Source organism: Rhipicephalus microplus, chromosome 9, assembly GCF_043290135.1.
Source record: "Rhipicephalus microplus isolate Deutch F79 chromosome 9, USDA_Rmic, whole genome shotgun sequence".
In the NCBI taxonomy this organism is placed as follows: domain Eukaryota; kingdom Metazoa; phylum Arthropoda; class Arachnida; order Ixodida; family Ixodidae; genus Rhipicephalus; species Rhipicephalus microplus.
Window position 1 is genome coordinate 131,203,481 of NC_134708.1, and position 72,089 is coordinate 131,275,569.

Sequence of the window (72,089 nt, forward strand, 5' to 3'; positions counted from 1 at the left end):
CTGCCCAGGAGGATTCTGAGTGTTTTAGGCATGTTGTGAACTTCCAAACAAGAGTGAACTTTCAAAGTCAGTTTTCTCAACTCTTGGTTTTCGCCTATGTGCCTTCGCTAGAACATCTGTCATTTTCTAACAAAGACTGATAGAGTCATTCCGTTTTTTGCACTAGGCTCAGGAGGCCTTTAGCAGTGCAATAAAGCTTTATCTCTTTTCTTACTCATCATTTAAAATTTTTAGAACACATTTTATAATTACTGCGATGTGTGCGCAAAACAACATCCATGTTTTGGAAATTTTATTTATGGTTACAAGAACTAGAAAAATCAACTAATAGCTTCTTTGCACAAGTTGATGCTTTGGGAACATAATAATATGAAAAAATAATTTAATTTAGCAATAATTATCTCTTTAAGTGTGAAGAGCATTAATTAGTATAATTATGCTTGTAACTCAAAAAGTACAAGAGGTATTTGAAAACGGTTTTCATATTTGGAATCCTCACAATCATCCACATACACACACCAAATTTCATCACAAACAGTACATTAATAAAAAAATTAGTTTTACTTGCCACGTCCCCCTTAAGGTATGCGATATAAGAAGGTATAACATGGAGAGATTTGAACACGCTCTGAAAAACAGAGGAAGCGTCAAAGCAGTGAAGAGGAAACTCGGGATAGGCAAAAATCGGATGTATGCACTAAGGGATAAAGAAGGCAAAATAACTATCAATATGGATAGGATAGTTAAAATAGCAGAGGAGTTTTACAGAGATCTGTACAGTAGCCGGGACAATCACGACCTTAGTACTATAAGAATTGGCAGTAACCCAGATGACACCCCACCAGTAATGATAGAAGAAGTAAGAAAAGCTTTGGAAAGCATGCAAAGAGGCAAAGCTGCTGGTGAGGATCAGGTAACATCAGATCTGCTGAAAGATGGAGGACAGATTGTGTTAGAAAAACTAGCCACCCTGTTTACGAGGTGTCTCCTGACGGGAAGAGTACCAGAGTCTTGAAAAAAGACTAACATAATCTTAATACATAAGAAAGAAGATGACAAGAACTTGAAAAACTACAGGCCGATCAACTTGCTTTCTGTAGTACACAAGCTATTTACAAAGGTAATTGCTAACAGAGTAAAGAAAACATCAGAATTCAATCAACCAAAGGAACAAGCAGGATTTTCAACAGGCTACTCAACAATCGACCACATTCATACTATCAATCAGGTAATAGAGAAATGCTCAGAATATAACCAACCACTATACATAGCCTTCATAGATAACGAGAAGGCGTTTGATTCAGTAGAAATATCAGCCATCATGCAGACACTGCGGAATCAGGGCGTCGATGAAGTATATATAAACACCCTGGAAGAAATCTACAGGGGATCAACTGCTACAATAGTGCTTCATAAAGAAAGCAACAGAATACCCATCAAGAAGAGTGTGAGGCAGGGGGACACAATCTCTCCAATGCTATTTACCGCGTCCTTACAGAAGGTTTTCAGAAGCCTAGAATGGGAACAGTTAAAGATAAGAGTTAATGGAGAGTACCTTAGTAACCTGCGTTTCGCCGATGACATTGCATTGCTGAGTAACTCGGGGGACGAATCGGAACTCATGATTACAGAGTTAGACAAGGAGAGCAGAAAGGTGGGTCTTAAAATGAATCTGCAGAAAACGAAAGTAATGTACAACAACCTCGGAAAAGAGCAGCGCTTCGAGTAGGTAATAGTGCACTTCAAGTTCTAAAAGACTGTGTCTACTTAGGGCAGGTAATAACCGCGGAGACGAACCACGAGATTGAAGTAACAAGAAGAATAAGAATGGGGTGGAGCACATTTGGCAAGCACTTTCAAGTTATGACAGGTAGATTGCCAATATCCCTCAAGAGGAAGGTATATAACAGCTGTATCTTGCCGGTACTTAGCTACGGAGCAGAAACCTGGAAACTTACAAAGACGGTTCAGCTTAAATTGAGGATGACGCAGCGAGCAATGGAAAGAAAAAATGGTAGGTGTAACCTTAAGAGACAAGAAGAGAGAAGAGTGGATTAGGGAACAAACGGGGGTTAAGGATATCATAGCTAAAATCAAGAAGAAGAAATGGACATGGGCCGGGCATGTAGCGCGTAGACAGAATAACCGCTGGTCGTTAAGGATAACTAACTGGATTTCCAGAAAAGGCAAGCGGGTTAGGGGGAGACAGAAGGTTAGGTGGGCAGATGAGATTAAGAAGTTTGCGGGTATAAGTTGGCAGCAGCAAGCACAGGACCGGATTAACTGGCGGAACATGGGAGAGGACTTTGTCCTGCAGTGGACGTAGTCAGGCTGATGATGATGATGATTAGTATTTTTTTGCTAACAGTAACCTCTCCTCTATGTCCTTGCCCACCCTCTTTTGTTTGTCTTTTTGTTTTATTAAATCAGTTGCTATACCCCTGTCACATGGTAAATACAATCTCATTTACAGCGAATGTCATTGGTTTGTAATGCCATTTATTATACCACGCTCTATTTGCTGCTACGAACTCATCTAATCCAATTTATACCACCTAAAAATAACTTATATTGCTTTCTGAAGGGTTGAAAGGTTGGCTAGTGGATATAGAATCATTCAGAAATTGAGGCAGCATAAGCTAATAGGATACGGAAAAAACGGGACAAGATGTATCCAATAAACCACTTGTTTGGGTCTAAAAATTTGAGATTCCAAAATATCACAATGGACTTCACAAATGTTGTAAGCACTTAGAGCACATTTTCAACTCACTTAAGCTTGAAACATCTCCTGTAATATTTTATGGTATTTTCTTTATTGTTAAATATAGTGCACATTATAGACTCTCGAACTGAACAGTTTGTGTGCTTCTAATAACATTTCAATATTTTTAAGGGAACAGCTCTTGCAATCAGTGGCAATTGTGTTGAACAGCAATAGAACCATCTAAATGTTAAATGCCAAGTCCTGGCACATGAGATATCAAGGTCTGTACTTCTAGTTGTGTTGCCACCACTTAAGCACAAGTACAGCAGAGCAAAGTATCGAAAAACATTGCATAATTATTTCAGGTTTTCACATTTTGAACAACTTGCTGTGAGTATGTTTTAATGTAACTGCACAAAACCTAACAAATTGAAATAATAGGTTTAAAGAACATAAATAGGAAATTATGCAGGTGACTAGAACAGGCATAGAAAAACAAGACACAACTTCATGACTGGCTTACTGGAATACATGGTGTACCTCAGTACTGACTGTGAGCTTAATATCGTAGTCACGAAAAGACTGTAGTAAAATATACATTACTGCAGGAAAGAAATGTAAATTTAAGGGCTCATTTTCTTTGTTGAACACAATATCAATGAGATATAATAGACAGTGATACCAAGGAAAGTATAGGAGACATTATTAGAAGCAAATGTAATGTAAAAAACTGCCAGAACCAACGTACAGTGGGAATCGATTATATGCGAAGCACCAATGAGAAATGTTAAAAGGTCACTTTGAAATCAGTGCAACCTTATGAGGTGGAGGTAAATTATGCCGTACTTGGCTTCTGTGTCATGATTATCATGTTTGGATGTGTCGTTTACCTTCGTCATCTATTCACGTCACGTGATACCAAATTTAGCATATGTGGAGCTAGTGAAACGGCCCTGAGCACACTATGAGCGTGGTATGTTGTCATGTTCTTATATGACAGGCGTGTCAGAATTATCATGTCTGCACCAGTCATATATTTCATCATGCATTGACGTCACGTAACACCAAATTTCATACATTTGGAGCTAGCAAAAAGGCCGCGAGCGCATCATAAAGGGCCCAATATACTCCTATGTAGCGTAGACGCGCACGCACGCTGGGCACAGCGACGGTACGTAAGCAAAACGCAAGCACTCTATAGTCTGACGCAAGGCGCGACCAGCCTCCGTCAGCGCAGCCCGACTGCAACCAGCGCAAAATGCGACATGCTGCGTTTCATGCCGATGCGTTACCCTGACAACCCTGCGTCTCCTTCTTATCGCGACGGAGGGACGCTGGATGTGCTGAACCATGCCTGCGTCAAAGCAACGATGTGCGGCGCGTACCTGCGAGTATATGGCAGGACCGGCGCCTGGCCTGGCAACACCGGCGTGACGCAACGAAATGAACGCCAGCGAGCATGCGCACCGCGTCACGTCGAAATGTATTGGCGCCTTGACTGTGGCATGCAGTCATGTTCTCACATGACACGCATCTCATGATTGTCATGTTTGCACCAGTCACATACCTTCGTCATTATTTGGCGTCACGTAATACCAAATTTGGCATATGTGAAGCTAGCGAAACGGCCGCGAGCGCATCATCAGTATAGCAAGTAGTCATGTTGTTACATGACACGCATGTCGTGATTCCATGTTTGGATGTGTCATTTACATATGTCGTTCGCGTCGCATAATACCGATTTAGGTATATGTGAACCTAGCGAAATGGCCACGAACGAATCATGAGCGTAACATGTAGTCATGCTGTTCCATGACACGCATGTCGTGATTACCATGTTTGGATGTGTCATTTCCATATGTCGTTCGCTTCGCGTAATACCGAGTTTGGTATATGTGAACCTAGCAAAACGGCCGCGAGCGCATCATGAGCGTAGCATATAATCATGTTGTTACAAGACACGGATCTCTTATGATGTTTGCACCAGTATCATACCTTTGTCATGCATTCACATTCCGTAATACCAAATTTGGTATAAGTGAAACTAGCAAAACTGCCACCAGCGCATCATAAGCGTGGCATGTAGTCATGTTGTTACATGACACGCATCTCATGATTATCATGTTTGGATGTGTCATTTACCTATGTCATCCGTTCACATCGTGTAATACCAAGTTTGGTACATGTGAAGCTAGCGAAACGGCCGCGAGCGCATTATGAGCATAGCATATAGTCGTGATGTTATATGACGCGCATGTGATGATTTTCATGGTAAGGTCTGTCGCTTGTGTTCGCCATGCAATCATGCCATACCATACCAGTTTTGCATCATGCCATGTGAACGAAACCACTGCAAGAGCTCCAGGACAATGAAATGTAAATCATGACATTTATGACATACATGTCATGATTTTATGTTATGACTAGACAAATATGTCCTTCATACAGTCATGTTATGCCATACCAAAATTGGTATTGATACCTCTATCGAAACGGCCAAAAGAGCTAAAGTCATAGGCGACTAAGAAAGAAAGAAAGATAGATAGATAGATATAGATAGATAGAGATAGATAGATAGAGATAGATAGATAGAGATAGATAGATAGAGATAGATAGATATAGATAGAGATAGATAGATAGATATAGATAGAGATAGATAGATAGATATAGATAGATAGATAGATATAGATAGATAGAAATAGATAGATAGAAATAGATAGATAGAAAGATAGATAGATAAATAGATGGATGGATGGATAGATAGATAGATAGATAGATAGATAGATAGATAGATAGATAGATAGATAGATAGATAGATAGATACTCTCAAAGTAGCCGAAGTTCGCTAAGAAATGCTTTGCATTTATTACAAAGAAATAAAAAAGTGAATGAAAAGATAGCTTGCCACAGGCAGGGACCGAACTTGCCAGCAGCAAGTTATCATTTCTACCACTATTCTTTCTTCACATTTGCATTGCAATTAATTCCAATAACATCCCTTATACTTTCCTTGACATCATTGTCTGTTAGTTCTGAATATCATTGCAGGCAGGATAATACACAGAAAATAGTACAGGACTAATAGGACACCAGTTATTGCAGACATATTGTGCCGTCTTCCACGTGTGTTTAATACCAAGGAAGATCTCGTGTCACTAGCTGTGCTTGCTCGTCATTTGGTGCACAAAGAATAAGTAGTGTTTGCCACAAGAGGGGACAATGATGTGAGATATGTGCACGTGGCTTGTATAGTTGAAGGCATTTGGTCACCAATATCCTGTCCGTGATCAACTGCATTGTAGCCTTTTTTTTACATTAAAGAACAGTTAAGCAATAAGGAATAACTTAATGTGTCCCAGAACGACACAATATAATTATGAAGCATACTATCGTGAGAGACACTGGATTAATTCTGATTAAATGAGTGTTTTTATTGTGCACCTAAATCTAAATATCTGGATATTCTGTCCCCACTGAAATGTGGCCCCGAACTGGCATCTTTGAAGCCAGGAGTAACCTGCTGTGCTCAATTACGTGTAGTGAAAAGCAGCCAGAAGTCATGCTTAGAAAAATGAACTGTTCGAGCATATTAACAGTCAAAACTAGTTGATAAAACGCTACGAAATGCACCTAAGTAACATGCTAACCTCAGCGCTGTGATGAAAATGTCTCACTTTTGCAAGTGTTTTCTGAGCATTTTGGCTGATGATGACCAAACCAGACCATATTAAATCACTTGGATGAACTATCAGTGCTGAAAGATTAATGAAATAAAATTGCAGAAAAGAAGGCACTTATCCCAGTAACAACGTTGTCTGGTTTCATCGAGAGACACAGACAAAAGTAAAGAAGATGCAAATACTTTCACAAACTATTCGTACAATAGTTGTTAGATCCAACTGTACTTGTCCATTAACTTCTTCTCGAGTCCTCGTCTAAATTTTTGCAATAACTTCATCAATGACTATGTCACATCAACGAGCCCACAGTACATTTCTCTAAAGTGTGCACTGCTCTACATTTGGTATATAGCACACTACATGGTATGTTTTTTTCTTTTTTTACAGCATGCACATGTTACATGAGCACCATGACCAATGCTGGGCAAAAGAAGCATTAGCTGACAGTCACCACTTCATTCAAGGGGACAGACTGCTCTTTGGGACCAAAAAGTGACAAAAAAATCATTTTTTAAAATTGACATATTTGGTATGTGCAAGTATTTTGTTATCTCTCTGCAAATTTTTACACACCAGGAAGTGGTAATTTTTTTTGTAATGTTATTCTAACTGTCCAGATTATTGGTGCTGTTAACATGCAGAACCTGCAAAAAAATGGAGAACCAACTTCGAGGCCTCTTTATAATTTGCTGGCACCTGTGTTAGAAGCTCACCTACGAATTTATGAGCACTTTTATGAGGATTGCAAAACATGCACACCATGATTGTTTCTTTTTGAAGAAACTGTGTGTTTTCAGTTTTTCCATTTTTTTTTGAAAAAAGTAAATTTACAACTGCTCAATTTTGAGGCCTCAATATCTCTGCAGCTAGGGCAGGTACAACAATAATTCTTTTTGCAATTGAAACCTGTATGTGCGTAGGGTGCAAGTATGGGAGCAGAATTTAGAGAACAAGCCTTTTTAGTTCTCATCAAAATTGTTACTCATGTTACTCATCAAAATTGTAACACAATTCCAACTGCTTTTGAAAATGGATAGCTGATTTTGCTGTGAAATAATAAGAAAGGCTTAAAAACAAAAAACTCTTGCATTACTTCAATCTATAGTCATTAGTCTATATTAGAATATTTTATATATCACTTTTAATTAAGCCCTTTTTTTTCTTTTGGTGGCCTTAACCAACAGGGGGTGAACTTAAGTTATCTCAGGAATAAGATGAGTTATAGAAAAACTAATTAAACATTTGAAATCAGCAGAAAAAACTGCATAATTTTGTGCAGTTTGACCAAGATCACTGAAGAAATAAACAAAAAATGTCTAAGAGCAGTCTGCCCCCTTAATGCACTTGTCTCCTCAAGGCTCTTCAGATGGGTCACAAAATGCATGTGCACTACACATTTCATGGCACACACAAGTAACATATGCCACTTAACATTCACCAAGTAACACTGAGTAAACCAAAGGGGCGAATGCTCATTGCTACATCATCGCATCAATTAATGTGCACAATTACAATGGCTTTCTGGCATGTGGTATGCATATGTGAATTTCAGCGAGGCCAATCACATGTTCCCTTGCACGAATTGCCACTAATGTGTTTTATGCAGCTTCAACAGAAGAAATGTGCAGACCCCCTAAAGGTGGAAGCTGGTGTTCCTCAAGGAAGCATATTAGGACGCGTACCGTTCAACATATGTATAAATGATTTATTGAACATTAGCAACTTACCACATTATATAATATACGCAGATGACACCAATCTTTTCTTCCAATCACGTAGTACTGATTATCTATCACAACAAGCTAACGCTGTCCTTCACAGGTTAACCCACAAAAAACAAAAGCTGTTCTTTTTGCAGACCATCAATATCCATTCCCTTACTGTTAAAATATGACGGCTTAACAAAATTACCCGAAAAGATGTGTACCCGTTACCATGAATTGATGACGCACTCGACTGCTTGCAAGGAGCGGAGTTTTTTTCTTCCTTGGATCTCCGCTCTGGCTACTGGCAAGTGCCCATGGCTGAGACTGACCGCTCGAAAACCGCGTTTGTAACACCAGATGGAATATACGAATTCACTGTAATGCCATTTAGTCTCTAACGCGCCCGCCGCCTTTGAACGCATGATGGACGGCAAGATGCCGTCCATCATGCAGCAGTGGCATGATGCATGCATAGCAGTGGCACACTTGCCTCTGCTATTTGGATGACATTGTCGTCTTCGCGCCAGATTTCCCAACCCATCTACAACAGTTGCATCAAGTTTTGACCTGTGTCCAAAATGCCGGTTCCAGATTAACTTGAAAAAGTGCCTATTCGCCGCTAGAAAACTAACTATACTAGGCCACGTTGTCTTCAAAGAAGGCATTCTTCCTGATCCTGCTAAACTTTGAGCCGTATTCAGAAGCTTGTGACGATGCGTTTACGACACTTCGACGCCTGCTTACGTCTCCACCAATTTTGCGACACTTCGCTCCGAGCGCACACACAGAAATTCACACTGATGCTAGTGGTGTCGGCCTTAGTGCTGTGCTCGCACAACGTGACGATGCCAACGCCGAATACGTGGTTGCATATGCCAGTCGTGCACTCACAAACCCGAGACCAATTACACCGTAACCGAAAAAGAGTGCCTGGCCATCATATGGGCTCTACGGAAGTTTCGCCCCTATCTTTATGGTCGCCCTTTTGACGTCATAACAGATTACCATGCTCTGTGTGGGTTGTCAAATCTCAAGAACCCGTCAGGTCGCCTTGCTCGGTGGGCTTTCCGACTCGAGGAATACGACATCCGGGACGTATATCGTTCTGGCCAACAACACTCTGATGCTGACGCCCTGTCACGCTTCCCACTTATTTCAGACACCAGCGCTTCTAGTCACAATCACGATATTTCGCCACTCGACGTCTTGGACATGGCCTCGGAGCAACGAAATGACCCTTGGATTGCCACAATTCTAAACTTTTTGTCAAACCCCCTGACCACTTCGGCTCCACGAGCTCTACGTCGCCAAGTGCAGCATTACGCTATTCGCGATGGTCTTTTATACTGCCGTAACTACCACAACGATGGCCGCACATGATTATAGGTCGTGCCCCGCCATCTTCGTCGCAATCTCTGCTCCGCTTTCCACAATGACCTTCAGTGTGGCTATGGTGGCGCGCTCAAGACGTATACGCGCCTTCGCCTACGTTATTATTGTCGCATAATGTACAGCTTCGTCTGCAAATACGTCCGCTCATGCCTCGCCTGCCAACGACGCAAACCAGTCTCGCACCTCTCCAGCCGCTTTCCTGCCCATCCCACCCATTTGATCGCGTCGGCATTGACTTGTTGAGCCTCTCCCATGCACTAGCGCTGGCAACCACTGGATTGTCGTCGCCGTGGATCACTTGACAAGATACGCTGAAACGGCTGCATTACCTGCCGCAACAGCCAGGACGTTTTCTCGTTTATTCTATGCAGCTTTGTTTTCCGCCATGGTGCCCCTCGTGAACTGCTCAGTGATTGCGGCCATGTATTTCTCTCAGACGTGTTGCAATCACTCCAATACGAATGCAGAATTATTCACCGCACTACTACCGCATATCACCCACAGAAAAACGGATTAATGGAACAATTTAACCGAACTCTGGGTGACATGTTATCGATGTACGTTGCGTCAGACCACTGCAATTGGGATCTTGTTCTTCTGTTTGTCATATTCGCCTACATTACCGCCTCCCAAGCAACCACCGGATTTTCACCATTCTTCTTGCTATACGGCCGTGAACCCACTAGCACCATTGATACGATTCTGCCATATCATCCAGACGTTGACGACTACCAGCCTGTGTCTGCGGTGGCTCACCACGCCAAAAAAGGCCGAAAACTGGCCCATTCTTTCACCCACGACCAACAGTGTCGCCAAAAACAGCGTCACGAATCCGACAGCCCTCCTGACCCTTTCACCGTCGACTCTCTCGTGTGGCTTTGGGTCCCGCCAGTTGGTGCTCCCGGCTTTTCGTCTAAGCTTCATCCGAAGTATCACGCACCCTACCGCGTGGTTGCGCAGACTTCTCCTGTTAATTATGTGGTTGAACCCGTTACACCATCTTCCGACCTTCGTCGTTGGGGGCGAGAAACAGTCCACATTAACTGTCTCAAGTCGTATTACGACCCTCTGACCTCTCTCTAGGTCGCCAGGATCGCTATCTCTCGATACTGGGGGTTATTGTGAGGAAGAAGAAGGACACATGCGGAAGCGCATTGCCATCGCCTGGCTCGCTCGGCTGTTCGATCACTGGCTACGCTTTGCCTGCTGCTGCTATCTTCCAGGTCGCTGTGTACCTCAATAAAGCCCCGTAACATGACATAAATGTACAGAGAAAACGACAGCAGTATGGGGGCACACAAAAGCACAGACCCAAAATAGCTTCCATAAAGTGCACACATTTTGATTGATCGCATAAGAACACGTAAGTGTTTCTTGTGACGATTTAAGAGTTGTAATGATTTTTTTCTATACAAAAATAATGAAGGATTGAAAACATTTTAAGTCACAGTGAAGAGTAGAAACAAGACCTGCTGGCAATGGAGTATGGTCCATTAGAAAAGGACCTCACCAAAGCCATGCAACGTTCATTAAAAATTAAAACGACAACTCTGCAGCAGACATTAGTTTAAAGTAAAAGGCTAGCCTGAATTTAGCGATTCAGTTTTCTTTTGAACAATTGGAGCTTCCCAACAAACCTGACAACCTAGGCTTCATTATGCTAGTCCCTACTCCCCATTCCATACAAAATTCATGTGCTGTTTACAGTGCCAGGATTACGTAAAATATATATAAGCACAATACAGCTGCAAAAACATTATTCATAAATAGTGAGCTATTAGCTGTTTAATTGATTGATATGTGGGGTTTATCTTCCCAAAACCACCATATAATTATGAGAGAAGCCGTAGTAGAGGGCTCCAGAAATTTCGACTACCTGGGGTTCTTTAACATGCACCCAAATGTGAGCACACGGGCCTAAAAAATTTTCGCCTCCATCGAAAATGCAGCCACCGCAGCCAGGATTCGATCTTGCGACCTGCGAGTCAGCAGCCGAGTGCCTTAGTCACTAGACCACCGCGGCGGGGCATGTTAGCTGTTAAGACTAGATGGTCGTTATCGTAGGTATAATAGGTTATCATAATTGAAGAAGCATTATTGTCTCTAAAGACTGTATAGTAGTGCTAATGCAAAAATATAGAACGATGGACACATGCAACCAGCATGTTGTTCTGTGGGCATACATTCAACTTACGTTGCAGTTTCAGTTAACATGCAAGGATAGCCTGCCATTGATAACATACACTGACAATCACATGCCACCGATGAAAATAGACTTCAGTTTGCAACAAAACAGGTCCATTGACTTCAAACAAATTGCAAGCATGTTAACTAAACCATCAGATACGCGGCACCACTGAAAATATCACGACACCCTGTTAATGCAGCTGACTAGTGGTTGCTAACTTTACAAATTCACGTACACCGCGATGCTGCCTGGCATCTGGCATAAGCCTCGATACATCACGGTGATCTCTTAGTTATGTTCAAAATGAGATTTTGATCTCACACTTGTACAGTTAGGAGCATGATTTCGTATGCCGCAGATACACATTATAGAAGGTAAGGAGACATAAGAAATGCAATCTGAAACAAACAACAGGAAATATATTATTTCTGTCCAGGTATGTGAATGAACTCATCAAATACTTTACGTAACAGAACTTGCACAAGGTGGAACTTGCATCACTGATGTCACGGCAGCAAAATACGTCTGAGAAATCTCTTTCTGGTGATCAAAGCATTTTTCAGGGCTCGCAGCACAGTCTACAACGTAGCACCAACTTGCCAGAAAGATAGTGCAGCTATGCAATACCACTCAGACTATTAACAAAAACTGTAAACAGATAAATCAGTCACAGATATGAGAGCTCTCTCCAAATAGAGAGTCTCTCTTCCACAAACTGCCATAACCTTAGGTGCTGCTACAAATTAGGCACACGAAATGATGTTCTGTTTTGGTCGTCCTTGCCTTGCTTGTGCACTTGCAACTTGTGGCGCACCATCGCAGACTTCTGCGTAAACTGACGCAGGCAGACGTTGCACTTGAACGGTCTCTCTCCCGTGTGTGTGCGCATGTGGTCGATCAGGTGAACACTTTTGAAAAATGCTTTTGCACAGACTGTGCAGTTAAAACATCTCTGGTTATAGAGCTTCGAAAAGTGTGGCGCTAAACGGAACTTGCCGGTAGATGACAGTGGGCACGCATCACGACACCACCACCGCTTGTTGCATCTATTTCGTGGCTGTTGCTGGTCTCTCGAAGACATAGAACTCTCGACAGGCCTCATAACTGCATCCTTGCTGTTGTTTCTCTTGACCATTGTGCCTTGCAGCTCGAGTGGTGTACTCATATTGGGAGCTGTCACGTTGTACATATGGTGGGCGAGATCCACATAGAGCCCATCATCCCTTGCCTTATGACTTGCTCCGTGTAGAGCCGTATCGCATATGGCCACTGCTTGAAGGCTCGTTTCGTAAAGGTCTCTGCCATGAGCAGCATTTCCCACTCGAAAACTTGCATCGCTTGAAAATGACCCTGACAAGAAAAAGCACATAATCTTTCAGTCAAGAGCTTGTAGACAGAGCCTTTTCTCATGCACAGCAACTTCGATTGCAAAAGTAGATGCTCTACACGACAACAATAGCTAAACAGAAAGCACAGTTCATAAAGGTAAGCGCGGCACTGAATGGACAAGGTTCTGACAGAGAGAACATGCACAAGTGATAACTTTTAACAAAGATTTATTAGAGCACGAATCACAGAATACATAAATGAAAAGGCAGACACCGAAGCATGTGCAAACGTGGTGGCATGAAGAAATGACACTTCTTTCCTGGATGATGATAAAGATGGGGCGCTGACACATTCTTGGCCTAGCTTGTGTATTGCAGCTGGTTCTACAATCAACCGCATGGTTTCATCTTTGTTCATGCAAAAAGTAACCGAGCACTTGTCAAACACTGGTGAACACCCATATGTTCCACGCTTAGCTTTTATGAACATGCAACACCAACGAGCCACCCTAGCTAAGAAAGCAACAGTTGATTACATTGAAATCTGACACAGTTAAATAAGCCTGTAACTTTGGCACGTCAAACGTAATGACACTAACTGTGACAGTACGCATCAAATCTCTCTATGCGAGTGCGAGATGTGTCCCAGAAATTCATGCATTAAATCAGCAAAAAAGAAGTCACAGTTTTGCAGAAAGGGTGAAGCAGTTAATGTGATAGCAAGTCATAATGTTACATGAAGTAAGGCTAGCTGCTAACTCTTTCGGATCTGCTCTCGCATAACTTTACAAAGTACTGGTTCAGGAAATAAGGCTGCTCCTGGGATCAAAGCAGATTTTGTACAGTCTGTTAGCTAAACACGAAGTAAGCATTCTCAAGGGCACAGCACATACAAGGCCATACGAGTCGTCTACGTATTTCTGTTGAGATAGTGCACACACTAGTGTTCACAACCCTGTCGTTTTGATCAAATTTGGCAGTTACTGCTCAAGTGGTACAGTGATGAGCAATACAGATGAGAAATCAAGTGCAGACCCTCATGCTGAGCAATACAACACTATTGGCATTTGGCCACCATAGCTAGTTTAAATAGCACTGGAAGAGTTGCTTCATATTGTGACCAGAAGAATACCAAACAGAGGACACAGATAAGAACACAGCTGTCAGCTTTGTCTACCCACGTCCATTGCCTCGAACAGGTCGACATAAAGTGTCGTATGATATATGCACAGACCAAACTGATTCTAAATGTGAGAAGTCAAATATGTGTGAACAAGTACTATACCTAGACATGTATTCTAAAAGGAACTTTAGTGCTGATGTGCAACAAAAAGACACAGAACAAGAGAAGAAGACACACTTTGTTTGTGTCTTTTTTTGTTGTTGTTGTGCAGTCGTACTGAAGTTATGAATGACCCAACTTGAATGAGTACTAGCGCGACAAAAACGAGGACCAAGAAGAAAAGACAGATGGTCTTTCCTTTCTCGTCCTTATTTTTGTCGCTTTAGTATTCGTTCAAGATGGAAGCACATAAACTTGCCCAATTGACCATTCTGATGAATGACCAACTTGCCCAAAATGCTGCTTCCGTTAAGTTCTAAAGGGAAAGCCATCTTTGTGTGCAAAATATTTGAGAAAAAAAAAGTCAATCAGTGCTCTGCCCTATCTGACTTATTTCCTCTAACGTACTGGACTCTATAAGAATGCAGTACCAATCAGCCAAAGTGACCATCCTGCTACTTAGACATGACATTCACATGGCAGGAAATGTCATAGTGGTGCACAGAGCTGGAGTAACAGTGCCGAAGGCTCAGTTAGAAAAGAACAAAAAACAAGACCCCCGCACCTTCTGCCTTACAGCAGTCGAACATGGGTTTGGGAAAAGTCTCGGAGCAGGCAAAAGAGCCTTACGTAGCAGACTTGGAGCATACAGAAATACATTTCAGAGCAGGCTTGGAACAGTCAGAAAGGCCTTTTCGAGCAAGTTAGGAGCAGTTAGTGAGAACGTTCAGATCACATCTAGCCCTGCTTCACAGCACTTGAGAAGCAACATTTGTCCAATGCCGCGCATTTTTCAAACAGCAAGCTAAACTGTGTAATGGGCTTATTATTGCGATAGCATTTATGTGGACACTATGCACGGGTTTTCGCCGTCGCTGTCATGTCCTGTATAAAGTCCAAAGCGATAACATACCCCAGTGCATCGTGCGCTTAATCTTCGGGTAAAAAAAACATGAGCGGGGACGACAAAAGCGTCTAAAGCAGGGATCAAACGAGCCGACTCCTCTTCGTCACTCGGAGAGCGCATGCGAGAACATCACACCGCTCGAGAGGCCTCCAGTTGAAGCAGAGAGAAAACGCCGCACCTGTCTTGAGCGAGCATGAAAAGACGCGAGAATAGGGGTTGGTGTTGTTGCTCAAGCAGCAACTGTGAACTTTGCTTCTAAGGTAGAAGGGCCAGTGTAGGGGCTTGTTGGTTGTACATAGTTGACACTTGCTACGCGCCGTTTCAACACAAAGAAGAACACAAAAATGACAGATGTGTGTCTTTCCTGTCATTTTCATGTTCTTTGAGTTCAAACAGTACGCCGTGCCGCAAGTGTAAACTTTGCTCTTAAGGCCACGGTCGCTGGCACACACGCCAGCTTGGCAGCCATCATCGGGCACCTCTCATACACTTCTACGTGCTTTGTTTGGCTCTTATTGCGAAGAGACTGCGCGAAAAATGTTGCTCTCTCTGGCGGGACCGTATTCTTTTACACTAGAGAGTTCTAGTATATCAGACGACGCTTACGTTAGCTTTAGCATGCGTCTTAGCGCCAATGCTAAAACGAAACACGCTGCCTGCCAACTGATGGTCATTCAGTACAGTACAAGGCATTTCCGCTAACAAAAACGCAAGCAACTACAGCGCCATCTAATTATAAAAACTCTATGCACTGTTGAAACCTTAAGCGCGCCACTAAATCGAGTTGTCCCGAAGTCACCATAGCTGTGCGTCCGTTCCGCGTTTGTGCTACGTTCAATGGCCCAAAACGCATTGTTCTCTTTCGACATATGCAGCAATCAAGCATTCCTCAAGACCCCCAGTACCTGACTCAGCTTGACTTGTGGCTGCATATCTTGGAAACAAGCGTATGAGTCGCCATCTCTGCACGGCTACCGAAAACATGAGCAAACCTTGAAGACAAGCCTTCTGCATCCCATATTGGGTGTGTATCTCAAAAGCGTAGTTATTTTATTGGCAGTATACAGATGACGAAGCCTCATTACTCAATCTAAATTGAATTTGACTAGTATTTGAGAGTGAAGGAGTTTAGCAATGCAGGCTGGTAACTACTAAGACTTGAAGTGGATGGCTCTCGCTTCAACAGGCACCGCCATCTTGCCCTACGTACGAGATCTTTTGCATGTATTAGCATTGAACGCAATATCCTAGGCCTAGAGTTCATATACAGACTCTGTATATTACCATTACCTCTGATTCTAGGAATATCGTTTGTACGTAAGAAATCGAGCTACGTTGACATTCCGCACGTGCTCAGTTTGGTGCATGCAATGCTAACGCTAAATTCTTGCATTTGCTGTTTCCGCTATACCAAAACTTGCTACTATGGTTCTGCAGAGTTATGTGACATTGGATGCAGAAGAGTTAGCTGTCAGCCTCACTTTGTATAACGTTATAATTTGTAGTGAGCGCATTCGTTGCTGACCTATTGTGATGCAACTGCTTCTGTAGCTATGCACAGTCGGCCATGTTTTAACCTGAAAGCGCAAGCATCAACTGCCAGCTCCATAAGCGCCCAGCAGCAAAATGAATCAGAATACGCGCATGCGCTTGATGAGCAGTTCTGTGCTCTAGGCTGTGGGCCGGACACCACCCCACTTCTCTTGAACACCCTAACCGTTTTTTTTTATGCTTCCATCAAGTTATAAAAACAATCAGTTCACCACAAGAACGGAGCAATGAATGCCATAGCAACAAATTATGCTACACAAAGTAAGGGTGGCAGCTATCTGATACCGCGTAACTCTAATAATCGCTGGATAGATGCACAGTCTCCTTGCATTGAGAGCACAGCACGGAAAAAAGTTTACGAGCTATGTGCGCTGATGCTTACCGAGATAGTGCCCCGCGCCAGTGATCATGACTTTAGAGTCAAAGTTCATGGCTGCTGCTAGTGTTATCACAGTCTTGGATGAAACTGCAACTATAGCTGTTTCGACGAAGCTGAAAGCACTCTGTTTCAACCACATTTTCGGGCATGGCTTGCTTTGTGGCAAATGAAGTTGCAGTGCAGTACGGCACTGATAAGCGAGTTTGGCACAGCAGGGGCAAGGCGCTTCAGCACAGGATGACACAAGTAAACAAGTTTGGTGCATGGCGCAGCTATTCCACCCGACCTTACCCTCTCGTAATTTATTAGACTTGACGCTTTTGAGAATTCACAACAAGGAATGCAGATTATATTTACATACTTAAAGAAACTTTTCACTCATGGCCTCTCAAAACTACGTACAACCCGCAAGGAAGAATTAGGAGAGAATGATGACACTGAGAGCAAAAAATCAAACCATCTCTCATTTGGAGTTCTTCCATAATTGTAGAGTTCTATACCACTTCACTGTACTTTTTTTTACACAATCATGAAAGCATAACATAGCATGGAAACCTGTGCGTCAGTCTATTTCTCGTTATTATATTTTTAGTGCACTAAACGAGACTCCTGTCGGAAATCACTCTGTGTGTGCCATTCGCATTGCATATTTAGGAACTGTTGGACCATAGCTGCTCAAATCCCATTCTCGCTGCTCTGTGTGCCCATCAGCTGCATCATCTCCATCGCTCGAGGCCATGTATGATTTTGGGTGACTGCAATGCTTTTACCTTAGACTGAGGAACTGTAAGCCGACTTCGGGCAGGCTATGCAATGAACAGTCTTTTTGAAGTTTTGTATTGAGATAGATAATCCCCATTTCAATCAAGGGTAACCAATAGGAGGCTTAAAGCTTTAGAACCAAACCATGAAGTCTGCTTTCTTTTTTTTCCAGCCCTCGGGGGCTTTTTAAGCACAAAGTGCTCACTTCACTTGAACCCTGAGTAATACACCCTTGATGGTGCAGATAAAAGTTTGGAGAAAAATAAACCTATGAGAAAACGTTCATGATCGATAGAGGCTATCAGGGTCACACATTCTTTACAAACCAAGTGAAAATAGAGAACAACACACGTGAATCATAATAGCTCTCTTAAGGACATAGAGAAAATCATACTCATGTGATAGTAGTTGTGCCGCTAGTATAACTAGGTCACTGTTGACACTAGTCACATTGTGAAAATTGTGGCTAAAAATAAACTCACTGCAAGTGCTAAACAGGTAAGTTATGTTAATGCATACAGTGATAAAATGCATTTTATTCTAGAAATACATTTTGCAATAAATTCTTAAGTCGCTATGAAAATGCATACAAAAGACCGTTAATCCCTTGCAGCAACCAAAACATCACAGTATTCCAGCAGTTAAACACATTATGTAAAACAGTGCATGTTTGACTAAAAAAATGCTAGAAATCTGCTATATCTACTTTAATTAGTCAAACCTTGTTAGAATATAAAGCTGTGTACTCACACCCCATTTGATACAACGGATTCACACAAAGCTTCAGTACTCTGATGCTCAGGACAGGATGCTCAGGACAGAGCTCAGGATGCTCAGGAGCTCTAATGCTCATTAACAGTAAAAAACCATTACTATTCACATAAGAAATTGAATTATAGGCCCAGAACCAATGTCCTCATGACACTCTATTGAGATAACATGGTCTCATAAGATCCACAATACAAAGGCACGATTATATGCACCAAAGGAATATTGGTTGATAATAAACAGCAAGCAGTGGGACATAAAAATGACATTAAAATTCAGCAAATGCAAGTAAAAAGAAAACTTGGAAATGTCTGTGAAAGACCTTAGAATGTGTGCTAGCTCAATTAATGAGTCAAACTGTAATTGTTCATAGAAAAGGAACGGGAGTCATAAGCTTTCCACACAACACAGAGCTTCCTATTGTCACACTAATTGTATTCACATTCTACAGACACATAAATTCTTTTATCAAGAAGTTCATGCATACCTTACATATTGCACAAGATACATACTATTGTGCTAAATTAGGAGCCACTGTTATGGCTTCTAGACTACATGCATATTGTGCAATGGCACTCAGCAACATTGTTCCTTCAGTAGAACTCCAGATTCACCACTGAGCCTGGTTGTCCACAAATTTCTTTTTCACCAACAAAAATGAATGTGTCAAGCATTGTATCTGATAGATATAACAGAGGAACACAAGCTTACTATAGAAAATGGCCCATAAACTGCCTCGGTGAACTGAATGGTGATAGGTGCAGATGGAACTTACACAAACAGATTGGTCTACCCAAGAGGTAAACTGACGTTTGGTGGGTAAATAGTATCTAAGCATCCTGCCTTGTAATACACATTGAATAGTTAATTGACATAAAGTGAGAGTCTAAATTTTTGACAGCAGAAAGCTCACAGCTAGGTTCCCAATAGAGACTGGGGATGTCGGAAGACTGCGGATGTTGAAATACCTCTCCATTAGTCGGTCATAACGTGCACCTTAGTAATGGGTGAGGGCACGGCTGACATCACAATGACGTTCACTTTGTAGCCTCCACAATGCACTAAATCCTAGAACCTGGCACCGCTCAAGATAGATCTCAACATTAAAGTTACCTAGAATTTTTTCTTTAACTGAGTAAAGTAATCTTGCAATGCTATTATTATTGTGTTATTGACAGTGAAGTTGAGCTCCTGCGTTCCAGCACAGATCTTCAATCTTCTAAGCACTGCGCCAATGCTAGTCATTGAAACATACATGGTGCATGATGGATTTCTCACATTTTTTCCCTTGTGACAGCTGGTACTTTGACACTGCACTGGCTTATGAGACAGGGCCATATTTTTCCTCGAAGAAAAATAATGCTTATGTGCGTGAAACTTTTATATATAATGCAAATGCATTAAAGAAGCGTGCCCATTTTCACTAATGTGAGCCCCGTATTATGCGTGTGAAGTCACTAGATTGAAGGATGCTCATCAGCTGACCATGGTTGTTCTGGACCACGGTTGTGATTATTGTGGTTTTGCAAAACATGCGAGACAGACACAACAAGGGCTCTTTGTAGAAGGCATTTCCTTTTGGACCACAGGGTTGGCCGACTTAAACAGGTGCAAGGGCGCAGGCCCCCACTGAACTTTGATGGCCATCTGAAAACAAAGTGAGAAAAAAGTGGCTGCCTCAAAATTTTTACTGCGAGTTAAAAGAATAGAACTGGTTTTATTAAAAGCAATTCCCATTAAAGTAATAGGTAACAAAATCAAATGTAAAATTAGTGGTGTTTGTTAAGTTTTCCGTAAAAATGACTCAAGGCCACTGAGTCTGAATGCAAGAAGGGACGAATCTTTGTACAAACATACATAGCTGCCTTGAAGCCAGCTGGTGGATGATGATGTCCAGTCAAATTCATCAGCAGGAATCAGTGCAATGCCCATTCAGCCACCCAATTTGTAGCCTCCATAGTGCCCTCTAATAATTTCTATAAGAAGCTATGCTGTATATGGCATGTAAGGAACTACCACTATACCAGCTATAGTGGTGGCCTTTTACTCGAGTAGTTTGTGCACCTGTACTAGACTCTTAAGTGAACTACTTTAAGAAAGTCTAGTTAGTAAACTTCATGACAACCTGGAAAAGTTAAAACACAAAAGACACACCGCAAATACCACCCACATTTCTAGAAAAAAAAAACATTTTAGTTCACACTATCAAGTGACTTAAGCAAGAAGTTATTATGAAAAAAATGATAAAGATGCATTGGGCTCCTTATCAAACGTTAGACAAAACTGAAGAAACATGTTTTTTTCCAGTGCCATTTTTCCCAGTGCCCTTTAGCAGCTGCAACAACGTATAAGAAAAGTCACGAATGGGATTGAATCAGCTGTACTGAGAGCACAATCAATCTTTAGGCACCTGTACCACACACCTTCAGCTACCTTTGCTTGAAGTTGACACTTCACTGACCAGCTGCACATTACCAAGCATCAAAGCAATATCGACTTAGCATTGCACCCACCATTACTGATTATGATTTACAAGATACTGCAGGCCCATATGGGCCCAGGCTAAAACAATGAATAACATAAGAGTGCTCAGGAAACAAACCATCACATGTTAATTGCAAAAGTAATACATCAAATATTAAACAGTTACAGTGAACCAGTACTGATTAGAAATTGCAATGTAGTGTACTCACCTATAGTACTTGAGATAAAGCAAAGTTCTAGCTTGCTAAAGAGTTAAAGGTTGAAGTGGCTATGTCTGTAGCTAATGAATGGACATGCAGGGCTATGTGGAGCAGGAACTTGCAATTTCTGAGGACATAATTCGAGCCTTAAAATTTCCTGCCACACTAGCACTGTCTGCGCTAGTGTAGATCTGCTCACTAGGTAGATCTGCGCACGAGTTTTATGGCAATTGGAGAAAAATTTAAGCACTTTGAGCTGAAGTGTTACAAGTATGTCAATGCCGTATTTATATAGAAAATGATTTGTTTATAAAATAGCTGTGATTATAAAGGAGATGGTCTAAGCACATCCTGCTGTAATCTCTATGAATGTTGATTATGCATGTTTTATTTTAAGCAGCACTTGCTTTAGTTTATATGCAATGGAAAGCTGGCACAATATGAGGCCCAACATCCACACGGGAGACATTTAGTAGGAGATTATTTCTCTCACAAGAAAAAACAGCAAAAATCTCCAAATACCTGTAGAAATAATTTTGAGCTGGCCACTGCACATAAAAAAATGCATTTTTTTTAATTTCCAGGTACTGTTGGCCGATTGGGCCGTTACAGGGGTGGGGTAGAAAACTGACATAACAACCGTCATGTCATGCGTAAAAAAGAAATGCATAGCCGATACAAAAGGAATACATCACTATACTACGTTCTACGACTTACATGCTACATCACATACATCACAAAATACACTTCCCAATATTACATCCTACAACGTACATGAGACAAGTTACAGCAAATAGATTCATAGTCAAAAGATGACAGGCACACACACCAAAAACAGCAATCACCGTTTACGAAGATTCACCTAGAAAATATTTCGTAACATTGTTTTCAAAATGTTCTGCAGTTTGAGAATCCCGTATAGCATCGGGTAATACATTCCAGTCTTTTATTGTTCTAGGGAAAAAAGAGTATGCATATGTGTTCACACGACATTGAGGAACTAGATATTTTTTGAGGTGGTCACTTCGTAGGCTCCGCACTTGACGGGGAATTAGGTACTGCTCTGCATCAAAGTTAAATGTATTTTGGGAAAGCAGGAACAAGAATTTAAGTCTGGCTATGCGACGGCGGTCCACGAGGGGCTGTAAATTTAATTCTTGCACCATCTGTGTTACAGAATCTTTACGAGAATATATTGAAAGAATAAATCTAGCCGCCCTTCTTTGTACCCGCTCGATGTTTTTAATTAATCCTTTTTGATAAGGGTCCCATGTGATGCTTGCGTATTCCAGTGTAGCCCTTACTATTGTTAAGTACGCTGTTAACTTTACGGGGGCTGGAGCCAGTTTTAATTTGCGACGTAAGAACCATAACTTCTTTTCAGCAGTAGAGCAAATATTACTGATATGTTGGGTCCAGTTCAGGTCTTCAGATATTGTTACTCCTAAGTATTTACATCCGTTAACAGTAGCTAACGCAGTGGAACTTAGTTGATACTCGAAATTTTTGACGTGCTTTACTTTGCTTGTAACTCGCAAAACAACCGTTTTTTCTTTATTTATTTGCATTTTCCATGTTTCGCACCAATTCTCGATAGATGCCAAGGCATCGCTGAGTATTTTTTTATCACTATGGTTACATATTTCTCGATAAAGTAAACAATCATCGGCGAACAGTCTAACAGTAATATTTTGATTAATGTCGGAACAAATATCGTTAATATAAACGAGAAATAACACCGGTCCGAGTACGGACCCTTGAGGGACTCCAGATGTTACGTGTAAACGATCAGACTTGTAGCCGTTTATGTCCACATACTGCGTCCTACATGTCAGATATGACCTGACCCATTCTACTACATTGTTATTTATGCCAATCTGCTTCAATTTTTTAATCAATTCGTTATGAGGAACCCTATCGAAGGCTTTTGCGAAATCAAGGCATATTGCATCAACCTGTCTTTCGTTATCTATTGCTTTTGAAAAGTCTTGGATGGTCTCAAGAAGCTGCGTTACGGTTGATAGCTTTTGTCGGAAGCCGTGTTGGTTAGGATGTAGTAGTTCTGTATTTTCTAGGTACTGATATATAGCTTTGGATATAACATGTTCGAGGAGTTTGCAGCAGACGCAGGTTAAGAAGATTGGCCGGTAATTTTCGATATTCTGCTTGTCTCCGGTTTTGTGTACCGGGACCACTTTTGCTACAAGCCAGTCGGCTGGGACCCGTTTTTGTTGCAAGGAGGCATTAAAGATTATTTCCAAGTATCGGGCAACCCATTCAGCGTATCTATGCAAGAAAGCATTTGGAACCCCATCCGGACCAACAGATTTATTTTCTTTAATGTTTAGCAGGAGCGATAGTATTCCTTCATAGCTAATGCGTACTTCTGGCATGTCAGACATATGGGAGAATGATGTTGCTCTAGTTGAGGCACTACATTCGGAATCATTTGAAGAGACAGACTGGAAGAACTTATTATGGTAAGACGCAATTTTCGAACAGTCGGTTATGATTTCGTCGTCAACAACAATGCTGTATTGGCTTTGAGGGGTTTGTGACAAATGACGCCAAAACTTTTGCGGGGAAGACACCATAAAGTTTGTAAGTGTTTCCTCGTAATATTTCTGTTTTTCTTGCCTCAGCGTTGTACGCAACTGTGAAGATAAGTTTGATATCTTTTCATGATTTTTTACTTTCCTTTGCCGTCCTATTTTTCGCTTCAGACGAACTATCTCTCGCGTTATCCAGGGATTACGCCTATTCTTTCTCTTTTTTCTTAATGGTACGAATGAATTTACACAGTGAAAGATAATGGTTTTGAATCTTGTCCACAAAGAATTGACGTCATCATCAGGGCTCAGACTGTCTAGATAAAACGATAAGTAGTCAATGATGCTCGTGTCATCAGCTTTATCAAAATTGGGGACATGCGCAATACATTCTTTAACATTTGATGCAGGAACGTCGGCTTTAATTTGTACAAATACTAGTTGATGGTCCGATATACCATTTTCTACTGCTACCTGATAATCTTCAAACCGTCCATCAAGAAATACTAGATCCAATATAGCCTGCGCTGTTCCCGTTTTGCGAGTGCCTTCCTGTACCAACTGCGTTAAATCGTTAGCGAAAGCAATGTCAAGCAGCACTTCACAGTCAGCTCGTTCCCGTGACTCTATGGTAAGTGATTTCCAATCAACCCCAGGCAAGTTAAAATCACCGGCAATTATTAACCGCTGGTTTCGAGTCTTCTGTTGTTCTACATAGTGCTGAATCGCCTCTAAGTATTCAATTGATGTATTAGGGGATCTATAGATTGCTCCTATTACGACTAAATTGGTTCCTAATTTTACTTGGCACCAAGCGCTCTCGTGATTAAGGATACCATTCATGGTTACGAATTCAATATTTTCCTTTATTATGATTGCAACTCCTCCTCCTCTATTTTCTCTATCATTACGTATTATCTTAAAACCTGGAGGAAATAACTCGTAATCTTGTATTTCTGGTCGCAGCCACGTTTCGGTAACAATAACCACGTGAGGGTCATAACTAGCGAGCACATGTTCTAAATCACCGACTTTATTCACGAGACTTCGAGCATTAAGGTTTATAAGTCGAAAATCTGTATCCTGGATGACGGTATTTCACTGGCCACTATCTCTTGGTGTGTCCTTTAGCGGCGCACCTTTGGTTTTCGGCAACTGCCGGATCCTGACATGGCTATTTTTAGAATAATCCCAGACGTAGACGTTGTTATCTACAGTAAGCATGTCTCGGTTCAAGCGCACGCGCGAGCCTTTTTTTTTTTTCTTTCAACGCAGACTTCCAGAGCAGCTTGCGCTTATTCAGTGTCTCTTTTGAATAGTCGTCGCTAACCGAAATACCACTCCCTTTTAGTTTTCCGCAGCTATTGAAAACTTTTTCTTTTTCCTTATAATCATAAAGCTTCAGCATTACTGGCCGAGGCCTTAAGGGCTCTTTTGCGGATTTGTTGTGATGTGGCCTTCCGACTCTGTGCATCCGCTCTATCGTTTTCACATTAACACCGAGCTTTTTCTTCAATACTTCTACAACTACCTTTTTTTCAAGTTCTTCTGAAGTTTTATTTTCAGTCTCCGGTATACCAAACACCATGAGATTGTTTCGCCGCATTCTGTCCTCTAAAGCAACAAGTTTTTCCTGTTGCTTTTCCAAAGCTGAATTCAACCTCTCAGTTGTGTCTTTTTAGTTCAGCAAGACTTCCCGCTTGGTCCCTACAAAGCTGTACAATGTCTTCTAGGGCCTTAAGCCTGTCGCTAAGGCCGCTTAGGTTGGCCTGAATTGCCTTTTGGCCATCACACAACCCTTGTACAAGTACTTTTATATCGGGTCCAGGGTTCGTCTCAACGTCACCCGACAACATATAAAGTGCATAGAGAGCCCAGAGAATGCAATCTATTTTGTCACCTGTTGGCAGATTGACAGCTCAACTGCGAAGTAAGAAACCTTTGTTCCTGCATCAAGCAAGCTAAAATACTGCCATTTTTAAGTTGTATATGCACATTTAAACATGCAATGTTTAAGTTAAGCTAAGGACTATTGCTTCTTTATGACAGCAAGAAAACTGAACCAGCTCAGGACTCCTATTTCGCTCCCTGAAGCTAATGTACCACAGGCCCAATCACTAAGGCCCCTAATAAAGTCAATAGAGCACTTTATGTATGCACCTTAGCAGTTAGCATGTGGAGAAACAGGTTACACACTAGCCACGATGATTATCTCAACTAAATTACCTGAAAAATTCAGCCTGCTGGAGCTAGAAATTTACTTTTGCACATGTCTTACCTTTTTTCTGGGCAGTTACACATGAGTTACCTTTTCACGTGGTATGTCACAATGTGGACAATATATTACCACCCTCTTCTTCTTCACATGGTGCGTTGGGTACCATAACTCTAATGCAGCAGGTTTACTGAGTTACACAATTAGACGGTGCAAGCACTCGGTAGGCTTGATTTCAGTCTTCAACTATAAGCCTCAAAAGATGCTTTCAAGGCATTTGAATTGACAAATGCTAGGAGTAAAAAGCTTCACACAGCGTCTTGCATTCACAACAACTTGCTTATACTATTCTAAATGTGCCTATGAAGTTACCTTTAGTGTTCACGTACCACAGCTGGGCTCATCTTAAAGCCTTCAAAATGCATAAACACGTCTTCTTGCCCTTACTTAGAAGGGGCTCAAATGATCTATACATTGCCTTCCCACCACTTTCTTCTGCTAGTATCTGAAAAAATGTATTATGTTGCGTCCTACTGAGTACTGAGACTCCATGCGACTACATTAGTACTCTATTAAGTTAATCACAGACAAAAGCTTCACGTATTGTCAGACACAAAATTTTTAAAAAGTAGCCCTCATTTCCAGCGCATTCACAGGGGATCAAGAAGCAGCTGACAGAGACCATGTTCAGGCTGGCTTGCATAGCCACCTCATTAATAACATACCTCCCAGTTGGCACCATTGGCATCTACTCACATTTGTCATCTCCTTGCAAAACAAGCAGAGAATGCAGCTCTGCTTCACATTACAAGCTGTTTGGTCCAGGGTCTGACAAAAACTCGTCTGGGAATTTGGCTGCACGTTAAGAACCTCAGGTGGTCTAAATTTCTGGAGCCCTCCACTACGGTGTCTCTCATAATCATATGGTGGTTTTGGGACGTTAAACCCCACATATCAATCAATCAATCAAAAACTCGCCTGGAAGGAAAAAAAAGAAAACACACTCGCCAACTAAAACAGGACACAAGCAACAGAATTGACATTTGGACGCCTATTACAGGTGCCCAGTTCATGATAGGGTATTCTGTCTGCTACACTACACTAAGCACCGAGACTCCATGTGACTATGGTGCTGTAACTCCTCAAGTTCCAGCACCCTTGCAGACAAAACTACTTAATGTATTGCAAGAAACGAGCTCTGTGACTACGTTGCTACATAATAGAACAGCAAGCAACTCATTCAACACCAACCTTTAAATTAATGCTACCATTTACGACCAACTTAGTGAAGCAAAATCTAGAACTGTTGCATGTATTAGCATGGCACAAATAAAAACAAAACAAAACACGCATGTAGAGGCTTTCTTATATGTGCTGCATTCTAGCCTGCATATATACACGCTAGAATTATGGCTGACCAACTTGCCCAGCAATCTGCGTAGGATGTACGGGCAACACCAGTTGAAAGGTAAGGGCACTTGACAATGTCTGTCAGTTAGTTAATCTAATTTAGGCACTCTTAATGTGACAGTGTTAAAGATCGTTTATCAGGAATCCTGGCATCATTGGTTGTAAGTGAAAAATTGAAAAAGATGCAATTAAAAGAAATAATAATTTTTAGGTCCAAGTGAGGATCGAACTCAGGCTGTTTGCACGGCAAGCAGGTGTTGTACCACACACCCACATATCTGCTTGGAAATGCAGCGAAAATAACTTCCTGTGCCTGGAGATACCGTGAAAATAACTTCCATACATTACAAACACACGTGTTCTGTATACATGCTTTTCAACATGTAATATTGTAGCAAAATTGAGTGGTACACTGCCATCGGGCTTTAAAACACGTAATTATCACAACCAGTTCGTCGTTTAAAGCCAGCCATCCATTACAAAAGCACACACATAACTGCACGTATTCCTTAAAGGCCAACTCCGGCGATTTTTTGGCCATGTCAAGGTAATAGTGTTTCTATGTTCCCGAGACACTCTTGTCACGAGCCCAACAGCTGAAATGCTTAGGAAATTCGATAATAATTTTTAATAAGCAAAAAAGTGCAAAACCTAAACCGAACCGGCCACCCTGTCTGCGTATGACATACTATTTGGCAAGAACCAGAGGCCGCATACTGGTCCCGTAGGTGCATAGTATGAAAACTGAGAGCCAGACCAGTGAAGCAATGGCCTAACACCTCAGAGCAAGAAAGGAAGCTTTCCCGTGCTATACCTGTGTCAAGCACCACTGCCTTCGCCATGTGGCCAGCACAATAAATGCAAAAGTAGCGATTCCATTGGCTGCATCACTTCCGTTGACATGCCAAACATGACATCACAAGCACAGTGTTGCCAATAATTCTGGCAAGCGAGATGAGCTTTTCGAGGCAATCTTTAAAATTAATTTGCAAACAGTGAGCACATCTCTCAAGCCTGTAATTTAGTATAAATGATGTAGATGTGCAAAAGAAGGTACCCAGCGATTTTCATTGAGATCCATAGATCTTGAAATATCGTTGGAGTTGGCCTTTAAAACCATATTGTAGGTGCGTAGCAAGTTCCAAAAGATTTCACATGCTCGTGGTTTAAAGACTGCTACCCATCACACAGAATGCAGCCATATGCGAAAGCTTCACAGACACAAGCCACTTTCAACTTGATTATGCTGTAGTTATCCATAATTGTAAATTTCTTGAGTAACATCATAAATAAAAAACTTGCACTAAGTGGTTGAAGTGCGCACCATGGACAGGATATCACTCCTGCATTCATCTCTTAAAAGTGAAGCTTATAAGGGCCCCAAATTTCATTTTTGAAGTTAAAGACACAAAGAGCCATCTTTGAAGAGTGGCAAGTCCTTGCGCACTTGGCACAGATCACTCAGCAGGAGCCTGCTGCAAAGCCGTTTGTAACGTAGCTTGTGTGGTGTGCACATGACATTACGGACATTAACGTATTGATACTCTAATATGGTGGCTTTGATGACATATCTATATCTATAGGTTGTAATAATGGCGATACTCGAAATACAAGCATCTGGCCTCGGTGTATAAATAACGTGAGAACCTCATATGCGATGTACTTTTTTTTAATCAATAAATCATTTATTTTGCACAAAAATGGTAGTTACGATTGGGGATTACACAGATACAGAGGTAGGTCTCTAAGCCAACAGGCTGTACAGGGGACCTCCCATAAGGAATGAGTAACAAAAGTGCGCACAACGCAGCTATATATAAACACAAACTAAACACTGTAACAAAAGAAGCATAATGCTAACGTGATTTGATTATAAAAAGGGCTAAAAAGTGGTGATGATGAAGTGATTATGCCGAATGGAAGTAAGATTGAAGGTTGAACTTGAATGTGTGAAAACGACAGATAGTCTTAATATGGCATGATAACGAGTTCCACAGTTGTGTGGCTAAGCAGTTAGTAGTGAAGTTACCATAATGAGTTCTTGGTCTCGGTAATAAATAGCTATTGCTCGAAGCGAAATGGGTAGAGAGATTACTGGCTTTTGGTCAATATGGGGAACGGAAGCTTTTCGTTGATAGATTTGTGCATCAGAATTGCAAGTGAGTATTTGTGAAGTTTTCCCACCGACAACATGCCGTTAGAGATGAGCAATGAAGATGCTTCTGATGTGCAGCTGTTATGTGTCATGATACAAATAGCTTGATTTTGAGTGTGCTGCAAGGGCGGTAAATGGACCGGATACGTGTTTCCCCATGATGATATAGAATAATTAATATGCATATGAATGAAAGCGTAGTAAAAAGAGATTAGTATTTCTTTATTGAAGAAATTGCAAACTTTAATTGGTATTCTAATGCCATAAGCTGTCTTTTTTGTTAACAATAAAACATGATCATCAAACTTTAGGTGTTCATCTAATGTGATACCGAGAAACATGACATTATCAGTAGGATAGAGTGCGTTTGAAGCAAAGGTTAATGATAGAGATCCTGAAAAATTATTTTGCTTAGAGGAGAAAATGACAAACTTAGATTTTGAAGCATTAATGTGTAGTTTATTCTGTCGACACCAGGTAACTATGTTATCTGTGCTGTGGTTAAATTTATACAATAATGAATCAATGTTATTAACTGAGCAGAAAATAGATGTCTCATCAGCGTAAAGAATAGTCAGATGATTTTAGGCATTGTGAGAGGTCATTAATATATATTGAGAATAAGAGAAAACCTAATAATGATCCTTGCGGTACCTCAATGTTACTTGTTTTAAGGTGCGAGTAGGTGCTTGAGATTGATACAACATATTCTGTGTCTTCCAAATAGTTTCATAGTAATTTGAGTGCCGGGCTTGTTATACCAATGGAATCTACTTTAGCGAAAAGTATGTTGTGAACAAGTGAATCGAACGCTTTAGATGAATCAATAAATAATGCCCCAACCAAGTTTCCTGAATCAATTGCCTGCCGGATGCTATCTGTCTAATATATTAATGCTAAATCAGTTGAGTAGCCCTCCCTAAATCTGAATTGATTTGTGGATAGGATACGAAATTTGGATTAATAGGAAGTCAAGCGTGTTACGATTAGTTTTTCGACAACTTTACTAAGGAATAAAAGAATAGCTATAGGACGATTGTTAGATATGTGACGATTATCCGCCTTCTTGAAAACAGGGATTATTTTGACCTTCTTCATTGAACTTAGAAAAAATCCTGTGGTAAAAATTAGGTTAACTACGTGACAAAATGATTCTGATATTAAACTTGCTATTATTTTTATGACAGATGGGCAGAAATTATTTAGACCAGGCCCTGTATCTTTTAAACTAGATATGAGAGCAACTATTTCTTCAGGTGTAGCAGGGTGAAGAAAAAAGCTATGAGGCATACGGAAGTAAAACATTGTCAGTGGATCATCAAGCCTTTGGCTGTCGGTACAAAAGAAGTTAATAAAACAGTTTGCAATATTCATAGGATCATGGAAAAGAAGATATTCCGACTTTATCATTGCTATTTCGGCATTCTTATTGGATCTACCCAATACAGAGTTTAATACCTTCCATTGTTTTCTTATCTCATTACCAGCACACTTGATTTCATTTTCATAGTACAGTTTTTTAGCCTGTTTGAGCAGTTTTCCTAAAAGATTAGAATGCTTTTTATATCTATCCTGAAGTGTGATATTAAGGGCTGTTTTTCTGAAAAGGTTACCTTTTCTGCAGACAATTTATCAAACTGTTAGATAGCCATGGGTTACAAGGAGTTGAAAATGTATTTTTGTAATTCTTTATTACAGTCGAATCTGCAAGGGCATTAAAAGTTACCTTTGAGACTTTATTGTAGGCAGTTTCAGTGTTATCACATGTGATGACTGAGTTACAGTCTGTAGCGGATATTAACTCAATTAACATTGCTGAATTTACCTTCTGTCAGGTAAAGCCTGTGACAGTAGTGCCAGGGGTATAATTTAAATGTGCAAATATTGAAATAGTGATCAAGAACAGAAGCTTGGACAACACCACAGTCAGGGTTAGTAAGAATATTCAATAGTGCATGGTCAATAAGTGTACCTTGTTTACTTGCGGGGCACCGAGTTGGAAGTGTAACTAGGTTTTCACATCCAAAGCCATTTAGGCAGTTAATCTAATCATTAAATAGTGTGCTGGATGTATCTAGAAGGTTAATACTGATATCAATGACAATAACGACATTTTTATATTCAAATGATAAGTTATGCAGCAAATCAAGAGCTGTATGTACTGCCACATGATAAAGGTGAACGATAAATGCACTTAATTACCCAGTTTTTGTTCAACCTGTGAAAAAAATGAATTATCAAACTCAACCCAAACAGATTTGCTGTTCGCCATGTTGAATGTCACGTCAAGTCGCCTGTGAAAATGCACTTCCAAGGATACGAAAATAGCTACACCAACGTGATTACTGTTATCGCAGTGGCAGTATTCAGGAGAGTATGAAGGGAAGGTATACAATTGATTATGAGATCCACAGAGCCACATTTTACTTATGGAAATATCAGAAAACTTATGACTGGTCGATGATAAGAAAGTTGTGATACAATCCATGTTTCTTGGCGGAGTGCGTGCATTGAAATGGATTAGTGAGCGGCACAGCAAGAAAAATAGGTCTCAAGTTCGTGAGGTAATACATGGGAAGCCATTTCACACATCTGAAAGATTGACTACTGGACTGTTTATGCAACCTTTATGCAATATTGCATAAATCAGAATCAAAGGCAATGCGAAAAACCCGACTGTCGCGAGATTTCCGCAGCGTGACCTGGAATTTTTCTGTCCAGATGAGCTGCCAGCCTTTTTCTTTTTTTTTAAGGCTAGCGCTCTAGAGAACAAACGCTTATTGTCTGGAGACAGGTGTTCGTTGACAAATATTGCCTGTGTGTTCTGTCGTATATATTGCCCTATGCTTCGGTTGTTCAGTCAGGCCCTTCTCACTTTCTTCATGAATTCTGTTGTTTTTTTCACGAGAGCCAAACCGCACAATAACATTCTTTTGACCAGACTTTGCAGATACAGGGTGCACTGTGTCGACATCGCTGGCTAAGGCCTTACTGTTGATTTTGTCGCCGATGGCAGCTAGGATTGCGGAACAATCCTCCCTTTGTGTTGAGGACACCCCTTTTATTTCCAAGTTATTCAACCTTGAGTACTGCTCAAGGTCAGCGATTTTTGTTTGAAGGGCCTCATTTTCCTCTTTCAGAGCGCCGTTTGCGGCAGACAGCTCGGGCTGCTGAGAGCGAGTTGACTCGACTACCTCATTCAGGAGCTTTACCCAGTCAAGAAAATTTCCCCTGACCAATTGGAAATTTTCAGTTGGAATAGACTGTCATCCATACCGCCGAGTTCAGTTTTCAATCCACCACGTCATGAAGTCGGTCAACTACTAGTTCGTTCAACTGATGCTTGAATAATGCTTCTAGCTCATCTATTCGCTTACAAAGTTTGTCGGCATTGTGAAAATAGCTAAATTCGTGAGTACAAGGTGAGCATACAAGTAGTAACAAAAAAAGAAAAGCTGGTAGCACGAACAGTAGCAACAGCAGTTGATAGATTGACCAATTCTAGGAAAGTGTTAAGAATTAAAGCAACTTAACTTTTTTTCTTCGTTCTTCTCAATTAAAAGCAACCAACCTGTAAAATCAAGGACGTCCACTAAGGGGCGTGCTTGCGAACGAAACTGCTGCTGCTACGACCATTAGCTCTATAGCTACGACAGTGATGCTCTCACTAGAAGGGCTTTTATGGCATCTCTACAAACAACATGACATTAGAAACTTTGCATGTAATTTTAAGCAGTAATTTCATTCTAATTGTCCAGGTTTTACGTCCCAAAACTGCGCTACAATTATGAGAGGACGCCCAAGTGGAGGGCTGCAGAAGTTTCGCCAATTGCGGTTCTGTTACATGCAGTGGCATCACAGTACAACCTTTCGTATTTAGCCACCACTGAAATGGAACTGGCTGCCATCATGGAGTTTACATAATCTATATTATATATTAACTCTATGGGCTGCGACGGCCGGGAAATCAAACTCCACCCTTCGGTCTGCAGACGAGCAACCGCTACACGACCGCGACGTACAGTATTTCAATGATTGTTTCAGCGCTATAAAGCCGAAAAAAAAAAGAAAAACGGGACGTCTTTAGGGTTGAATCAACAATGGAAGTACAACTAGCGCAAATTCTAGAACAGCATTTGAACACCGAAATGCTACGCTCTCTTCAACTGCCCACTTTAGCCGAACGACGGCAATTGGTAACGATGAAGTTCTTATTTTTATTGTCAAAAAATAAATTAAACATAAACACAACAAAATACTTAACGCCACGCCGCGGAAGAAACCTAAGAAGTGTAAACGATTAATACACATATGAAGTGCCACAACAGCGTGTAAATGTATATGCAAATTCATTTTTTCCAAAAACAATTCGTCTGTGGCATGCTTTGCCATTACCACTGGTTCATTGTGATTCACTGGAAAAATTTTAGGAAGGGCTCAAAGATAATTTTCTGTAAGCATGGTCTACTATGTTAATTTATTGCAATTTGTATGCTTACTACGACTGCACTGCTTTTCCTTCAGCCTCAATGCCGGTGTTTCCAATGTATGTCATGTTCCAAGTTCAAGTGTTCCTGTTTAAATTGCTGTATGATTGAATGTATTGATGTTTGTTGTCATTCTTGGTATGTCCCATCCCCGTAAAAGCCGAAAGGCTAACAGTATTCGGAAAATAAATAAAATCTCGCGACCAGCGCGCCTTCTCCTGCAAATGAGGTAGTATGGCACGTACCATCAGCTATCATTGTTATGCGAACTGGCGGTACGCATGTGCACCTAATGCATCTACTGTGTGTACGCTAAAACCACACGGCCACGTCCTTTCGAACTGCGCGAGCATATTAACTGCGACCGATTTGTCCTCTATTTCGCCTCAGAGACCACAGCTTGCCGAAGTGAATTGGTTCAATCAGAAGGCACTGTCATTAGGTCGGCTGGCGACTCAGCTGTGTCGACGCGTGATTTCTGATCTTACATTTTGCAGACAACTCGTTGAAGCGAGCATGTCCCCTGCCTTGAGGCGAAGCCAACCGACTTTGGCATCATGAAGTTTCCACACACAACACTCAATACTTGCGTGGCTTTGCCACGAGCACTGCTGGGCTTCGCAGAAAAACAGTCACCACAGAAATGAGTGTTGCAATCGTGCAAGTTAATTCTTCTAAAACATTAACAACGCATCAATGGTGGTGAGCAGTGGTGAGTGTGATGATGACGATGGTCGTGACCTCTCTGCACTGGGTACGAATCAGAACACCTAGCACAAATCTCCCACAAAATGTTTATAGTCCTCAAGTTTACTGCATATACTCACCATTAAAAAATGCGAGAATCGCAGAATTAATTAGATACAGTGTGATCTAGTAGACTTGTTATTGTAACATAAGCTCGTGCAACGGCTTATATTACAGGAAATCCGAAACTCAGCTTGCGTTTTGTTGGCAGTGGGGACGCGGCAATTTTGCGTTGGCAAAAATAATTGTAAAGCAAGGTTCAATCGCTCCTTTGCAGCGTTAATGGCCCATGTCTCTCGCGGTTCTCGCTGTTTTGTCAGCATCACCGAGACGCCAACAATGGACGGCGATGTTTTTGCATCGACGGTCAAGTAACGTGCCGCCGTTTCGTGTCTTCTACATGACTGGGAACAGCTGTGGCATGCTTCTATTCCGTGTCGAACGGGGTGTACGCATGATTATATAGATTCTAGTGCAAAGTACTGTCCATGTGCTATCTCATTGAATGCTGAAGCGTTTATTGAATGCATTTTTATGACACTGATTAAGCGATGTTATTAACTTACGTCATTTTTAACGCTACAGCCAGTATCTAATCGTGTTGCAGAACCAACCAATAACGTCGCACAGCTGCTTTCGATCACTTCATTTCTCGAGCAAGTTTGTGTTTTGTGTGCTTCCTGGTAGCACCGTACGTGTCTGTAATTTTGGACGTGCTTGGAAAACAAGGACAGAGTGACGTACAAATGAGAGCGAAATGAAGGTTTTTTGTGTTCATCGACCACCGTGTCCTGTTCTTGAGGCGCACCCAATAGCACTCCAGTTAACAGCACTCCTTAAATGGCTTCCTCGTTCTTTTCTTAGTGTAGCACTACAGTCACGAAGGTAATAGATCTATGTTTTAGGTTCATTCTTTAGGCCCCGCCGCGGTGGTCTAGTGGCTAAGGTACTCGGCTGCTGACCCGCAGGTCGCGGGTTCAAATCCCGGCTGCGGCGGCTGCATTTCCGATGGAGGCGGAAATGTCGTAGGCCCGTGTGCTCAGATTTGGGTGCACGTTAAAGAACCCCAGGTGGTCAAAATTTCCGGAGTCCTCCACTACGGCGTCTCTCATAATCATATGGTGGTTTTGGGACGATAAACCCCACAAATCAATCAATTAGGTTCATTCTTTAGAACGTCTCAAATATCAGCATGGTAGCACCAATTGGTAATCGAACGATTTGGATTAACCCATGGATAGAAGCTGTCACTTTTCACCTGTCTGCTGCCAAGCTGGAAACAAAAAAAATTTGTTTATTTCTGTCCTTCCTCCTTATTTTTCTTCCACCAATCCTCCAACCTTCTCATACTTTTTTGCATTGTATGTCCAATGTTGTCCCTTAAGACAATGGAGGAGTGAGATGTCCCCCGCTATCGACCACCAAAAACAGGGAAGGCCACTCTACCCCTTTCTTCGGCTCTCACTTGTCTATGTGTCTTAACCACTTTCTACAAACACAGGGACTCATGCTGGGGCCGGGAAGTAAGAGACGCAACAACCTGTTCCTAATTACTGATACATTTCATTTATTACTGATTGCAAACAGCGTACACACATGCTGCGCATGTACAGCAACTGTTACAGAAAATTTTAGCACTTGATTTAGACACTCGCGACGTGCGACACAGGGTACATAATGAAAATACCTGCAACAATACAATGGTGCCACAATACAAAGGAAACGTACGGCGACACACACTTGATGAAGTTATCAGTTAATAAAACTGTGCAATGTCTCAACGCGCCGCCTCCTTTACCGCAAAGCTCATCTAAATAAGGTACATAAAGTCAGTCTCACGAGAGGTCCATGTTGTCGGGAGCCTCGGAGCTGGCTGTTCGAGTTGGGGCTCGGGGCTTCCTCCTGGCGTCACTGTCCAATTCATTAAGGTCTTCGGTGTCTTCATCATCGTCGCCTTTGTCATTTCTCCCAGTCATTTCCATCTTAGTCCTCTTTCATGACGTCCCAATTGCTCGCCTCTTCCTCTCTCATCCCTAATTTTCCTTCCTCATCTAACCGTCACTGCTTCCGTCATCATCTCATCGACTCTCCTCGCTATCTTTTCACACCGTTATCTTCCTTTTTCATTCCGTCTCGATCTTATTGCTCCTTCTCTCTATCCTGGTTCTCCTGTCCTTTTTCGTAGGACCCGGCTTCGCCCCTTCATGGCACCTAACGAATTACCACTGCTTATGCGACATATTTCCCTGCCTGTGGGTGTGTGTCAGCTTCGACAACTGCCCCCGCAGCCCATGCCAGTGGAAAGCCCTCTCCCAAGCAAAGTAGAGCAAGTAAAAATGTACAAACTCGAAATTTAGAGAGAGATACGGGTGAGCTGTCTGATGACACGTGAATTATGGGTGACCAGGAGTCCCAACGCTCAGACAAAGCACGACGTCTCTAACGGCTGACACGCGAATTTTAGAGTGCTGCGCTTAAAGGTCCCTGGTCGCCCCAAACGGCACAGTTTCCGGTGCCCGACGACCCAATGTCCAGCTCGAGTTCCGAAACCTCCAACCCGGTGTCTTCGTACAATTCTCCACAGTCGTTGCCTCTTCGTCCTTGAACGCTGCAGGTGGTCATCCGGGGAGAACGCAGTAATGCGCCTGGGAGCCGCGGAGGCTGACGGAATGTCCCGCCTGTCCCGGCACAGGCGCTACAGAAGGGTCACATGAACAGAACCAACAAAAGGCGCTCTGCTGCCCTCCCCATGCCATAAATCTGAAGGGCGCGCATGGTGCTTCGCCACTGTAGTGTCCGTAGTCAAGAAGTTGCCACCCAGTGCTGGTGTTTGTGCGATGGGCCCGCGAGAACCACCGACGGAATTCTTCCAGGAACTCCACTTTAAAATGCGCATTCGTTACCCCAAGAGTTTTTCTTTTTGCCGAGACGTGGGTTGAATAAATGGACGTAAACATATTGCAAGATTCGGGGTCCAGTCCAAGTTTGCGGGAACGTCACAGGAGTACGCAAACATGCATTAGGTTGATCTCTCCACATTCACTTAACACAGGTTCTTCTGTTTCCTTATCTGCTCCACAGGAAAACAGCACGTGCATTGTTCTTCTTTACTGGATCTCACTAAAACTACGTGTTCTAAGGCTTCCCAGCGTCACCTCAAACAGTAAGGCCATTCCCATTGAATTATCATATAATGCCTCCCTTCTTATTTCATTTTTGTTCATTTGGTAGTTACTTAGAACCGTTTCTTTTTTTTTTTCCATTGCTTGCATCAAGCAAATTCTCTCCACTTATATGACCTTTCAGTTAGCCCTCTTTGTCGCCCTATCGCTTGCACTGCCAGCCGTACGTTTACTGGTGAGCCTCTTGGTTCCTTTTCTCCAGTGCATGTCAGTACTCTTCCTATGCCAAAATTGGAACAGCTTCTACGCCCATCATAGAGGCGTAGGCAGAAATTTAGGAGGGGGGGGTGGGGGGTGGAGTAGGGGGGGCACTACCTTGTTGTGAAGTGGTGGCTGGCCATCATGCACATGTGATCAAGTCTAATTTTGTGCTTTGTATATCATGGCGAAAAAAATTTTAGGCAAGCGGGTGGGCACGAGCCTGGTGTGCCAACCCCTGGCAATGCCACTAACCCATCTACCCTCTTTTATATTCCATAGCCTCTTTTTGAACCTCATTCTGCTCTGAGCTTCCCTCAACTCAAAACTTGTTCATCCCATATAGCCCTCTACAGCCTCATTTGTCGTCTTCCGGTGACTACCCAACGCAGGCGTCCCACAGTCCTTTGATTCACATTCATTCCTAATTGCACCTCTGATTTCATGCTGAGGTTCCCAAAAGTAAGACCCAGAACAATTACACCTTTTCCTCAAAGAGCCTCGTACTTATTCTATCCCCACGATGCTCTGTGCTTTGTTATTGCAGCACTCCTTATTCTCTTTCCTGCCGAGACTTTTCTCCTGTACATCCACGTATCTATCACCCTCATTTATCCATACTCCGAGGTACTGATATTCGCTTACCCTCTGTATTTCTTGGCCCTGTATTTACTTTGCCTGATAATTGAATTTGTTGAATACCATCAATCCACATTTTATTACACTAAATCTTAGTCCTGTAGCTTCACCTTCCCTTCCGCATATGTCCACCAGCTGCCGTATATCATCTCAACTGTCTGCCGATAAAGCGATATCTTCAGCATCAAATAAACCCTCGTTCATTTGTGTTGCTGTGTCTACTTCGCTAAGTATGTACCAACTCCCCCAAGTCAAAGTATTGTCCCGTTAATGCCTGGAGTTATGCTGTGCCAGAAAATTTAAATTGCCATTCTTGCAGAAGATGACGCCAGCCTAAGAACGAAGTTTCACTGCATTCTGTGGATGATATTCATAAACCGTGATAAGCGAGAGAAAAAAAAAAGGCCTGCATCAGCACTGATTCGTCACCCTTACAATGGTTCAGTCAATGTTTCATTTCCTTGGTAATTATCATACTTGTGACAGCTGCTTTTATACAAGGCTCCAGTGTGCTTTTTCGTTTTGCATTCAACATTTGTATCTCCAACAGTGACTGTACAGTCTGGACACCTTCCTTGTAGTGACACAGGGAAGATACCATGTGAACTAATTGTTTAGCATGATAACGTCTATGCACCTTTGCAGGTGTGCCGTTTCTTTTCTTAGTATGATACAACTCTGTCTAAAAAGCTGAAGGTTAAAGAGCTGTGACAATTTTTTGCAACCACATTGAGTCGATCATGTGGGGCACTCAGATCAAAAGATCAAAAGCCCTGTGCAATGTAAGCTGTCTATCATAAGGCACTAAATCACTACAGGTTGCAGTGTAATGCCACACAGAGTTCTCAGCTGAAAAGCTTTTGTAGGTTTTAGTGCTACAAAAGCGTGCAATACGTGCAAAATCTAACACTCCACTCCACGAAAGTACTCGACCACATTTCAAAAGCCACAGAATACTGCCTATAAATAAGTTATACAGACACAAGCTATGCTTAGAGATACAACGACAGTATACATCTCTATTCTTGGATACATGTTACGTCAAACAAACACCATATGAATTACATAAGAGCTTAATATACAAACCTAGATCACGCACAAACTATGGTGACCAACGGTTAAGCTCACGTATACCAGACATCCTAAATCAATACCCAACTATACCTCATTTATTGCAAGATGGAACATCAGTTATTTCATTCAAAAAAACAACAAAAGAACTCCTAACAGACAAAAATGATGACTCTATTGATCCTTAAAATTTTGTGACTTTATATTGTCTTCTATTCGTGTACACCTTTGTTCTAATGACCTGTGATTTATTTATTATATTTTGTAACGACATGTTTGAGTTATAGATAACCTTTTTCTGTTAAAAATTTCTGATCGGTAGGTTCGTAGGTTTCTCCTTTTGTACACAAGCGTGCTCAGGCATATAGATTTTGTTTTCTAGTGAATGTTGATTATATTTTTGCGCATTTCTCTCACAACAGCGGTGAGAGACTATTTTTATTTTTTTATTTTGTTTGTGGTTCAATATGAGCACACGTTCGCTATATCAATGTCACTTTAAGACAGCTGCTTTTATATATGTGAACTTATAATTTTCTTTAATCCTGTAATCATTTTGGATGATTATGTACCATAGTATTCTGTACAACAAATCTTTCTTGGTGTGTCTATGCTCTTGCTGCCAGGGCGGCACGACCTAGTCAGGCGTTTTTTAGCCTGTAGTCGTGTCCCCCAAGGCAAAGTGTAACGATTTTGCCTTGAGTTAAAATAGAAATGAAGTAATGATAGCATTCGGAGCATCGCACGTGGGACCAATCTGGTTGTCGTCTTAGTGCTTGCACCGACTGTGGCATCGAAAAAAATGCGAGCTGCTAGCTATGTGGTGGCAAAGATACATTAGTCAGACAAATTACAAAGTGTGCTCTTAACAATCTGTGATGTACTGGCAGAATATCGTGTGATATGGAGCTTAGCCCTTATATTTGATGAGCAAGTTGAAAAGAAAAAGTGCTGTGTCATGCTTATGCTGGAGCCTGGTATGCTTGCAGATACCACTGATTTTTTTAATACTCTTGTATTGAAGACGAGATTGAACACAAACAAGACCGTCATTACAATTAAAGTAAAGCAAGGAAACACATTGTTCGCGAAAAAAATATATATTCAATTGTACTGTTTTTTCTCATGTGAAGAATGACAGATGTAAAAGCTGCACTAAAGCTGCTTGGCTAGCTCCCAGTGGCAACGAAATGCATCAGGAGTAGTGTCACATGAACAAGAAATGAAAAGCATGAAATATTAAATTGTGAATTAGCGCAATAGCAGTAGTCGGAATGATTACACAATCCAAATGTAAACAGGATATGATAGCTATTATGCAAACGTTCACAAGATAGAAGAGAATATGCACCTATACATGTATCACAAGAATGTAGAAGTTGGTTACATGAATAAAAAAGGCTAAATGTTGTGTATAACTTATGGGTGAGGTTGTGTTTTTCTACGTTAACGCTAATACTACTGAGATCATTAAACTTTTTAGCAATATTATTGCCTGTGTAGCAACTGGTCACAATACTTTCTGCATGATCAAGGTATTAACATTGCATCCAGAAACGTCTGGTGTTGTCCACCACTATGGATCAATGGCTATGGAGCTCTGTTTCTGATTTGAAGGTCAGTGGTTCCAACCCAGCTTCAGCGGTCATATTTCGGAGGAGGTGAAATTGTAGAGGCCTGTGTGATGTCAGTGCACGTTAAAGAACACCAGATGGTCAAAATTTCCGGGGCTCTATGGCGCCTCTCTATGGCGTCTCTCATAATCATAACAATACTGATGGTTGGCCTAGTTAGTACTTGCTTAATGACATGCTTTGGCCGCAAATAACACACACACAAAGTGAAGGAACACTCAACGACAAGCACAAGCGGCACTTCCAAATAAAGTAGACCGGGCGCAAATCCAGACTTAAGTAACAACATACAGACATGTGCAGTCTTCACACAGCCTTACGCTATCCAGCTATCGAACAATCTCTTCTCTGATAACTGCAACGTCACCGATGGTTCGCTGATACAACTTTCACTTTTCTTTTTAATGAAACAGGCTTCCATCAACTCACGCGCAGTTTTATGCCGATTTCTACTTAGAATCTTAAACTCATTAAAACTTAGTTCACACCCGCAGGCTTTACAATGCATAGGCAAATGCGCCAAGCCATCTTTCATTAAATTTAATTCATACTCCCTAACCCGTTTAATAATACAGCGCCCGGTAGTCCCGATGTACGAGTTGCCACAAGAAAAAAAAATCTCATAAACAACGCCTTCGGCACATTTCTCGTACATCATGCCATGTTTCTTGCCGCATCCCTGACGGCTCACCTTGCACAGCAGTTCTGCTCTGATGCGTGCGCCGCGCCAGCCAGCGGCTTTCTTATGAATGTTCCATTATCAAAATAGCCAAGCCTGTTTGGGTCGCAAGCCCTGCGCGGCGCACTGCGCACTGACGCCAACAAAGACAAGCGAACCTAGTGTGCCACCGTCTGGGTAGCAACGCCACGCCAGCGGGAACCTCTACACAAGAATCGTGGAGGCGCGTGGACTACCCGCTGTTCCCTCCCTCTTAGCCGCGTGAGCATCTGACTCCACTCACACGTTGCCCATGGCGGAGCTCTTGGAGGTGGGGAGAACATGATGCGAGGTCGCGGCTTCAATTAGACTGGATTACGTGCGCACGCCACCACCCATACCGTCCAGGCACCCGGATCATGAAATGGACCAGAAACTTCTCTGCCTGGCGTGCAAGGACCGGCTCCTTAGCCGCGGCATCCACATACACTGGATTACAGAGGGACGCAAGCACCTCCTGCCAAAGCTGCCTAGTCTGTCTGGTCCTGTCTCAAGGAATGCGTTCCTAATGCCAGCGCTTCTGAGTCGTCAGATTACAGGAGCTTAGAATTCTCCCAGCCATTCTGGCACTGTTCTGTTCGCATCGCAAACTATGGTCTTAGCCTTCCTTGGGAACACACCATGGCAGAGTGGACCAGTGTCCCTTCGTGTTATCTTCATTCTTTTTGTTTTCCGAGGTACCTCGCCCCCAGATGCTAGGTTACAGAGGCTCGCCACTACCTCAGGCGTGGATACAACCGAGTACCTGTCCAAGGAACACACCCGCATGAATTAAATTTAATGAAAGATGGCTTGGCGCATTTGCCTATGCACTGTAAATCCTGCGAGTGTGTACCACGTTTTAACGAGTTTAAGATTCTAGGTACAAGTAGGCATAAAACTGTGCATGAGTTGATGGAAGCCTATTACATTAAAAAGAAAGATTAAAGGTGTATCAGCAAACTGTCGGTGACGTTGTACATATCAAAGAAGAGATTGTTTGATAGCTGGATAGCGTAAGGCTGTGTGAAGACTGCGCATGTCTGTATGTTGTTACTTAAGTCTGAATTTGCGCCCAGTCTACTTTAGTTGAAAGTGCCACTTGTGCTTGTCGTTGAGTGTTCCTTTACTTTGTGTGTGTGTTATTTGCGGCCAAAGCATGCTTTATAACCATATCGTGGTTTTGGGACTTACAACCCCAGATATTATTACATCTGGTGTCGCTAGTCCCCAGGAGAAGCTTACATAGACTGACCTGGAAACTGGTCATGGTGGCTTTCCAAGAAACCCATTACTACAGAAGAGAACATGCAGGCCATCTAGAAACTTCAATAATTGTCAGGGAATTGGGGCATGTCTGGAAAAGTAAAGGAATCCTCACGGAATTTCCTAAAAACATAACTGGGTCATAGAAACTGACTTGAAAATAAATTAAACGTTTTATCAAAGCTCATGATGTCGCTCTCTCTTTTGCAACTGCAGTACATAAATGGCTAAGCAGAAGCATAAAGGACTGTGCATACTGTTGTTTCAGATCACGCAACATATCTATATTCCTAAGCATGATGTGGCTCCTGCCGATTAATTTGTGCTTCCTTGTTTTGGCTGTGACCCCAAACTCGGCTTCCTGGTTTGGCAAAAGTGTTTTGAAAAGAGGCTCGCCAGGCGAGGTCAAGCTGATTCAGTGCAGACGCGACAATAGTGCTGCCCCTCATCTATGCAGTTGCCTGGCTTTTTTCTTTTTCTGGTAGTGTCACTGATGTCAACGGTAACAGTATGTGTGGGTACACTGTGAGTAATTGTGCTGGCACTAACAGCAATCTCTCTGTCATTGCAGGTGTACCAATTTCTCCTGCAGAAAAATCAAGAAGTTGCATGTTTCAGGCATTGCCGGAAAAGCATGGCACCAGCTTGAGCCTCCTCGAAACCATTGCTCTGTTTACACTGTTATAAAGTAACCTAATGCACTGTGGGCTTAACTAGGGTCATAACATGTGTATGAGTACATTTACGGAGTGCAGTCTCAAATTGGTTATATAGAGAAGTGTGAAATGCAATATCCACCTTCTGCCCCTTTATAAACTTGTTGCAAACTTTGTTATGAAGAGACAAATTTTACAGTGGTATGACTATGTTTGCTGACTGCTGCCTCTTATTGCTTACATTGAGAGAAGCGAAACAACATATTGGATGTTGACCCAGTCAGTCTGTTAAAATGGTGAAGAAAAAAGTGGACGTCATCAGTGTTGAAGTTTAGGTCATCAGCGCTAAAGCATTGGGCCTGCCTTTAGAAAGCATTGGCTCAAGCCTATTAGCTGGTAATGCATAGCCTTTACAGGTCTGTTTCAAGGTGCATGTGTTCATGCTAGTGTATTTTAGAAAAATAATTGTGCAGATTAGTTATCAGAACACTTTGAACGGGTGCTTTCACACTGTAGTATGTTAGCAATGATATTGAACTGAATTTACAGCAAAAAGCTTATGCATTATAGTACACTTAGTTCTGTAAACGCACTGTTTATGGTGTGCTTTCAGATGACCAACATCTTGAAATTACCATCGACAACCCTTTAATGCCTGAAGTATGAAACTGCCGAATGAAATAAATATTGAAAAAATAAAAATAAAAAGCTCCAAGTATCAACCATTGATTGATTCCTCAGTTAAATTCTCTAAAATTCAACTAAAATGCATACTTGTAGGTGTTTTGCGAATTCTCGATATGCCACAAAAGCGAGGACAGAAGAACAAAGTAGTGAGAACTCTTGCACATGCTTTACGCTCTCTGCCATCAGCTACAAAACAATTGGTTCTAGCATTGTGTACCTTACACAAGACTGCGCCAGACTTTTTACGCTGAAAGCTGCATTACGCATTTCGTGACTTGCTTGCTAAAAGTCTTTCGGCATGTCATGAATTTGCGACATTCGGCAATAAAGGGTCAATGTATCTTCTTACAGTGCTACCTAGCGAGGAACGATTGTTCACTAAACATATTTCATTACAATTGCACTGTCTTGCATCAAAAAAAGTGTATATTTTAGTTTTATCAATTGTTTTATCTTTAGTATGTGTATCACGTCCATTTCAATCATGTTTCTTTTTTTCTGCTTCTATTTTTCAGTGAACTTGATTTATTTGTTTATTTATTTATTTATTACCCTCAGGGCTTACAAGAAGCGTTACAGAGGGGAGGGGCTACATCAATAGTAGATTATAAGGCACATAAAAAAATGGGGAACTCAAAGAAGTAAACCATCAGCAAAAAGGCATGAGCCAAGACACGCATGTTACGGTACAATAACAAGTATAAGGTGAATGTGATCAAAAACTGAAAAACACACTGCTAACAACAATACCAAGTATAAGGCGAAAACAACTGAAAACCACACTGCTAAGAAGCAACACGAATAAAAAATACGAATATAAAGTGAACATAGGCAAGAACTCAAAAGTAGATCGCAGTGGAATAATTCAGAGTTCACTTTAGCACACGTACCTTCATATCACCAGCATAAAGGAAAAAAGATAAGCAGGTAAGGCGTAGGGGTGTATGTTCTAGGTAAGGTTTGTAAGTGCACCGCGAAAAAGACGAGTGTCTGCGATAGTCACCAATGAGGCAGGCAGGTGATTCCAATTGGCGCACGTCTTCGGAACAAATGAGTTACTGTATGTTGTGGTACGCTGAAATGGAATGCGAACTTTATGATGGTGGTCAACACGAGCAGAAGTATAGGGAGGGGATGTGATGAAATGGGATCGAAGCAGATGATTGTGATATATCTTATGAAAGAGGCATAGTCGAGAAAGCTTTCTGCGAGAGGCAAGAGAGGGAATGTTAAGTGTGGCCTTCATGTTAGTAACGCTTGCTGCGTGGCGGTAGTAGGAAAGAATAAAGCGAACTGAGCAGTTTTGAACACTTTCTAAACTATTTATTAGGGTTACGAAACTGGGGTCCCAAACAGAAGATGCATATTCTAGGTTAGATCGAACGTAAGAGAACTACAATTGTTTTTTGAGTGAAGGCGGAGCAAGGTGGAAGTTCCATTTTAGATGACCAAGCATACGGTTCGATTTTGAAACTATGTACTTGATATGCTGCTTCCAGGAAAGATTATTAGAAGTATATATACCAAGGTATTTGTATGAAACTACGAAGTCAAGGGGAACATTGTTAAGGAAATAGTTTGGACAGGACGATTCGTTGCACGAAATTCTCATTCATTTACATTTAGAAGTGTTCAGATTCATATGCCAGAGCGCACACCAAGAAGTGATATTATAGAGATCAGTCTGTAGAGCAGCAATATCTGAGTTAGTAGTTTGTTTGTGGTACACAACACAATCATCTGCGGAAAGACAGGTAGAACTGGATATATTACTAGGAAGGTCACTGATGTAGATTCGGAAGAGCAATGGTGCTAAAACAGAACCTTGAGGCACACCAGAACTGACGGGAGTTGAAGGCGAGTTTGTTTCATTAGTGAACACATACTGACTTCGGTTAGTTAGAAACGCAATAATCCACCTCAAGACTTGAAGCATGGATGTTTAGCCGACTAAGTTTCAGTATTAAAAGTTGATGGTTAACCTTGTCGAAAGCTTTAGCAAAGTCTAAAAACAAACAGTCGGTTTCGAATCCGGAGTCGAGAAATAAGTGAAAATCGTTAGTGAAGGTCAGAAGCTGCGTTTTGCATGAATAATGTTTTCAAAATCCATGCTGAAATAGATGGAAAAAATTATTCGATTCAAGAAAGTTAAACAGGTGCGTAAAATTGATATGTTCAAGAATTTTGCATGGCACAGATGTGAGTGAAATTGGCCGTTAGTTACATGGGTTTTGCATATCTCCTGATTTGTGAAGCGGAATTACTTTGCCTGTTTTCCTATCAGTAGGTAAGCATCCATCGTTAAGATATTTGTTGAAGATGCACCGCAGTATTATTGAACTGTATTCTAAAGTACTTTCAAGAAATTTTCAAATGCAATCATAATATGAGTAGTTTGTTGCCAGCAATGTATTTATGCCTTTTAAGTTTGTGAGTGCATTCAAATCCAAGTTTATTCATCTCTCAAAGAAAAAAAAGGTAGGAGATGTCTCAAAAACGTACTATAATGAGTGGCTTGATGAGGTGAGAGCCCTTCCTGGATGGGACAGCAACAGTCAGTGTGTAGAACAAATAACAATAACATGGAACACATTGCAAGGTACCCAAGCGTTTTTCATACATATTAGCAGAAACTGTAGAACATTAGTATAACAAAGAAGAAAAAAAAACTACAAGAGTCAAATAGTTCTGGATAGGTAAAAAAAAACAGTGTTCAAAGAACAACAACAAAATGCAGTAACCCATCGCAAACCTTGATTTGATTGATATGTGGGGTTTAACGTCCCAAAACCACCATATAATTATGAGAGACGCCGTAGTGAAGGACTCCGGAAATTTGAACCACCTGGGGTTCTTTAATGTGCAACCAAATCTGGGCACACAGGCCTACAACATTTCCTTCTCCATCATCGCAAACCTTGAAAGGATGTATACAAAGAAGGGTTCTGTTAATATGAACAACGTTCCGACTTTATAATTACTATACACATATATCGCGGAGCTCTTTCATAGATAACTTTTCAGTATCGACGCCATTTGTTTTCTACAATTTGTTTAATAGCGATGGTAGGTGGTAACAAACCATTTGCTTCCCACAGTTTGTGTGACATCGTTACTCAACATAGCTCGTTCAGATGGCTTAGATCAAGAAATAAAAATATTTCTTGAACAATATTGATCAAAAAATAAAAAAAAAGTTCTTGGGTACCATGTCCCCCTTAAGCATTTCAGAGTTTTCAGAGTTTGGCTTCAATGCATTGCAGTCATATTCATTCATAATATGAGCTATAGCGTGAAATATATTCTCGTGAATGCTTGTGAATGTGGAACATTATCAAGTGAATGTTTTCTTTTTTTGAATATTTCAGTGATGCATGCTACTCTCAAGAGAAAGTTTTCTTTGTGTGGTGCATAAAAATGAGGTTGCATACTGTGAATGCAATGTAGATTTTCTTCGTTTTGTATCCCCAAGTTAGTTTTATGTTAACTTTCTTCTCTGTTTTATTTTATACATTTGGTATCTTCAAATATCAAGTTCTGCGATTGTTGTACAGCGCTATGAATGTGGCTTTGCAAAAAAAAGAAGGTGTAATAATTGCTTCAATGAGTTATCGCTTAATTCATTGGTACATATATGGAAAGCAATTTCCCTATATAAATGATGCCATAATTGCTTCCAAATCAGATTCTATCACTAGGCATTAGATACTTGCATGTATTAAGCATAGGACTTTTGTACCAGAAGATGAGGATTTATGTCAAAAGTTTACTTTGACCGTGCACTGTTACCACTTTAGTAACAAGGCCTTGGTAGGCCAAGAAAATTATGTAATACACTTATGGGCATAGCTACTGTTCTTTGTTGCTTGGTGCTGCGCTGCAGTTCCATGCAGTGTGTGGCAAATGGCTTACTCTGCCTTCCATTCTCCCTGCGACCATGCAGGTTCCTTCTCTTCGGAGCCCCCAGGGAATTACCATTCACCCCCGAGAAGCAGCGTTCAGTCTGCGCAAGGTCGGCTGCATTACTGCCCGCAGTGCACCTATGTGACCTCGCACAAGCCAAACATGAGAAGGCACTTCCGCATACACACGGGTGAACGCCCCTTTCAGTGCCGCTTGTGTCAGTCTGCATTCACTCAGAGTGCCACACTAGTGGCACACATGCGCACCCACACGGGAGAGCGGCCCTTTTCTTGTGTCCACTGTAGTGCGTCCTTTTCGCAGCGAGCCACCCTCATGTACCACATGCGCACCCACACAAAAAAGCGTCCTTTTTCCTGTGTCCACTGCAATGCGTCCTTTACGCTGCACGGCCACCTCATGAAACACATGTCCTGTCATGACAGAAAAGAAAAACCCTAAAGGTCTGTGGTGCAAGACTTTTTTGTGGGAAGATGTGGAGGCTTGACTAAATTTTAAGGAGTAAGGTGTAAGGTATCTTTAAAGGCATCAAACATTTGTGCTGTTATATTGTATTTCAGAGAGAGAAATCTGTAATTGTTAAAATTTCTTAAACAGCCAGTAAACAACTTCTTGGTGTAGATTTCAGGAGAGGTAACTGCCCATGTGTATAATGTAAACAAACTGCCCCAAACTATTACTGACAAGTGTTGTACTAATAAGGAAGTTACAGGGTATAGAACAACCAGCTGCTGCTGGTTTTTCGCTCAGCATTCCCACCCTTCTCAGCAGCGAAGAAGCATAACCCTTTGTTGTGACTGTGGCCATTGTGGCATTGTAACATGATGTCAGCAGTTAGGTTTTTGGCGCACAGCCAATGATGGAGCAAGCCTTCCTCTACATTTCGCTCATGTGAGAGCAACGCGTTGTGGAAGCGTCGTGAGAGTCATAGTTTCCAACAGTATTTACTAGAGGGAACTCTGGCGCTAGTGTTTATGGGAGCTGCAATGCATGACAAATTAGCCAGCATGAGATTGTACTTCGAAAGGGTAAATACTGCACTTTTTTTTTACGATGAACAGCATGAGAATGATGCGTAGTACACGGATTTGTCTAAGCTTCGTTCTAACGGCTTCGTGTGATCTGGAGCAGCTTTGTTGGAAGACGAAATTGGGCAAGCATTCAGCAGTCTCACTTCACCACTTTAACCTTTTTAGCCTCACCAATTCAAATCGGCCAACGAAGCTCACAGCGGTCCATTCTTTTATTTGAAACAGAACTAAAACGCAACGATAAACAAAGCCACAAATGCGTTCGAAGCCCGCAAGCACCAAGACGAAGCAAATCTCTGTACTACCCATTATTGCCACAGTGGCTGAATGATTGCAGCACCAGAGTTTCCTCTAGTAAATATTGTAGGAAACTCTATGGTGCAAGGCATTAGGGAGACAAAAAAAATATGCCACAGCGCACGCGCCCTTCCTTTGGCAGTCCTGATCACTGGCACAGGTGCTATTGTCATGGGGTCGTGATGTGGCTGAAGGCAGGAGATTGGGTTGTCAGATCAAACTGTTTATTTGGGCGAACCTGTGCCCAGTAAATGGAAAGTCTGGTTACAGTTGCAGACTTGCACTGATAACGGTAAACGGAGCGTCAGCCGTCGATTAACTGACAGGCGGCGAAGCATGTTGGCATTTATACAGTTGCTACGGAAAGTTCTAGCGTTATCACTAGCAGCACCTTAGGTTCCAAATAATCTGTAATGTTCACGAAGTGGGCGTAATCTTAACAAAACGATCCACTACAGCTTTGAAGCTTTTCGAACATCATAGGCACGGTTTGTGCTTTTTTTGGCATTACCCCCCTCTGAAAAAGGCATCGTCCCGATGCTTTAACAGAAGATGAAAGTGCAATAGTAATGTAAAAAAGTACAAATATTAAAGTACGATACAGCAATAATAACAAGAACAAAATACACTCTTTCAGTTTGCTAACGTTCATGAAACGGCTTGAGGCGCGCGACATTGACGATTTCCGGTCACGATCAGCTCCGTTGAGAGTTCGTAATGCTGTTGGAGACAACCTCGTAGTCGAGTAGGCCGAGACCTCGTACTACCCTGTATCAGCGCTTGTTTGATCTCTTCTCTTCGCCCTGCGAGTTTGTGCACTGTTACTGTCCATAATGTATCACCAACTAGCCCAACTATCAATCCTACCCTGTATGGTACAAAGTACCGTCGCAGAAGTTTTTCACTGAGTCCAGGTCGACATATCTGCGTCCATACCTAACATATCTGCGTCCATACCAAACACCAAGGTGTCCTGCCACTGGATCATTGTGCAGAGCCTGGAGGAGTTTTGGTTGCAGAGCTGAAGGCACCACAAGAAGGTACTTGGCATTAAGCGGGGAGAAGTTCTTCTTTTGGAGAAGGCTGTCTCGCATTGAGAACAATATAAGGGCTCGTTTGAATGCCTTCGGAATAATGGAGGTCCTGCCCTCGAGGTATTCGATTACCCTCCTAAGTTCCAGGTCATCCCGCTGGCGTTCAGTGAAGTCGTCAGCAGTTATCATTCCCAAGAAGGAGTCGTCATTCAGGTCTTCGGGTGGTGGTGGGTCGACGGGGGCTCGCGACTGGCAGTCGGTGTCAGAGTGTTTTCTGCCGGACTTGCAGATTATAGTAGTGTTGTATTCTTGAAGTCTCAGGCTCCATTGGGCGAGGCAACCTGAAGGGTCCTTCAAGTTGGCTAGCCAACACAAGGCGTGGTGGTCGCTCCCAACATTGAAGGGACTGCCGTAGAGATGAGGTGGAAACTTCGACGTCGCCCAGATGATGGCAAGGCACTCCTTTTCTGTTGTGAAATAATTGCTTTCTGCCTTGAATAGTGATCGCCTAGCGTAATTATAACCCTTTCCAGTCCGTCAGTTTTCTGCACAAGTACGGCGCCAAGTCCTACGCTGCTTGCGTCAGTGTGCACTTCTGTTTCCGCATTTTCGTCGAAATGTGCGAGTAACGGAGGCATCTGTAAGCCTCGTTTTAGTTCCCCAAATGCTTCCTTCTGTGGGGTTTCCCACTTGAACTTGACGTCAGTCCTCGTAAGATTAATCAGTGGCTTGGCGATGCGGGCAAAGTTTTTTACGAAGCACCTGTAATAGGCGCACAGGCCGAGAAATCGACGCACGGCCTCCTTGTCGGCGGGTGGCGGAAATGCAGCGATGGCAGCTGTCTTCTGCGGATCAGGTCTGACTCTGGACTTGCTTATCACGTGGCCCAAGAACAAGAGTTTCTCGTACGCTAAGCGGCACTTTTCTGGCTTCAGGGTGAGTCTGGAAGTCTTGATGGCTTGAAGTACAGTTTCAAGGCGCCGAAGATGCTCAAGGAAGCTTGAGGAAAACACTACGACATCGTCCAAGTAAACGAGACACGTCTGCCACTTCAATCCTGCCAGCACTGTGTCCATAACGCGTTGAAAAGTCGCAGGTGCCGAGCAAAGACCCAAGGGAATGACCTTGAACTCGAAAAGGCCGTCTGGTGTTATAAACGCAGTCTTTTCTCAGTCTCTCTCGTGTACTTCGACCTGGCAATAGCCTGTCTTGAGGTCTATCGATGAAAAGTATTTGGCGTTGCGGAGTCAATCAAGAGCGTTGTCTATTCGAGGGAGAGGGTATACATCCTTCTTCGTTATGTGTTTGAGTCGGCAATAATCAACGCAGTAGCATAGTGTTCCATCCTTTTTCTTCAGTAGCACCACCGGTGATGCCCATGGACTCTTTGAAGGCTGAATAATGTCGTCGCGGAGCATTTCATTGGCTACCGTCGTGCCTTTGCTCACGTGCTTGTACTCATTGAAGTTTGTGAGCATCACTCTTGCATTCCCTCCTCGCAGCTTGGCTATTCCTCTAGCGACGCGAATTTCGCAGTTGATCAACAGGTGTTGGTCGCCTTCAACGACGCCTTGTATGTCTGTTGATTCTTGAGTGCTGACGAAAATGCTGATGCTGGAGCGAGGAGGAATGGTGACTTGGTCTTCCAGCACATTCAAGGTGTGCCTTCCTGACGTGTGAGGCAGCAGTGCTTTTTCTGTGGATAGTGTTATCGACTTTGTTCTCAGGTCGACGACCGCACCGTGGAGGCTCAAGAAATGCCTTACAAAAATGACGTCTCTCGAGAAATGCTGGAGTACGATGAAGCTTGCGGGATAAATTGCGGGTATTTATGATGAAGCTTGCGGGAAAATTGCGGGTATTTATGGTGTTTAAAAGTGCTCAGAGGTCATTATCTACTATTCTCTTAATACAACTTGGTATTCATTCCATTTCTGCTTGTTCTGATGTCGTCATTCTTGGCATACATCTTGACCCATGCCTTACCTTTCGCAGTCACTTTAACCATCTTAAGCAGAAGACGGCGTTTGGTATCCGCGCATTAATCAAAGCTCGCCCTTTTTTCCCGTGAAGCTCTACTGGCACTGTATTTTGCGTTCATTCACAGTCATGTTACTTACGGTGTAGTCTCATGGGGCAACACTTATGCTTGTCATTTATCATCAATACAGCACATTCAAAATCAGTCAATCCGCATAGTCACTTCTAGTTCTTCGCAATCGAACGCCTATGCATTGCTACAATCTTACAATATCTTGCCAGTAAATCTTTTGTTCCGGTCAAATCTTGTGACCTTATTCCACAAACTGCTGTATAATCAACTGGCATTCCTATTTATTGCATCTGATCTTTTGCAGAATAATGTGACCTGGATTGCGGCTGATAAAAATTTCCTGTTACCCGCGCTCATACTAATTATGGGCAAAAAACTTCCGCTTTCAGTGTGATATCCTTTTGGAATGCGTTAGCTTCTAGCATTAAGCGTTGCTCTTCATTTCCTTTGTTCAAAAAGTCCGTCAAAAATCATTTTTTCGAATAACCTTACTTGTGATCGTTTACCTGTTTAACTAGTTGGTTCTTCGGTTCTTTTTATACCATGTTGCGTGTTTTGGCTTTATTTGTGATGTAAAAGTGTATTTCGATGTCCGTATATTCTAAGAATTTTCTGTTGCTCTGTATGAATTTTACCGTCGATTTGTATCGGCAAACCGAGGGTCCCACTAAAGTCTCTGGCTCTGGGACCCTCGTCTGTATATCCTAGATTTTGTACCTTGTTTTTGGAAATAATAAAACTTGAAACTTGAATAGTATTTAAAAACGTGCTCTTCATATGCGGTGCGATCTCGAAGCCAAGCAACACAGAGCAAAATTATTATCTGTTTAGTGGCTTCACCATTTGTCACTTTAACAATGTTCAGTTAAGACCAAAGAGTGGCGCTGGCAATGCAAAAGTCCTTCTCTTTCTTTTATTCTTGAAGAAAGGGTGGAGGGCGCTGTGGTGGCAACAGCAGTGGCAACGCTTACTCGAGGGGCGCAGGCCCGCCTGCTCACCTCACATGCACCTGTGTGCAATAACGAGCTCTCGTTTTCGCCTCACAGTCGTTAAGGCCTTCAAAGACGTCATTGCTTCATTGTCACTGGGGCGACCACATAAGATGCATGCACATTCCAGAATGACAAAATTCGGGGCGAAATTTCTAGGTTATCAGCGGTAACCATTTGTTACATCAAGGGTGTCGCCCGCTGCCACTATGTTATACAGAGGCCACTAATACATGTGCTTCTATAGAGTAACAGGTAAATAGAAAACCTTCATAATATTGAGAAATTTATAATAGGCAGGCTTAACTGTAGATCAAACTGAAACCTCCCAAGAATCACTTCAGAATAACACTGAAGTCACGAATGTGGTGAACCTGTCTAGTGACCCTTTTGACACCTGTGATAACAAAGTTTTAGTCAAAGCGTCTAAGCTTCTGTTGCACCTTTGGAAAATATTATAGTTTATCTATACCAAGATTTGGACAACTTTGCCAAAGCTGCCCCGCCGCGGTGGTCTAGTGGCTAAGGTACTCGGCTGCTGACCCGCAGGGCGCGGGTTCGAATCCCGGCTGCGGCGGCTGCATTTCCGATGGAGGCGGAAATGTTGTAGGCCCGTGTGCTCAGATTTGGGTGCACGTTAAAGAACCCCAGGTGGTCTAAATTTCCGGAGCCCTCCACTACGGCGTCTCTCATAATCATGTAGTGGTTTTGGGACGTTAAACCCCACATATCAATCAATCAACTTTGCCAAAGCCTTGCATCAAAAAAATATTTTCGAAACCGAAACAGTACACAAGCAAGTCAATTTTCTGATAAATTGAGGACACTAAGCGAGTAACAAGACAAACTACACGTACATTTCAGCTGTACCAGTGGATATAATCAGGGATTATCGGAAACACTGACTCTTTCACAACAGTATACTCGGGGATCGAAGAACAGGAGACTTTTTGTATAAGTGACAGCCAGACTTAATGCCACAAACCAGGCAACAAGGGTGCATGGCGCACTGGTTGTACTCAACACTACTGACTACATTAAGGAAAGGCTATGCTGAATGGCAGATGAAGACTGCTACAAAGACTGCCCTTTTGATCTCACAAAGAAACGTAAAATGAAAATTTGGGCTTAAGTAACCTCATTACGAAATAGCTTAATTAAGTACCTCATTAAAATAATGTCACTGAGCAACTCCTCCCTTGGCCGCTTCTACTTACCACCTCAAATACACAACGTTAACCATCCAGAGTGACCTATACTTTCCAGAAATGGCACCACCACTAAAAAAAGTCTTTACTTTCATTGATTCTCATCATTGGACATGGATTGGATTGGATAAACTTTTATTTGGTCCTCCAAAACACAGATCACTGTGTTGCGGGCAGCTCCCACGTGGGGACTGAGATGCTGAGCTCCCCAGCCGCCTCGCGGGCTTATCATTGGGCATGACACAGAATCATTTCCATCACAAGCTTGAGATACCAGCCACTTCCTTTGAAAACTCTCAAACCTTGTAGTATCATTGGCAGCTATTCGGTCACCACGGATATTTTCTGGCTGAATTGTTTTCATGCTGAAAGAATCACCGGCACAATGGCAGTCTATGAAAAAAGTAAATTGACAAGTGAGTGCAATGAAAGTGCTTATGAGTCCTAAACTTTATACTTGAACATAATCACTTGAAGTAATTAAATTGTGAACATTACCTACAAGTCATTGGAGCTGCCATGGGAACCAACATGGGGTAAAACTATACATCTTCATGACGTTCTTAGAGATTGTATATTTTTTTTTTCAATTTTCTGTTTCTGAAATTATGTGGTACACGAACACCAGAATGAAAGTGATTAGGCGTATATGCTATGCAAAAAAGAAGTAATCAGTTCTCTGACATCCGGAGCTCGTGTGCTACTGGCATCCAAATTCATAATAGGTGCTATAATAAGGAAAGGATTGATGTTAGAAGAAGCTTATGCTCCATTATTAATTGCCACAATAGAATTTGAGCACCTCAGACATCATTGGAACAGTAAAATATCTCAAACAAGAGAGCTTGAAGTTGCAATCACTAGACTACGTTGTTAAACTTCATATCTAAATTTTTATTTACACAGAGCTGGTCTGGCAGCTTTTCCTAACTGTTATATTTGCGGAGTATGTGAGACAGCAGAAAATTATTATTTCCTGCAACGGATACCCTACTTAATGGAAAAATATTTGAGGTGCTGTTTTCCGACTCCTTAGAGTAGATCTAAATAGACCAAATGTGCTTTCATTCGGGGGTTTTTCCTGTGGTCACAGTGACATGAAGGTTGCTGATGCCTTGGAAGAGTTTATTAAATGTTCAGAGAGATTTAGATCGTAAAGCCAACTGATACTCCTATTTAAAGAATTGCCAATTGTTCTTTTATATACCCAGCTCATTATAACTATCTATGTTTAGCGTAGAAAATTTGTAGTGCAATGAGTTAGATACAGACAGAGAAGGGAGGGACACAGCACTCAACTCACAACTGAAATTTATTTGAAAAAGAAAGGAACATATATATAGAAAACATTGACTTATCAAAACTTTGCGCATGTGCAAAAGTGTTACAACGCAACATGATTCATGCCTTTTGTAACAGGTGTTTATATTCTTCATCTAAAAGAGTGATAGATGAGTGACTTATGCACTTGTTATTCGATCTAATGAAAAGAGCTGCAGCTATTTTATGCATGCGCTGATCAACAAGTCTATATTTGATAGCTGTCGGGGCACACACCCGCATAACCTACAATGAGCCTCCAAGTGAGACAATATTGTAGCACCCGATAGTGTCAGCTTATGCTCTTGTAGGCGCATGTTTATGCAACACCCCGTTTGGCCTATGTATTTGCAGCTGCAAGGCAGTGGAATGGCATAAATTACAGCACAATGTGCATATCTGTGGACATGATTGGACACACATTTGTTCCCTTTCCTTGGCTGCTGGCACGATGCTCTATCCACCAAAGCACACACATTACTCACTTTATTACGAGCTTAAAACAACACATTTATGCCATTACGAGCACCGTCTTTCAAACCATGTGCGGTTCTGTATGTATGGGATAACTAACTGCATGCCTCTTTTTGTTATATCAAATAACAAGTGCATAAGTCCTCTATCTATCACTCTTTTAGATGAAAAATATAGGTAACTACCTGTTAGACAAGACATGAATCATGTTGTGCTTTTTACCGCTATGCATTCAGTATAGACGTATAAGATTTGTATTGTTCTTTGCCCAAATGTGAAGTGTATCAAGCAGTGCTTAAGAGAGCACAACAACGAGTTGCTGTTTCAGAACCAGCATGGCATCTCTGTTGAGTCGTTTCTAGAGCTCATGCAGGTGTACCTGAATTCAACAATTGTGTCTTGGGAGGGAAATAATTTTGTCCAAAAATGTGGTATTTGCATCGGATCGTGTGTAGAACCTGTAATTATTGATATCTTTCTTGGGTTTGTAGACAGGCAACTGCAAAAGCATTTGAATGGGTTAGCATCACACATTCTACTGGACACTAACTTTTGCTTTGTACAGGTTGTTAATATTATGTCCGTTTTTAAGGAATATGGGATGGGTCTGCATTTAACTTTGGAGCTGCTCAAAAACAACGTGCTACAGTTTTTCAATTTAAGACTAGCTTTCATCAAGGATCACGTTTGTTGGAAGTACCGACCTAGATTCATAAAGCCGATCTCAAATTTTAATTCTGGCCACTCAAAAACCGTAGAGACGCATTGCGTCAATTGTGCTGGGTACTGCTGTTCGAAAGTGATGCGAGAACTTTATGGTGCATGCATTTGGTGTGCAAGTTGATCGCCTTACAAATTCTGGCTTTCTAAGTGACGCGAGTTGCTCCGTGTCGGAAAAACTTGTATGAAGCTCAAGAAGTTTCATCGCCGGGATTCTAGTACCCCAGAAATTAGCACGAAAAAGGGGCATGCTGTTATCCCATACATACCGTCATGACTGCGGACTAGCAGTGCATGGATCTAGCCGCAAGAGACGCGATGCTTGTCGACGAGAACGCTGTCTGCGTCACACAAGCGGGAACACTCCCAAGTGCACTGCACGAAATGCGCACCGGCATGCCAGTGACATGCAGTCCGCGTCTCACACTAACGCTGTGACACGCAGTCGGCGTTTCAGGGGAAGCACGTGCCCGGACATAGGAGATAAAAAGTGCGTCGCATGTCCGCCAAGCGTGCTCTCTGTCTAGCCTTTGTTACAGCCAGTCGTGTCTAGGGTAAAGGCACTTCGCGAAGCCTAGTGTTCTTGACATTTGTAAATATGTAAATAAATCATGTGTTCTTTGTGTGAGCAAGAAGCGTCCCAAGAGTTCCTCCTGTCCCGGCGCCTGGGTGTCTGCTTGTGCCCCGCTCCTCGGTCACATCAGCACACAGAACCGCGCATGGTTTGAAAAACGTTGGTGCTCGTTATGGCATAAACATGTTGTTTTCAGCTCGTAATAAAGTGGGTAATGTGTGTCCTTTAGCGAATAGAGTGTGTTACGGCAGCAGCAAGGCAAAGGGAACAAATAGATAGAACGTTGGGCAAATTTAATCCTCACAGACTTCGCAACAGCCCCTCCATTATATCATAAGCCACGATTTCCAGATACTTAAACAAAGTGGTTGATTGATTTGATTGATTGATAAGTGGAACTTAAGCTCCCAAAACCGCCATATGATTATGGGAGACGCCGTAGCGGAGGGCTCCGGAAATTTCGACCACCCGGGGTTCTTTGACGTGCACCCAAATCAGCACACGGGCCTACAGCATTTCCGCCTCCATCGAAAATGCAACTGCCGCAGCCGGGATTCGATCCCGCGACCTGCGGGTCAGCAGCCACTAGCCACTAGATCGCTAAAGCGGGGCAAAAGAATAGTTGACTCTTTGCCAATTTTTCAAACACTGTACAAGGTGGTTTGTTAAACAAATAAAAACCAGAGATACTTTCAGGTCAGGGTAAAAACAACACGAATTCGATCGCCATCAGGGTTGCAGACTATGCAGAAAACCTCATTGCAGGGCTTGCATGAACATGATGATCATAAATATGGCCGAAGCTTCGTATTCAGACTTTGTGCACAAAATTAAAGACAGCACTTCATTATTACTCCACCGATTCAGTACACAAGATTTACCATGAAGTGTGCAAACAGTAATGTATTGGACAGACAGACAGGGGAGGGAATACTTCTAGCCTTGTGTATCATGGCCAATGTTTAGACAAAAACTGGAGTGGGTTATATGTTCTCATGTTTGTACAGCCCAGCACTGCAGGCTAACTACTGAACCATCTGAACCCTGAATGTGAGTTGTGTAGAAGTGGATATTCTCTCGTTGCTTGCTTAGGCTGCCCCCCCCCCCCCCCCCATGAAGGCATAACCCTTCCGCCTCTCAGTCATTCCGTTCTTTTTTTTTTTCTATCATTTCGAAGATCCTGAAAAATACCCTAGAAACTGTCGCAACTGCCTCCTTTATTATTTCTTTCTTTTTAATTCTGTGTATGGCCCCCAAACCTTTCGCTGTAGCTTGTGTCATGCCATTTCACTTACATCTTTGTAAAAATGCAGCTTTCGGCGCTGGAATAAAGTGTTCATAAACTCGACACGAACCCGGACATGTGGCATTAAAATAACCGAGCCAGCGTCTGTGGCTGCTGCACGTGACCCATGCCGCTACTTCCTTCTTTATTTGCAACGATTCCCAGAAGAAGGCAGGACTTCCAGTCAAAACCATTAGGAAAAAATAAATCATTTTGTTTTTTATGTTGGAGCAGTTTCAAACTTTTTACCTAAGACTTTTCTGGCTACTGTAATAAAACGAGAAAGTTTAAAAAGTACTGCAATATCATCATCATCAGCCTGACTACATCCACTGCAGGACAAAGGCCTCGCCCATGTTCTGCCAGTCAAATCGACACCGTGCTTGCTGCTGCCAAATTATACCCGTAAACTACTTAATCCCATCTGCCCACCTAACCTCCTGTCTCCCCTAGCCCGCTTGCCTTCTCTATGATGAATCCAGTTAGTTACCCTTAATGACCAGCGGTTATCCTGCCTACATGCCCAGCCCATGTCCATTTCCTCTTCTTGATTTCAACTATGATATCCTTGACCCTGGTTTGTTGCCTAATCCACTCTGCTCTCTTCTTGTCTCTTATCGTTACACCTACCATTTTTCTTTCCATCGCTCGCTGCATCATCCTTAATTTAAGCTGATCCCTCTTTGTAAGTCTCCAGGTTTCCGCTCCACAGCTAAGTACCGGCAAGATGCAGCTGTTACATACTTTCCTCTTGAGGGATAGTGGCAATCTACCTGTCATAATATGAGAGTGCTTGCCAAATGTGCTCCACCCCATTCTTATTCTTCTAGTTACTTCAATCTCGTGGTTTGGCTCCGCAGTTATTACCTGCCCTAAGTAGACATAGTCTTTTACAACTTGATGTGCACTGTTGCCTATCTCGAAGCGCTGCTCTCTTCTGAGGTTGTTGTACGTTACTTTCGTTTTCTGCAGACTAATTTAAATACCCACCTTTCTGCTCTCCTTGTCTAACTCCGTAATTATGAGTTGCAACTCGGCCCCTGAGTTACTCAGCAATGCAATGTCATCGGTGAAGCGCAGGTTACTAAGGTCTCTCCATTAACTCATATGCCTAACTGTTCCCATTCTAGGTCTCTGAAAACCTCCTGTAAACACCCGGTAAATAGCATTGGGGAGATTGTATTCCCCTGCCTTACATCCTTCTTGATTGGTATTCTGTTGCTTTCTTTATGGAGTACTATGGTGGCAGTTGATTCCTGAAGATTTCTTCCAGGATGTTTATATATGCTTCGTCGACGCCCTGATTCCGCAGTGTGTGCATGATTGGTGATATTTCTACTGAATCAAACGCCTTCTCGTAATATATGAAGGCTATGTATAGTAGTTGGCTATATTCTGAGCATTTCTCTATTACCTGATTGATAGTATGAATGTGGTTGATTGTTGAGTAGCCTGTTCGAAATCTTGCTTGTTCCTTTGGTTGATTGAATTCTAGTGTTGTCTTAATTCCGTTAGCAATTATCTTTGTAAATAGCCTGTATACTAAGGAGAGCAAGCTGATTGACCTGTAATTCTTCAAGTCCTTGTCATCTCCTTTCGTATGTATAAGGATGATGTTAGCATTCTTCCAAGATTCTGGTACTCTTCCCGTCAGGAGGCACCTTGTGAACACGGTCGCTAGTTTTTCTAACACAATCTGTCCTCCATCTTTCAGCAGATCAGATGTTACCTGATCCTCACCAGCAGCTTTGCCTCTTTGTATGCTCTCCAAGGCTTTTCTGACTTCTTCTATCATTACTGGTGGGACACCATCTTGGTTACTGCTAGTTGCTATATTAAGGTCGTGGTTGTCCCAGCTACTGTACAGATCTCTGTAAAACTCCTCCGCTATTTTAACTATCTTATCGTTATTGGTAGTTACTTTGCCTTCCTTGTCCCTTAGTGCATACATCTTGTTTTTGCCAATCCAAAGTTTTCTCTTCACTGCTTTGATGCTTCATCCTTTCTTCGGAGCGTGTTAAATTTTCTCCATGTTATACCTTCTTACATTGGCTACTTTACGCTTACTAATCCACTTCGAAAGCTCTGCCATTTCTATTTTGTCTGTTGTACTTGAGGCTTTCATGCTTTGATGCTTCCTAATCACATTCTTTGTTTCCTGGGACAGCTTGCCAGTGTCTTGTCCAACTACAGCACTTCCAACTTCCACTGCACACTTCGTAATGATACTCGTCAGATGATCATTCATTATATCTACGTTAAGGTTGGTTTCCTCACTAAGAGCCGAGTACCTGTTCTGAAGTGAGACTCTGAATTCCTGTACTTCCCTCTCACTGCTAGCTCATTGGTTGGCTTCTTGCATATCAGTTTCTGTCGTTCCTTCTTCAAGTCTAGGCGAATGCGAGACCGCACCATTCTATGGTCACTGCTTCGTACCTTGCCAATAACTTCCACATCCTGCACGATGCCTGGGTGTGCACTCTTTATAAAGTCTATTTCGTTCTTATTTTCGCCATTAGAGCTCCTCTATGTCCACTTGTGGTTTCCTCGTTTTCGGTAAAAGGTATTCAAAATCCGTAAATTATTGGGTTCTGCGAAATCTACTAGTAGCTCCCCTCTGGCGTTTCCAGTACTGATGCCATAATCTTCTACTGCCTCGTCTCCAGCCTGTTTCTTCCCTACTTTTGCATTGAAGTCTCCCATCAGTACAGTATACTGTGTTTTTACTTTACTGCTGACTCCACGTCTTCAAAGAAGCTTTCAACTGACACGTCATCATGGCTGGACGTAGGCGCATAAGCCTGTACCACCTTCACCTTATACCTCTTATTGAGTTTAATTACGATACCTACCACTCTTTCATTAATGCTATAGTATTACTTTATGTTGCCAGCTATGTTGCTGTGAATTAGGAACCCCACTGCCAGTTCTCTTCTGTCAGCCAAGCCCCGATAGCAAAGGTCGTGTCCATTCTGTAGCACCGTATAGGCCTCATCTGTCCTCCTAACCTCACTGAGCCCTATTACATCCCATTTAATACAGCTAGACTTGCCTCACTAGATAAGGTTCTAGCGTCAAACGTTGCTAAGTTTAGGTTCCAATGGCGGCCTGCCCCGATCCAGAGATTCTTATCACCCTCTGCTGCGTTGCAGATCTGACCACCGCCATGGTCAGTTGCTGCACAGCCGCTGGGGACTGAGAACCATGAGATAATTGGCATATGCATGTGGGAGGTAGTGGCCAGATACTGCACGAGGGTGACCAATCTTTCTCTGGTGAGGGAGTGCGTTACCGGTGGTGGTCACCGGTGAGGCCGTACCCCAAGCCTCTTAATGCAGTTCCATCATCACGCGGACTTTTTTTTTTAATCCGGTTGGGAACTGCGCGGCACCGAGATTCGAGCCACGGACCACTTGCAAGGCTGATGTTCTAACAACTATGCCATCGCTGCTACAGAAAAGTATAGGGGATGGTATATGAGGTAACTGTAATGTAAATGTGCAGAGAGAAAAGTGGACAGTAAGAACTAGGAAGAACATATTCGGAGGTATAGTTGGCCATATCTTCTACTTCCAAATCGAGGTGTAGTGTGCATAGCTCTCTAAATTTCACCCAGTTTGCAACATGAAAGTTCCACTTTTTATGATAAGATGGTCAGTCATCCCGTTGTCTTGTTACTGAAAGAGTCAGAAAATGGTCACTTTCTTATGGATTATTAAAATCTAAGATAGGAGTGACGATGACCTAATGGCTAAATCTATGCATGAATATGTATTGTGTGTGGTACTGAAGTATGTTGGCTCTGCCTTATTGAGCAGACAGGCTCCAAATGTGAGAAGAAAGTTTTCTATTGCACGACGTCTCGCATCACATCTGGTATCACCACATAGCAAACTGTGAGCATTAGAATCTCCAATTAACACATATGGCTCTGGAAGCTGATCAGTAAGCTTTTCAAACTGTGTTTTATTGAATGGTTCGTCGGGGGGTATGTAGATCGAGCAGATAGTTATAAGATGACTGAATAGAGTAGCGCGAACAACCACAACCTCACGAGATCTTTGTAGCACAATGTGCTGGCATGCTACGCTCCTTCGTGCAATGATGGCCACACCTCCAGACGAGGAATTGCCACCATGTTGATCTTTACGAAAAAACCACATATTGATTTAAGAAATGCACATGAGTTGACTTTAAATGAGTTTCTTGAACACAGAACACTTTTGGCTGATAGTCATTTAGCAAGTCTCTGATATCATCTAGGTTATTAAGTAGGCCTCTGGCATTCCAATGTGGTATTTGTGTGGTCATATTGAGAAGAAATGTATGTGTCCTGCGTTCAGATGAATGTGCTAGAGATATGTGTTAAAGGGAGGCTACTCTTTAAGTTACCGCCCCCTTTGGTGGAGTGGTTAGGGGATGTTTCCCTTTCTTATTGTGCTCCGAGGAGCGCCAATCTTTGGGTGTCGGCGACGCTGGTGTTCGTCCATCGATTTCCATTGCCTTCTCCGAGGCACTGCAAGGTCGAGGACCGGGCACAGAGACTTGCATCTCCGGCCTTGGAATTCGATTGAGCTTCGGGGCCTGTTGAGCCGAAGCCTGCAGACCCACCTTTGATGTTGGTGGCGCGGCAATAGCAGCAGCCACCTGGGGGGTGGACGAAGCCTGCACTCTACTGGTTCACTGTTGGTGACCGCAGTAGAGTGCAGAGGCATTTGTGGCACTACCCCCTGTCGCACCACTTTGGCAAAACTGGTGTGATCAAGGTATGACAGACAGTTCCTTGCCTCGCGAAATCTTTTGTTTTCTTTTACTTTTAGCGAGATGATCTTTTTTTTTTCGATCTTTCATTTAGGACATGTTCTAGAGTAGGCTGGATGACTTCCATCACAGTTCACGCAATGTGGAGATGATTTGCAATCGTCGAACTTGTGTTCATTGGAGCTGCATTTGGCACATGTCTGCTTTCCCCGAAATGTCTGCGGACTATGCCCGTACCGCTAGCACTTATAGCACCGCTGAGCGTTCGGGATGTACAGCCTCACGCGAAGTTTCATGTAGCCTGCATTTAGTGTGGTAGGAAGCACACAGCTGTCGAAGGTTAGTATTATGTGCTTTGTACGGATCTGCTCATTTTTCCGGCAAATCAATATTCTTTCAACCTTTATAACATTTTGATTCTGGAACTTATCAATAAGTTCTTCATCACTAAGGTGCGAGAAGTTATCTTCTAATATCACACTACGGCTCATGTTCATTTTTCTATGTGCAGACACTGTGACTGGTACGTCGCCAATGCATTTCAACTCATTCATTTTCTCAAATTGATCTTTGTCCTTAAGTTCAAGTAGCAAATCACAGCTAGTTATTTTCGTGGCCTTGTAGCCTGGTCCAATGGTGTTTCTGAGGAATTTCACCATTAGGAAAGGAGACAATTTGCGAGCAGCTAGGTCGTCCTCACTATGGATCACATGATGTTTTGGAAATATGTCATTGCGTTTCAGAAAAAAGTGGAAGGATGCTTTGGTGCACCCTCTTTTTTGAGGGCGATCAAGAATTAAAGTAGCTTGTTTAGCCATGGGAGTAGTGCGTGTGTTCGGCGACAGTGCCAATTGCCCACCACGGAGCCCAACAAAGGGACGCAGCAAGACTTGAAAAAAGTCTGCACAACGCCAGCTGTACAGCTATCACTATAACGGGATATAGCATACCCAAGGTTGCATGCCTACACGAGGTTAACCCTTGGCTTGCGCATTATTTGCTGCAAGCATTACTAATAGCTCCAACAAGCACGATACATGCACCAACATTTATTTGTTCTCACCGAATAACTTAATATTGATTGATATGTGGGGTTTAACGTCCCAAAACCACTATATGATTATGAGAGACGCCGTAGTGAAGGGCTCCGGAAATTTAGACCACCTGGGGTTCTTTAACGTGCACCCAAATCTGAGCACACGGGCCTACAACATTTCCGCCTCCGTCGGAAATGCAGCCGCCGCAGCCGGGATTCGAACCCGCGCCCTGCGGGTCAGCAGCCGAGTACCTTAGCCACTAGACCACCGCGGCGGGGCGAATAACTTAATATAGCCTGATTAACGTGGGCAATTTTCAGTTTCTGTTTGTGAGCACCAAGTTGGTCAGGTACGTAGCAGTGTAGGTGCTTTAGTCACACGATCACACAAAGCTTTGCACATGTGGTGCGGAGTATCACCTTCTCTTGTACACATGTGCCACGCAAGCACCTGCAAAACTAATGCGCCGCTAGCTGCAGCAGCCGCATTGCTTTGCCGGTACATATGTGGTGGAAGTACAGAGGTCACTCACCTCACTACATTTCTGGTGTTACGTCACTACAACTTTCGTTTCTTTTTTTTTTTTATAGAGCTACGTTAGTGTTGGATGCGCTCGCGATAAGTTTCAATTGGGAGAATGAGCATTTATGTACTCTTTAGAAGTGACTTAACATCTATTCTAAAAGTTTCCCCGTGTCTGAGCATTCATGTGGAGGGTTCTTGCATACAAAGAGAACCCACATGACACTTTTTATAGCCTTGAAATTTGATAAGAGTGTTTGCTTGTGCACAGTTGACATTTGCAGCATGCTGCTCAAAAACACTAAAAAGTAACAACTGTGACAGTGGTTGATTTGCACTCATCCTAAGGATACATGTGTGTTCTTTTCTGGCATCCTTCTTGTATTTAAGCAGAACGCTTCCTGTGTTGAGCTGAGAGTTGTTCATTAGCACTCGTCCTGTACGTGTTTTTTTCGTGCGTCCTTTGTGCTTGAGCGGTACATTATACGAATTGAGTTGCTTGCCCTTCTTTGTGTGACATTCTAATATCTTGCTGTAGAATTCACTGCTTTGCCCTCGCCACGAAATGTTTTTTTTTCACATACATTTTCGCAAAATGGAACTATGTGCACTAGCCCCATATTACTGCTTCAGAGATAGAAAGTTTGACAGGTTGAAACACCGATTTACCACATTTAGAAAGTCGCAATGTCGATATGAGAGTGCACTGCTTTTGAAAAACAAGGATTTTCAAGGACGGCAAAATATTCCTGGGCGTTCACGGGCTTTGAAAATGAACTTTTTAAATTCAAGAGATGTCGAGGATTTCAAGGGCCTGTACACACCCTGCATATAGTGGTTTTGGGAAGCTAAACACCACAAATTATACGATAGCTGCACCATGCACTTGCCATCAAGAACCAGCAATATTTGCAAGTCATTACTCGTGCAACGTTGCGCATTATCGCTGTCAGAGGACAATAAATGTGCACGCATGGTTGCTCCCCGTTGCATAGCAAGAGTGATTGTGTGCTGTTGCACGATAAAGTTTTTCTAGTTCAGCATTTATCTACTCATGTTATTTTGCTGTATCTCATTAAAAAAAGGTTAAATGTGCAGACACGCATTCAACAAAATCGTATCAAAAAACACCGATGTAGGCAATTACTTGTCTGTTTCTCTCCTACTTGCAAACCTGTTTCAGCAATCAGTCTGGACCAACTTTACCTAGCTCAGCATTCAAACTTCCTTGCTATCACCCATCTGAATGTGTATCGCAAAAGTAATGTTCCGCGGTGAATATTCTGATAACTCAAGCATAACATGAGTGCATGACATGTGAATGCTGTGACTATATACTGTTGCAACACTTAAATATAAGTAATTAATTACTATAACCCACTACATATATGTTTAACGCCATGCTCTACTTCTTACTCTGTCTTTACTATTTTTCCCATATTGGTAATGCATGCTAGTGCGATTCTACCCTGCATGTTAACAACCTAAACAACACCAACAACTCGGCAGGCAGAACTTATCGCGAAAGCTGTTCCCACAGGTTTGAGCACCGTTATTGAGAAATTACTATTACCTTTTCAAAGATGTTGAAAATCAGAGCCCAGGAAAGGTGACGTTCTGTTTTTTTTTTTCAAAACCATTGTACCTTCGAAGATGCTTCCTGCGAAGGAAATCACAATAAATACGTAGTACCGGTTGTGCTTTAAAAAAATGTACGTCTCCAAGTCAGTTGCACGCACAATGCCACATCCGTAAGCACTACCGTCAATCGCTTTGGAGTGGCCGCACGCTGAAACCATGGGTATAACATGTATCACACTACAGTGCCTCAAAGAAGCAGTAAAAACAAAGAGCACGCCCGCTTATTTCGGCGTCCTTTTAACAATGTAACGTCCCACCAGTGGCGTAGAAGGCAGGGAGACACGGCTTGGGAGCTTCAACATTTCTCCATCTGCCCCCTCGCACTCCGAATATTTACGTATTGTACACAAGCACACGCGAGAACATACGTACCGGACACGCCACCGCCGAAAAACTGGCTACGTCCCTACCTCACGTCGCTCCACGTTTCGACATAACCGATAAAAGGGAGGAAAGCTCGCGAAAAATATACACCCTTCTGGCAGTCCAACATAGCTCGTGACACAATTAAGTACTCATCATTTAGCCTAGCATGTGGTTTCCTGAAGCCAAAGTGCCATAGGTCGACAGCACAGACGTCCCGAGACAACTATCTCGGCAATCAATCGAGCGCACACATACTAGATACATGCGCTATTTCATATCTGTGTAGCGAATGCGCACGCAGGACAATATGCACGGCAACCATGCGGCAACGAGCTTTCGAAACAAACCCAGCTGACAACTTGGAAGTGTGGCAGCTTGGGCTAGTTGGTATGACATGACGATATAGTTATAGCACGAGAACAAACAGCGACACAGAGACAAGTGATCTTCGTGTCATTCTTGTCTCTGTGTTGTCGTTCTGTTCTCGAGCTATAACTATGGCCCAGCTGACAAGCGGGGTCATGGGATCACGTTCATGGCTGCATGCCAGGGTAGGCAACGTTTATAGATACTGTAAACATTGAGGGGAGGCGCACGTCGCTCTCGTGCCGTTGTCAGATAGGAAGGAGACGCGGCGCCGAAGCGCTTTGTCCCAGAGTCACACTTAACTCATCAACCCATCATCATCCTACGTCTGTCCCGGCACTTCCTCCCCCCCCCAGGGTCGTGTGGGGGGGACGATTTGTTTCGGGCAGACGGCCATGCCCTGGCAAGGGGGCCACCGTTCGACGCCAGGCACCAAACAGATGCGGCCTGCCTCCCGGTGTACAAGCCAGGGAGGCCCGACAAAGGGACTATCCTTCGGCAAAGCAACTTCAGTCGCAACGCACAAAGTGAACGTACCCTGGCAAGGTGGGCTATCGCAGCGCGTGGGGTGCGCGGCGGTCATGGCCCGTCTCCTGACCGCTAGGGCCCAGCGAGACTTGACACAGGGGCTACCCTTCCGCACGGTGGCTCTCGTCACCGCACGCAAAGCGGACGTACCCAAAAACGTGGCAGCGGGACTGCCCACGGTCGCGGAATCTTCAGTCACCGCAACCAAAGTGCCCGTGCCCTCACACTGTCGCGCGGCTGAGAGCCTGCGACGACACCCCCTCAGGGCGGCTGGGCTATCGCTCGGCGCGAGGCGCTTTGCAGTCACGGCCCGTCTCCTCACCACAAGGACGCAGTGAGACACAATCCGTCCTGTGGGGTCTACGGGACTACTATTCAGTGCAGAGGCCAGTGCCGCTGCACGCAAACCAAACGTACCCACGGAAATCGGCACGGCTGAAAGCCGGCTTAGTCCTTCTCGAAGAAGGAAGCCACCTTCCGCCTCGACGAGTAGAGTTGCCGAGCCTGCAGAAGGGGCCAACACGGACCTTGCGGGTAAAGCCCGACAAGGTGACAGGATCACCTTAGCACATGCAAAGCTCGGGTGAAAGACCATACAGACCAAACTCGGGGGCGACTGGCTCACTAAGCCTAGTCGTGGAGCCTTAGAGAAAGCCATCATTAAAAGTTGATGGTTATCTGCCCTCCTGCCTCACTGAAAATCACTGCCGGACGGTGCCACATCTCATAAACCTTCTTTGCACCTAGGCGCTGCCACTCTCGGTGGAGAACGAACCAGACTTCCTTCCGTACTTTTGCAAGCACTTTGTGAAGCCCGGGTCGCTTGCCATCAAAGACGGCACAGCACTGTGCCACCCACACTTGGTAAGAGCACTCAACAAGCAGAAGCACGTATTGCTTAGCCGCTTGTCGCGACAGGGGATGAAGAAAACGAACGGTGTTGAAAGGAACCCCTGGGTGGCCAAACAAGCTAGCTATCCTTCGATGGAGGGCAGCTGGTAGTGCACACTGAGAGAACACGTGAACCAGGCCCTCCATAGTGCCACAAAAAGGGCACGCTCCTCGTTGAGCAATTCTTGTGAAGGGCCTGAACTTTAAAGGCAGGCGATCTCTGGCCAGGCGATACATGAATGTAGCGCGCTTGGCGTCCAGGAAACTGGCAGTAATTAACCGCCAGTTAGGACTGTGTTGGGACAGGTCATGTTCTCTATAGCGTTCAGGTAATTCCGGAGCGAGTCTATCGACCAACTCGCGGAGTTCGATCGAAACTAAATCTATCTCGGGGTCGACCTCTTGGAGACGGGCCAAAGTAGACGCGGCCCCTGCATAGAAGGCAGAAGGCGTTCCCGCCCGAGGCACGGAATTCGAAAATGCCCCAGGCGAGAACAACCTCAGCCTGGTGCTCAGGAAATACGACGCGAAGCTTCTAGTAAGGAGCATATCTGAATCAAGAGCTACCCGTGTCCATTTAACATGTAATGCCGTGGTCACAACGCTAAGGTCGGGAATACCTAGTCCTCTAGTCCTCCTTCGTCCCTACGCAACTTCAACACAGGGCGCACCACAAATTGAGAGGCACGACCCCAAAAGAAATCGAAAACTTTCTTTTCCAAGATAACTTTGGTGTGGGGTTTAACTGGCATAACCGAACCTATGTACGTAAGGAAACTAAACAACAGTGATCGAATTATCGTGGCCCTAGCTGTGAGCGGACAAGACAAGGCACCGAGTTCCTTAATCCTGTCGGTCAGCTTTTGCCTTGCTAACCGCCAGTTTTCGGTAGTCAGGCCATCTGGCTCGAAATGGAAACCTAATATACGTAGGCGCTTCTGTATGGGGAGGCCATGTACAGGACGTGGACTGGAGGGAGCGTAGTTCAGATACATGACTGTGCTCTTTGACTTATTTCTCTGGCGCCGCTCGCTGAGCAGTACCCCTCCATAACGTCCAAGACGGTACAAACAGTTGCCTCGTCCGGCAAGACAATAGAGAGGTCATCTGCATAGGCAAACATTGCCACCGGGGGGGGAACCTGGCGGAAGGCGAAATCTACCTATGCTGGTGTCTTTAGAAAGCCTCTGCAAGAGCGGCTCGAATGCGAGCACGTAGAGAGCGGGCGACAGTGGGTCACCCTGTCGGACTCCACGGCACACACCGAACGACTCCGAGACGCGATCTTGTATGACAACAGCAGAACTAGGACGAAAGTAGAGAGCCCTGACCATGCTGATGAACTTGGAACTGAAGCCCGCCTGCTTTAAAATTTTAAAGATGTACTTATGACTAATAATATCAAAAGTCTTTTCTTGATCAAAGGAAGAAAGGCTTCCACTTAGGTTGCGTGATTTCGACCATTCTATAAGGTCCCTGATAGCAAAACCATGAAGTTGGCACGATCTACCTTGGACACAACACGCCTGGTATGGACCCAAAACAGTACTGAGCACTGAAGTGAGTCGAACGGACAGGCACTTAGCTATGAGCTTGTAGTCACAATTCAGGAGGGTGATGGGCCGCCAGGCTCTCAGGTCGGTGCGTCTCGTCTCATCCTTGCACAGGAGAGTGATCCCCCCCTCCCTTTGAGTTGCTGACAGGGTCCCCTCACGGAGAAGCCTGTTTGCTAATGTGGTAAAAGGCCCCCCCAAAACCTTCCAAAACTTGACATAAAACTCGACTGTCAAACCATCTGAACCTGGGCTGCGATTATGGTTCATGGATTTAAGGGCTGCCAACACCTCTTCTTCGACGAGAGGAGTGTCACAAATATCAAAGTCCTCGTGAATATGTGAATGGAAAGCTTCCCATTCCTTTACTGAACTCAAGTCAGTCTTCTCAGGTGTTATATACTCGCTTTGCAAAGGCTAATAACTTCCTCTTACGCAAACCCGAGACGAAATATGACAAATTTATTATAAAATTTTCGTCTGTATTCTTGTGGAATTCTTTACCTTCGGAGATAAAAAGTAGATCACTTGTAATGTTTAAAGAAAGCTTGTGTTCGCACTTACTAAATTCATACTGCTTACTATTATATG

At 42.8% G+C, this 72,089-nt stretch overlaps 2 long non-coding RNA genes across 3 annotated transcripts; one reads left to right on the top strand and one right to left on the bottom strand.

Moving 5' to 3' along the window:
- Positions 1 to 13,212: 13,212 nt before the first annotated feature.
- LOC142772161 (uncharacterized) lies at positions 13,213 to 34,777 on the bottom strand. Of its 2 annotated transcripts, XR_012886306.1 has the most exons (3): positions 34,639 to 34,759; positions 26,855 to 27,076; positions 13,213 to 20,297 (listed from the first exon to the last, which is right to left on the bottom strand). It is a non-coding gene; the product is annotated as an uncharacterized LOC142772161 (long non-coding RNA). The 2 variants fall into 2 exon arrangements; XR_012886305.1 differs by lacking the exon at positions 26,855 to 27,076 and having other exon boundaries at positions 34,639 to 34,777.
- A 306-nt stretch (positions 34,778 to 35,083) lies between these two features.
- On the top strand, positions 35,084 to 44,948 carry LOC119163057 (uncharacterized). Its single transcript, XR_012886307.1, has 2 exons — positions 35,084 to 38,060; positions 44,156 to 44,948. It is a non-coding gene; the product is annotated as an uncharacterized LOC119163057 (long non-coding RNA).
- Positions 44,949 to 72,089: the final 27,141 nt, after the last annotated feature.